At 40.3% G+C, this 72,089-nt stretch overlaps 4 protein-coding genes and 1 long non-coding RNA gene across 6 annotated transcripts in view; 2 read left to right on the top strand and 3 right to left on the bottom strand.

Annotated features, from left to right (window-relative positions):
* Nucleotides 1-43,470: 43,470 nt before the first annotated feature.
* LOC148213136 (uncharacterized) lies at nt 43,471-44,512 on the bottom strand. The gene is made up of 3 exons (XM_088123282.1): nt 44,216-44,512; nt 43,971-44,138; nt 43,471-43,898 (listed from the first exon to the last, which is right to left on the bottom strand). Exons 1-3 carry the CDS (start codon nt 44,510-44,512, stop codon nt 43,605-43,607), a joined length of 759 nt encoding a protein of 252 aa, XP_087979408.1. The 3' UTR covers nt 43,471-43,604.
* On the bottom strand, nt 44,497-45,443 carry LOC148213135 (uncharacterized). The gene is made up of 3 exons (XM_088127060.1): nt 45,312-45,443; nt 45,085-45,231; nt 44,497-45,013 (listed from the first exon to the last, which is right to left on the bottom strand). Exons 1-3 carry the CDS (start codon nt 45,366-45,368, stop codon nt 44,516-44,518), a joined length of 702 nt encoding a protein of 233 aa, XP_087983186.1. The 5' UTR covers nt 45,369-45,443; the 3' UTR covers nt 44,497-44,515.
* On the bottom strand, nt 45,423-45,860 carry LOC148213134 (uncharacterized). Its single transcript, XM_088123281.1, has one exon. The coding sequence runs from the start codon at nt 45,858-45,860 to the stop codon at nt 45,423-45,425; it is 438 nt and encodes a 145-aa protein (XP_087979407.1).
* A 1,251-nt stretch (nt 45,861-47,111) lies between these two features.
* On the top strand, nt 47,112-50,618 carry LOC148213133 (uncharacterized). The gene is made up of 3 exons (XR_015791561.1): nt 47,112-48,322; nt 49,580-49,649; nt 50,402-50,618. It is a non-coding gene; the product is annotated as an uncharacterized LOC148213133 (long non-coding RNA).
* An 18,348-nt stretch (nt 50,619-68,966) lies between these two features.
* LOC111022145 (Rhodanese/Cell cycle control phosphatase superfamily protein) overlaps nt 68,967-72,089 on the top strand; it is a 9,700-nt gene continuing 6,577 nt past the window's right edge. For both annotated transcript variants that reach the window (XM_022299311.2, XM_022299310.2), the window contains exons 1-3: nt 68,967-69,126; nt 70,569-70,819; nt 71,711-71,861. In XM_022299311.2, the coding sequence (XP_022155003.1) occupies nt 69,083-69,126; nt 70,569-70,819; nt 71,711-71,861 (446 nt within the window). In that variant the 5' untranslated portion in view covers nt 68,967-69,082. The remainder of the gene's footprint in view (nt 69,127-70,568; nt 70,820-71,710; nt 71,862-72,089) is intronic.

The raw sequence follows: 72,089 nt of genomic DNA, 5'->3' as shown, positions 1-72,089 counted from the left end.
ACAAGGTCATGAGAACGAAACTCACGCAGCACATCGTTGTCCATGCTGCTCAGCAAAGTTATGCTAATAAGCGAGTTTTTCTTCTTCCAGGCTTTATAAGCCTCTTTGTCCCTTCCTATGTTGAGCACTATTGCCCTCCTCAGGCTCAGTAAACACATTACTTAACACTTCTAGAGCCTCTTGCTCTTCCAGTACATATTGGATTTTCATGACCCAGATCTCATAATTATCCCCATTTAGCTTCTCCCCTTTGTTCAATTCAACAATTATATCTTTTGAAGAAGATGCCATATTTTCAGAGTCTACAGGCCAGATTAGCGCATATATCAATTCACATGCATAACACACTATCCCTTAATATTTTATAATGTTAAAATAAATTTTATCATAATTATTTTGTTCAACATCGAGTCGAAATTTCACTAAGTTTCCAAATCATCGTCAATGTTTAAACCAAATAATTATAGACAAACGTATCACATTGTAAAATAAACAAATATTTTACCCAAAAAAAGTAGACGAGAATAATGAGACACAATCATCATTCAAATGCCCATAGTAAAACCCCGAAAACGGGCACAATTTTTTTTTTCATTTAGTATATATATTAGCAACAATAGATATATAAACATGTACATGAAAACATTTACAATTGCATACGACGAACAGGAAATGAATTTTTAAAAATTTCATAAAAAATTGTTGGAATTTTGTGGTTGCGAACAACCACTCCACGTTTGTTTCGGTTGAGACAGATCCTTTATCCATAGACTGATGTCATCTGCCTTTCCAAAGTAGCTCGTATACCGAGCTCATAGACAAAAGCTTTGGTCACTATTTCATAAAGGTAATCTCCATTGTGTCGACTCCCGACATTATCTAAGAAGGTCTTAAGACACTCGAGAGGTAAGAGTGATCTTAAGACAGTTAGTCTTTGATCATCTAGCGGTAAACCTGCTCCCCAAATAATCATTTGAAGTTGATTATTAATTTGGATTATATACCAGACTAAGTATATTAAATCCAATTCGTGACCCGGTTAAAAAATTATAAGGGATAAGTCTTCTATCATCTTATCCACTACAGCCCTCCTAACTTTTGTCCTAGAGACCTTTGGTGTCTTTATCATCATTGTCATATTTTCTGTAACAAATACATAAAAATAAAAAAAAGGTGATTATGATACACAAAAAAATAGGACAAACCACCAAGAATATAAAAATAAAAACAAATTGTGTTTTGAAGTATTAAAACAAAAAAATATGTAACTAAGTTGATTTGCAAAGGTGGTTAAGGGGTATACTTTCCAAATTAGAGGTTAAAGGGATCAATTCCCACAAAAAGCAAATCTCTTTATAATTTTATCTATGTGGAACAAATCCATATTAGACAAAAACCGAGACAGACCTAATTGAACCAAATCGGACCGTCGAACTATAGTGGATCGGGTCAAATGGTGAACCAACCGAACTAGTGAACCAATCGGGTTGGACCAGCCCAAAAAACACCAGTTTCACTCAATTTTGGATATCGGAGCAAAAAGGTATGAATTTTTGAAGTCGATTTTGTGCTCCCTGCAGGTTTCTCTAAATTTCTAGGACTCGGATTAAAGTGAAACTTGGGTTGTTGGAAAGCTTTTAAGGTGCTGAACACAAACAAATAAGTTTTATACACTTTAAAGAAATTTTCGAAATAAAAAATTCTTATTCAAGAATGATAGTTCAAAAGGCATGCAGAAGACAAGAAAAATGGATGATATTTTTATGAGTTTTTCGAAGAAGGAAAAGTAAAGACAGGACAAGGAATTTAAAGACAGAAAAATAACAGATATCACGGTCTAGAGCCCAAGCTCTGATACCAAATGATACGCGACAACCCAAGCGTATTAGACTACTCGAGTCACAAGCCACTTGAACCCAATCGTATAGATGGTTTCAACCCGAAAGGCTAAGAGTTAAAGGGATTATCTTTGCAGTCGTTACCTTAAGCAGACAGAATACTCACTATGCTCAAAGTTGGAAATACTCAACGAGTTTGGTGACCAATCAAACAAGCATGCTTCGAGGTAAAAATATGGATTCCTAAGTTCAACCACACAAAGTAAAACGATATTTTTTTTTTGGGTGGGGGGGGGGAGGGGGTTTGCACACGACAAGGGCTGAGAACAACTCTCAATATTCTATTCAATATGAATCAATGGTGTCTAAAACATGAGGGGGTACACATTTATTTATAGGCTAAGACCCGTGGCCTTTACGAGGAATGTAAAAAATAAAAAGAAAACAAATAAAAGAAAAGATATTTCCATTAAATTGCCAACTTGCTAATCAAGTAAGGCAATCCTTTTCTAAAACTAATTTTGATAAAAATAAAATAAATCAAAGGAAAATCAAATAGAAAATCTTTCCTAAAATCCACCAACTTGCTACCCAAGCAAGAGAAATTATTCCTTAAATGTATTTTTGGTAAAGTAAAACCAAGGAAAAAGAAAGGAAATAATTTCCTTATTTGTAAAAAGTGGGTGACAAGCCCACACCAAGGGGGCGAGGGCTGACGGGGCATGATGAGGTGCTGAGGGGGTGTGGGCGTGGCATTGAGCAGGCAGAACGCGCACGGGTGTGGGCAGCATGTCTGCAAGCGGGTGTGCAGACAAAGGCGTTGGGCGGCATGTCGGCTAGCGGGAACGCAGACAAAGGCGCTGGGCGGCGGGACATGCGAGCGTGGCACCATACGCGGCTAGGGGGGTGCAGCTAGATGGTGTGTGCGGCAAAGGCGCCTGATGGGCTGTGGGCACGCGTGGGCAAGGCCGTACGTAAGGGTGTGCTCGCGGTGTGGGTGTGGCGGCTGGAGGCTCGTGCAGTAGGGCTATGTGTGCAAGGCAGTTGCACGGACCTCATGGGCGCGCGATAGAGGGGAGGCGCGCGCACGGAGGGCGCTGTTGTATGCGCATGAGGTGTGTCCATGTGAGATTACCGTGTACTTGATGGCGTTGAGTTGTGCAGTGGTGCCTTCTTCTTCTTGTAATATGGGTTCCAAGGATTTGAGGCCAATTATGATCATATCAATTTATTTATATGTTAATCCTAGGTTTCACATAATCCCCTAAGATTAATGGACTGATTTCTACTCAGCAGGCCATAGTATTAAATAAAGAAGTCATGAGCTCATAATCAAGATCACTTATATTCCCATTAAATAACTCAAATATAATTGCTCTTTAATTTGTTACCCACATATTAAATTAATTCCAACAATCTCCCATTGGGTAACAATTTTCTTTTTTAGAAATTATATTAATTTATTCTTTAATGCACAACTTAATGCTATTAAGAGAAACTTCCCTTTAATCACAATCTGATCAATCTCGTCTATCAACAAGGAATCAAAGTGGCTTTTGTCACATGTAAAATTGCGACTAAGCTTTCAATGATCACCACACCAAATATACTCAATGACAGGAATCAAGTGTGGAAGAGCAGCATGGAAGTAATGTGATCTAAACATGTCTATGCCCAAGTACTTGTCCAACTTTATTATTTAGAGAGATCAAAATTTATCCTTTCTGGCTTTATGTTAAACTACGATTAAAATAAAATCATTCAGAGTAACAAAGTAATCCATCTTCTTAATCCTATAGAAAAGAAAATCACGTGTCTAATTTAAGAAAACACAAACTCTCACTCAACTGATATACCATGATTTTCACATCTATATGAGCATTATGCTCATAAAACATTTTAGGAAAGTCCTTAATGAATGGATCCACAATGATGGAGTTAGATTTCTTTAGACACGAAAATACTCTAAATTTCCTTTATCAACTAAAACTTAAAATATTCATACAAAAACTTTCGTTGCTGAAATGAAAATAAATCCTTATAAGACAGCCTGATAACAAGGTTTTATAACCATATTCCGTAAATTTGTTGCCACACACAAAAGCTAAGGTGGATCTATATGGCAACTCAAATTATCAAAATCAAATAGTCTTATGATCTCTAATTAATATGATTTTGATGAGTGAGCATGTAACCTTTTTGTTAAGTGTCTTACAACTCTTTAGATCCAATTGAGAGTTATCAAAATAATTGTCTTTCATTCTTGATATGAATACTGAAGCGGAAGCATATAGATTTTAGACATGAATTTTTATTTCACTTTATTTATTCAAGGGACCTCTACGGAAACTAAGCTTGATCTCCACTAGTAATTTTAATATCTCCTAGTGCATAAATCTTATGCTAGACAACAAGCAAACTATCAACGTAACTCTTTCATGCAAGTTTTCATGCTCTAACAAAGCCTTTATTATGTCGAAGACATATTACACTAGGGAAATAAATTTACTCCCACTAAACCTGTAATTCATAATTATTACTCCTGTTACCTTCCGATATTACATGTGATAATATCATATGTCTTTATGCAAGGATATGCACAACAGTGTATTTCAGATTGCAGCTCGAACTCGACCTCTGGACCGTTCTGGATACTTGGGCGGACCTGCACAAAAAGGTGAGCACTCTGACGATCAAGTCAGTACAGGTCAGATTCCTAGTTTAGTTCGAGGTCAGAAATCATCGTACCTGATCGCGGCGTGAGGTCCTCTACTTATGGGTGGTAGTCTCGCTAATCTCGCGACGGTTACACCCGGTAATCTCGGGACCGACGGTTACACCCGATAATCACGCCGCTGACAGTAGCTCACATCGGCCCCTACCGAGCTTCCCGGTAGGTCGGACCTCGGCCAGGTTCACCTCGGCCCTCATACTTAGCATCTGTCAACGCTAGTGGTGGTGATCTCGGCGGTCTGAGCTGGGCATGACTCATGAGTCATCTTGGAGCACCAATAGGGGCCTTCCACGTGTCCAGGGTATTCTCTTCCCCAAACATTGGCCCCCTCTCTGTCTGGTCCGATCTCGACCTGGCAGAGAAGTTCATTCGACTTGCTTTGGACGCGTGGCGACTTCCTATTCGTGAGAAAATATAGTCGTTGCGGTAGATTTATCGTTGGAATATTCAAATATTCCGACGTTTCGGATCTTAGGGAGGATCCTAGCCGCTCGTTGATGACACGTGTACGGTGGGGAAATTTTTCCGACAAGCTATAAATACCCCCAATCCCTCAGGTCATACCTTACGTTCCCTAAATTCTTGGAGTTCGATCTGAAGGTAGCTCGAACCCTTGGTAGGTCGGTCTCTTCCCTCACTTTCTCTTTCGAACGTAGTTGCCATGTCGTCCTCTTTTAGCAGCAACTTAGGATCCGATGAGGATTTGGCTCGTAGGTTAGAGTCCGAGCTCGAGGAGATAGAAAACTTTAGGTTCTCCGATGACGGGGAGGATAGTGATGCCTCCACCTCGGGTCAGGGTTTGGAATACCCTTCTAGGCTACCTGAGCACTACCTCGGATCCCTTCGTAGGGGGTTCGCTATCCCTGAGAACATCCTTCTTAGGATTCCGGAGGAGGGGGAGAGAGCTGACAATCCTCCAGAGGGATGGGTCACTCTCTACATCAAAATGTTTGAGTACGGCCTCAAACTTCCCCTTCACCCTTTCGTCCAAGAGTTTCTTTTCCGAACAGGGCTGGCTCCGGCTCAAGTGGCCCCCAATGGGTGGGGTGTCATTTTCGCTTTGGCCATCCTTTTTTGGCTACGAGCTCAGGATAGTGAAGAGGCCGAGCTGTTGGACGTAGACCAGCTCTTCGCGTGCTTCGAAGCGAAAAGGATAGCTAAGAAGCCTGGTTGGTTCTATATGTGCGCAAGGAAAGGCGCAGGCGGTATAGTTAAGGGGCCGACCTCCATCAAGGGATGGGTGAGGAAGTGGTTCTACGCTTCTGGGAATGGCTTGCAAAGGACGAGTCAGGTCGTTCCTTCTTTGACGTTCCCACTAGGTTTGGGAACCTAGGTACGGAGTAGTTCTTACTTTTTGTGATAACTTTCTTTCTTGTTATTCAGGTCTGACTCAAATTCTGTCTTTGTGCAGTTTCAATCCGACCAGTCCCCGAGCTTACGCAAGCCTCCTTCGACACGCTGAAATACTACAAGGAGCGTTTTCCGAGGGGTAGGAAGGTCGGAACCTTGGTGACCGACAAGCTGCTGCTTGAGTCCGTGCTGCTAGACTACAACCCCGCAGTTCGTCCCATTGAATCGTCAAGGCCGAACTCCGAACTTGGTATGCCGAGCTTGCTTCCCTCCTTTTTCCTCTAACCTTGTGCTGACCCCTGTTTTTATTTTGCAGCCATGGTTTGCGGATTTGCAAGCAACGTGAAGCGCAAGTCCAAGGGCCGAGCCCATGCTCTTGAGGCCGCCCAGAGTTCGAAACCTGCCACTCCCGTTGTGGTAGGGCCAGCCTCGGAAGATCCAACCCCAGTGATCGAGCTGGAGTCTTCTGTGGGTCCCTCGAGGGAGAAGCGCCCCAGGGATCAGACCGAGGCGGTGGATGCCTTGCCTTCGGGCGAGGAGGTGAGGGAGGAAGTCCCTCTGAAGCGAAGGAGGAAGAAGAAGAAGACAACTTCCCCCTTGGAGGTCGGAGCTCGTGGGGTCTTGCCTGCGAACTACGCAGATAGGGTGGACGATCCTGAGGCCAGGATGGGCGGGACGTTCGATGTGACGACACGGTTCAGAGTTGAGCCGTCAAGTTCTGGGGTGAGGGACCAGGTGTCCCGCATCTCGGCCGCAAGTTTGGACCGCTGCCTAAGGAGGGCGTCCAAATTTGTGAGCGACCCAGGGTCCGTTCTGCAGAGGACCATCGACTACGCTGCTGAGGTAAGACTAGTGTCTCCATTTTTGCTTAATTTACCTAACAGGTTGCTCGGTCTAATTCTCTTCTTTGTACCTTTTCTCAGGCGTTTGTTGCTTCCATTCAATCGGCTCTGGCTGCAAAGGCCGAGCTGGATGGGAGGGAAGCTCTGGCAGCGAGGGAGAAAGAGGAGTTCTCTGCTGCCTTGGAGGCTGCTTCCTCCACCATGAAGGATGAGCTACTGAAGGCTCACTCTGAGGTGGAAACTTTGAAGGCCGAGGTGGAGACCAAGGCCGAGCTGCTGAAGAAGGAAGAGGACAGACGCAAGGCCCAGCTCCGAGCTGCCCATGCTATCACCAGGGGCTTGGAGAAGGAGAAGTTCCAACTCCTCAAGGAGAAGGACGACATACTCCAGGCACTTGAAGCGAAGGAGGAGGAACTGAAGCGTGCGACTGCCGAGCTGGAGACGGTGAAGGAGCGTCTCAGCAATGGAGCCCTATTGGAGGAATCGTTTAGGCAACATCCTGACTTCGATGGATTTGCCAAAGACTTCTCTGACGCGGGCTTCAAGTTTCTCATGAAGGGCATTGCTTCCGACATGCCTGACCTTCAGATCGATCTCGGTGGTCTGAAGAAGAAGTATGCTGAGCATTGGGCGTCTGGGCCTAATGGCACCCCTGGCCCCCAAGCGTTGGTGGATAAGTACGTCAGAGATCTGGACTCTGACTACTCCGACCTCGAAGAGGATCAAGTCGGCACCACTCAAGAGGGCGCTCCTCAAGCAGGCGCTTAGACGACCACCCTTCAAGAGGCTTTTCGCTGTCTTTCTTCTCTTCTCTTTTGTTTTTTGTTTGTAAGTGTCAGGGCAAAGCTGCAAGGTCTATAAGCCTTGGCTCTGCTCCCCATTCAATAAAGAAGCTCCGCTTTGTTTTTACTTTGTTGTTGGCAACATCTTTCCTTTCTTTGCTTTTTCTTTGAACTGCAGCCAATGTCACCTCGCACCTCTTACTTTTGAGGTCGCGCCTTCAATTAAAATAATTTGAAAGTTTGAATTTGAATCTTTGTCTAGCTTTCAATGCATTGCAGCAACTCTGGATTTTTTAACATCGCACCCTTAACTTAAAAACGTTAAAAGGCTAAAATCCTAAGTCCGTAGTGTTCTTCATATCGTACATCGTACCCTCAGGTTCAGAGGCTTGATCATTTTGAACTTTTCACATCGTCCCTTTACCTTGAAGGTTTGAATTTTAGTTCATCAGTGGTTTTGGCATCGCACCTCGTACCCTTAGGTTTTGGAGGGTTGAATATTAACCGACTGCTGGAATGTGATCGCGTGGGAGTCCGTGGCCCCCATTTAATTTCTGGTCGAGCTCGGAATCATGAAATTAAATCATCACATTTATTCCGATCATAATTCTTGTGAAACAGTCTTTACGGATCCATTGAATACCCTTTTGGCATTTCAAGGATAATAACGCTTCAGGTGCTCCGCGTTCCACGGGTGCACGAGGACGTCTTCTTTCAGATCGGCCAATACGTACGTCCCAGGTCGGATTATGCCCTTGACTTCAAACGGGCCCTCCCAGGTCGGATCAAGGGCACCCACATGGGTTTGGACCCTCCTTAAGACCAGATGTCCGACCTGAAAGGTCCGAGGTCGAACGCGGGCGTTGTAATGTCTGGCCATTCTACCCTGATATTCCGCCAGGCGTAGTTGGGCCATTGCTCTTCTTTCTTCCAACAAGTCGAGGTTGAGGAGCAGCTCTTCGGCATTTGTCGTAGGCTCGTAATGCTCTACTCTGTCAGATGGCATGCCGATCTCAACCGGGACTACAGCTTCGGAGCCGAAGGCCAGGGAGAACGGGGTCTCACCCGTCGATTCCCTTTGGGTGGTCCGGTACGACCATAGAACCTCTGGTAGCTCCTCGGCCCACCTGCCTTTCTTGGAGTCCAGTCTAAGCTTGATGCCTCGCTTGATGATCTTGTTGACTGCCTCCACCTGCCCATTTGCTTGCGGATGTGCGGGGGACGAGCTAAGGTGACTTATGCCAAGCTTGCTGCAAAAGTCTTTGAACTTGGCGTTGTCAAACTGCTTCCCATTGTCCGTCACAATGGCCTGCGGTATACCAAAGCGACATATGATATTTGTCCATACGAAGGACGTGACTCTGGATTCCGTTATGTGGGAGAGCGCCTCGGCCTCGGCCCACTTTGTGAAGTAATCCACAGCAACCACAGCGAACTTGGTCTGGCCCTTGCCCAAAGGGAAAGGACCAATGATATCTACCCCCCACTGCGCGAATGGCGCCGGGGCCGAGATGGGGGTGAGCAGCTCGGGAGGTTGGTGGATTATGGTTCCGTAGCGTTGGCAAGTCGAAGTTCTAAACAAACTTTTGGCGTCCTGGCTGAGGGTCGGCCAATAGTATCCTTGTCGGATCACTTTGGCTGACAGCGACTGGGCGCCTGAGTGATTGCCGCACACTCCTTCATGGATTTCTCTGAGGACGTACAGGCCCTCTTAAGGGGTTAGGCATCTCAATAAAGGCAGGGAAAAGCCGCGTCGGTACAACGCTCCACCTCGGACCACGAACCGAGCTGCTCGCCTTGCCAACTTTCTGCGCTCCTTGGGGTCTTGTGGTGAGTTGCCCTTAATGAAGTCCGCAATCGGGTCCATCCATGAGGACTCTGGAGCGCCGATCTTCATCAGATCTGGCTCTGAGATCGAGGGATTATCCAAGATCTCGACGGGGACCGACCTGGCCAGGTCGGTCTCGTACGCCGATGCTAACTTGGCTAAGGCGTCAGCATTAGAATTTCTGCTCGGGGAACCCGGCGTACTTCGTAAGTTCCGAAACTGGGCGAGGTACGATCTGACCTTGCCCAAATACTTCTCCATTCGGGAGTCTTTGCCTTGGTACTCTTCCTTGATCTGGCTCACAACCAGCTGGGAGTCGCTGAAGACCTTAACACAAGAGGCCCCCAATGCTCTAGCGATTCGCAGGCCGGCGATAAATGCTTCATACTCAGCCTCGTTGTTAGAAGTCCGGAAGCCGAACCGCAAGGCATACTCAAATCGCTCGCCTCCTAGTCCGAGCAAGAGGACCCCGCCCCGCACCCCTTCTCATTGGAGGATCCGTCGACATAGATTGTCCACGGTAGGTCGGACTCGCTCAGCTCGGAAGGTGGTGTGAGCTCGGCTATGAAATCTACCGCTGCTTGTCCTTTCAACGCAGTTCTGGGTTCGACCTGGATGTCGTACTCACTTAGCTCCATTGCCCACTTCATCAGGCGTCCAGAAGCTTCTGGCTTATGGAAGATGTTTTTTAGGGGCAAGTTAGTGAGCACCACCACAGTATGGGCTTGGAAGTATGGTCTAAGCCGTCGGGCCGAGGTGACTAAAGCAAGAGCCAACTTTTCCATTTGAGGGTATTTGGTCTCGGCTTCGGTCATAGCCTTGCTTGTGTAGTAGACCGGGTTTTGCCGCGCTTTCTTTTGCCTGATTAGGGCCGAGCTGACGGCGCTGTCAGACACTGCTAAGTACAATTGGAGCTTGTCCCCCGGCATGGGCTTGGCGAGCAAAGGTGCCGAACAGAGGTAGCTTTTCAACTGCTGAAATGCTTGCTCGCACTCCGCTGTCCATTCAAACAGCCCTTTCCTCCGTAGGACTTTGAAGAAAAGGAGGCACTTATCTGTCGATCTTGAAACAAACCGGTTCAGGGCCGCAATCCTGCCATTGAGGCACTGAAGCTGTTTCAGCGTCTTAGGTGCCTCCATCTCGAGCACGGCTTTAATCTTTTCGGGGTTGGCCTCGATTCCCCGGTTGTTCACCATGAAGCCAAGGAATTTTCCTGAAGAGACTCCAAAGGCACATTTAGCTGGGTTGAGCTTCATTTGATATGTCCTCAGAACCTCGAAGGCTTCGGTCAGATCGGAGAGATGCGACTTAGGCTGCTTGCTCTTGACAAGCATGTCGTCCACATACACTTCCATATTCCGGCCGATCTGCTTGGCGAACATTTTGTTCACCATTCTCTGGTAGGTCGCTCCTGCGTTTTTTAACCCGAAGGGCATGACCTTGTAACAGTACAGACCTTGGTCTGTTATGAATGCGGTATGACCTTGATCTGGGACATGCATCTTGATTTGGTTGTACCCAGAGTAGGCGTCCATGAAGGTGAGTAGTTCGTGCCCGGCTGTGGCATCCACGAGCTGATCAATCCTCGGCAGTGGGAAGTAATCTTTCGGGCATGCCTTATTTAAGTTCGTAAAATCTACACACATTCTCCACTTTCCTTTAGATTTTTTAACTAATACAACATTGGAGAGCCACTCGGGATACGAAATTTCTCTTATGTATTCAGCTTTCAAAAGTTTGCTAACTTCCTCAACAATTACATCACTCCGCTCCTTGTTTATAGGTCTTCTTTTTTGCTTTACAGGTCGGAATGACGGATCTATGTTGAGGCGATGCGTCATAATTTTCGGGTCAATGCCAGGCATGTCCTCATGGGACCACGCAAAGATATCCGAGTTGGATCTGAGGAAGTGGATTAGCTCTTCTCTGTCGGTGGCCCCCAGCTTGGTTCCTATGCTTACTTGCTTCTCGGGACTAAGCAGAGGAACAAGCTCGAGCTCCTCAGTGGGTGCGGCAAACTCCCTCCTCGGCAGGTCGGCCTCGAACTCGAGCTCCCATCCCTACTGGTGAGAGTTTCAAGGGCGCAGACCGGTGAGCCTTTGAGTGCGGAGGCATAGCACTCCCTTGAAGCGGTCTGTTCTCCTCGGACTGTGCCCACGCCATTGGGGGTGGAATACTTCAAAACTTGATGAAGTGTCGAGGGAATGACCCGAAATGAGTGGATGACGGGTCTCCCAAAGATGGCGTTATAGGCCGATCTACCGTCAATCACCACGAACTCGGCCATTTGGGTGACCCGAGTTTGGTCCTGCCTAAGCGTGACCGGCAAGCCGATGCAACCCTCTGGGACGACTGATTCTCCGGAGAACCCAACTAGCGGTGTCGGGCTTTTCTTCAATTGCGTCCTCGTCCATCCCAGGGCGAGGTAGGTCGGTAAGGACAGGATGTTAGCAGTTGCGCCTCCGTCTACCAGCACCCTCCTGACCACCACATGATCAATCAAGGGAGCGATCACAAGGCATCATTGTGGGGCAGGTGAACCTCCTCCAAGTCTGCACCGTCGAAGGTGATTGAGCAGGTCGGCCTCTGCTCCCTGATGATAAACACCTCGCGCCTGGTGCTGCACGAGCTAACTCCTTTCTTTTATGTCCGGACTGACCCCCGCTTGGCCCTCCGAAAATGTATTGATGACCGCAGGTCGGTCAGTGCGCCGGGGGGCGGCGTCCTCGAATGCTTCCGCTCTTCCTTTTTCTCTGCCGAGCTGGTCCTGGGCTTTCCCCACAATTTCTTGAAGTAGCCATCTTGAATTAGATCCTCAATTTGGCGCTTCAACTCCCAGCAGTCCGACGTGTTATGGCCGTGCTCTCGATGGAAGCGGCAATACTGTCCTTGCTGCGCCTCTTCGGGGCTCCCCGAAGCTTCTCAGGACGTTTGAGTAGTTTTCCATTCCAGACTCCTCGATGTTTTGTTAGGATCTCGGAAATTGGAATCGTGGTCGGGGTGAAGCGTTCGTAGGTCGGCTTCTGGTAGGTCCGTTCTCCGCCTCCGATACTCAGCTCGGCCGCTGTAAAAGGATCCCTTGTTCTTGGACTTGGGATCTGTCTTTCTATATCTTTCCACTTTTGCCCCGGCCAATCTTTTGTTCTGATGGGCCGGTTTTGGTTCGAAGGAGCTCCTGTCCATCGATGACTTTCTTCGCTTTCTGAAGCACCTCGGCGAAGGTGGCCGGGGGCCTCCTCTCCAAGTTTCACCGTGAGGGCCTCGTCGGCTAGACCGGTGAGAAAATAGCACATGGCCGAGTCGTCGGAGCAGTGTGCGACCTTCAACTGCTCCTCCTGGAATCGGTGACATATTCTCGCAGCGTCTCACCCTCCTTCTGTCTGATGGTGGCGAGATGGGTCGCTGTCTTTTTGTCATAAGCCGAGAAGAGAACTGAGCGAGGAACTCCCTTCTCAGCTGAGAGTAGGTCGAGATCGACCTGGCTGGCAGTCTCCGATACCACAATCGCGGGCTGCCAGTAAGCGCGATCTGAAAGGCGCGGCATTTGATTGCGTCTGATGCCGCTTGGAAATCCATGAGGCCTTCAAAGACCTCAACATAATCCTTGGGGTCTTTCGACCCATCATAAGGTTTCACAGTAGGAGCTTTGAACTTCGGAGGGATCGGTGCTTCCAAAACGTCCGAGGTGAAGGGCGATTCTCCCAAGTCGCCATCGTTCAGTGGACCTTCTTTCTGCTCACATTTGGCCTTTAAGGCCTCCACCTGAGCGTCGAGCTGGCCCCTCAGCTGGTCGAACTCCTCCCTTGTAATCATTCCTGCAGGAGTTACTGGGTTGCGAGAGGATTCAGCCTGCTGGTTGGAGCTCCGGTGTGAGCGGGATGGTGACTGTCCTTTTCGGAGAGATGAGCCTCTCTTTCTGTTGAGGTGTTCACGAAGGTCTCCTCTCTGGCGAGTGTGCCCCTCGCTCTCGTTGTCTTCGGGATGTTCCTCCTCGACTGGGCCGAGGTGGGAACCCCTTTGCTCCCGCATGTTAATGCGCGTCATTCGATTTTCAGATCGGGACCCTGCGCCTGCAGTTAGTATCATCTCCTTATACATTTCCTCCATGGACCGCATTTGTGTGCGCATTGCCTCCATTTCTCTCTGGAGTGCGTCAAAGTTCTCACTTAGTGGAGCCGGGGCTGGACCCCGGGCGCCCTTCTTAGAGGTCCCACCTCGGCCACGAGTGGCCTTGGATGTCCTTGGGTGCGCAAGTGGTAGGACGGGCGCGGTGATTCGTGCCGACCTGCGGAGGAGTTCTGTTGCTAGGTCGTCGTGACCTTGCCCCTCTACCACTGCTGCTTCGTCCTCCCTCTGGTGGGCATCGCTGGCGGCTAGAGTCCTTCGATCTGCCGTATTGGTCGAGTTTGCTGGTTGAACCATTTTCGCTCGCGTATTGGTTTAAAAGGATTGGGATGACTTAGATTGTCGATCCCCACAGACGGCGCCAAATGTTTATGCAAGGATATGCACAACAGTGTATTTCAGATTGCAGCTCGAACTCGACCTCCGGACCGTTCTGGATACTTGGGCGGGACCTGCACAAAAAGGTGAGCACTCCGACGATCAGTCAGTAACAGGTCGGTTCCTAGTTTAGTTCGAGGTCAGAAATCATCGTACCTGATCGGGAGTGAGGTCCTCTACTTATGGGGGTGGTAGTCTCGCTAATCTCGCGACGGTTACAACCGGTAATATCGGGACCGACGGTTACACCCGATAATCACGCCGCTGACAGTAGCTCACATCGACCCCTACCGAGCTTTCCGGTAGGTCGGACCTCGGCCAGGTTCACCTCGGCCCTCATACTTAGCATCTGTCAACGCTAGTGGTGGTGATCTCGGCGGTCCGAGCTGGGCATGACTCACGAGTCATCTTGGAGCACCAATAGGGGCCTTCCACGTGTCCAGGGTATTCTCTTCCCCAAACAATATGTAATGAAAATTATGAAATTATAGATAAAAATTCCTTATTGAGATCACATATGAATATAAACCTTTTGAAACTTTGTGTTACTAGATCAAAAGTCTCCAAAATATACAAGCTTATTGATTTCATAAATTATACAATTAAGAAACCAATTTTTATATTCATCTGACACAACTCAAAAAAGTTATAAGTTTTGTCATTAAATTTACTTGAAAGAACTTTTTGAGAAGCCGTATAAAAAATCTCTAAAACTTAATGTCAGCCTTAAGAATTGAAACCAAAACAACTAGATGAGCATTATATTTGTTAACATTGCCTTTGAAAAGCAATATAACGAAATGCAAAATATCTTGGTTGTTTGTTGTTTCGACACATTCTTTATGGCATTAATTTTCACTTTTAAGAGATAAAGACTAAGTTTGACTTTAGAGAAGATAATCTTTATAATCTAACTTAAATCTTTATAATCATATTTCTCCTATCTCTTCTACTTACTTTAATGATATTTTTAATGATGTTGAGTTTGTTTTACTAAAATGAGAAAAATCTTTATTCTTTTCTAATGTTGTTATAAAGAGAAAATAACTAAATTTTTCTTAAATACAACATTCTTTAATTTATCATCCCCTCAAACTCAACATCCTTAAAAAACCTTAAGATCTCATCCATATTAACTTAGAAATTATATGAAAATAACTAGTGTATCTAGAATGACAACTGAAACTTCTTCAGTCTTAAGTTTTTCATAACTTTGAATTACAAGTAATTTTAGTTTTTGATTTATTTGGTACACCACTTCAACCATTTGTAATAATCTTGAGTGCTTTCTCCAAATGGACTAAGAGTAAGGAAGAATGATTTGTCACATTTCTTACCACACATTTTCGAGCATTGAATTATTTTATAAGCAACTTACATCTCAAGTTTGCCTGGAAATGTGTATTACTTATCAGCTCCGTAAATCCTTAAAGGAGTTAGCAAATGTCCTAGACCTTATCTTTCTAATACATCATATTTAATAATGTTTTCATTCACTACAAATTGATATAATGACTTATAAGATGTCTAGGAATAAAGACCTCTCCTATATCAGATATTGGTGCCCTTAACGAGAGTAAATTTCTTGGAACTTTATACAGTGTTGTTAAATGTTTAAAGAAGCAATATGGATTAGGCTATGAATGAAAATTATAAATACCAAAGCTCTCAATAGCACCTTATTTGATAATTTCAGTTATGTTCCCTTGATAATTCCTAATATAGATTTGAACATCAGTTTTGTTGGGTTTTATGACCTAAACTTGTGGTTTTAAACATAAAACAAATATTCATTCAATAAAGTTATTAATGATGTTTCTCTCTTAGAATTGCATTAACCTAAATCCAATAAAGTAACATCCGAGGTTATGTCATGTAACTGGAACAGTATTTAACAGACATACAGTATATATTTAAAATACAACGTATATATTTGATATACAGTGTATATATATACAATATATATTCGATATACAGGTGGATAATGTTCCAATAGTAACCTAAAGGGTCTAATGTTAATTGTTTCCATATGTAAATAAAATACTTGAGTTATTTTCAACAATTAACAATAATATTATCAAACATTCATAGAAATTAAAAAATTGTGCCAAATATTGATAAATTGCTAATTTACGGTCTTTAATAAGCACAACTAAAAGAAAAATAAAACAATTATACATATTATGTAATGCCAAATATATATATTTTCGACTTTTTTTTTTAAAATACCTTACTCAACCCCAAATGGGGTTAGGGCTCTGCCCTAGCACCATTTCTCTGTAGGTGACACTTCTAATAGTAGTGTCATAGCTCCAAACGACATTGATTAGTGCCAGTGCCATAAATATTTTTTTTTAATGAAACGAAAATTTATAATCAATGATTTTTAAACTAAAATATTATCAAATTTCATCAAATCAATCATGAATATTTAAACAATTTGCCGTAATTAAGAATATTAAATCATGCAAAACTGTTCAATAATTTATCGGTCCAACTAATTTAATAACATACTTAAACAAATATGTTATTTAAAAGAACAATATGCCCAAAAAGTAATTCACGATGATCCAGTAACCATCCATGCAAAACAAGCTCTGATACCTCTTGTGTGAAAATTAAGGAAATCATAATTCATAATTATTCTAAAATAAAAGTCATATTTTCCAGTACAATCAATAACAATGATCTAAGCATGAAAGATAAACAAAATCTATAAAGAAATTAGAATTACCTGGAATCATTAGGTAGATAGACCATGACCTGCAAGAAGTTAAGGTTTGCATTCTTCCTCAACTATGCAAGTCGGATCAAATATGGACAATACTTTCGATTTGATGGGGAACATGAGGCTCAAGAAATATAGCATATTGGGACCACAATCATTTATTTATAAGTTAATTTAGGGTTTCCCATAATCCCCTAAGATTAATGGGCTGGTTTCTACTCATAGGCTACAACACTTAATGAGAAATTATGGGTTCATAATCAAGATCACTCATACGCCCATTAAATAGCCAAAATATAATTGCTCTTTAATTTATTACCCACATATTAAATCAATTCCAACAATTCAATCAAATTATCTTTTTCACATCCATCATACTCAAGAAATATAATTTTATCAAGTAAGTCATTTTTCTCATCACAATCAAGAACATGCTTATCACAAGAGACATTCACAACATCATTATCATTTTCTTTAAGCTAGCAATATCATAAAATAAATACTTATTTTCATTAGTTAAGGCATTATATTTCTTTTTAATCACAACATTTTAGAGCCAACCTTTTCTAAGTCATTTTGCATATTCTCAAAAGCTTCAAACAACTCTTCATAAGAGAGGGGGTCTAGAGTTACCTCATCATCTTGTTCATCCTCCTTGTCACTCTGAGCCATGAAGCATAAGTTGGCCACTTCTTCATTCTCACTTTCACTTTCACTTTCACTTTATCATCACTACCATACTAAGTAGAATTCATTGCTTTCTTCTTGGATTCCTTGGATGATTTGATAAGAAGACAATCAGTTGTAATATGACCCGGTTTCTTACATGCATAATAATTTACCTCATCATTTTTGCTCTTTTCACATTTGTTAACTCTTTTTGGTTGGAGAAATGTTTCTTGAATTGTTTGTTTCTCTTGATTAAATTTTTATACTTATTTGAGAGATAGGCCACATCATCATCATTGAAGGTATTCTCATCTTTGGAGTCAACTTTCTAGGTAATGGTCTTCAATACTATACTCTTCTCTTTCTTTTTCTTCCCATCTTTCATGTTTCTCTTGATCTTTATCTCACGAGTCATCAATGAACCAACGAGTTCATCCATGGAGAGAGTATTGAGATCATTTGCCTCTTGAATGGAGGTGACTTTAAGCTACCATTGTTTAGGCAATGACCACGAAAGCTTCTTAACTTTTCAAGATTTGAGTATTCTTTTCCAAGTCCTTCTAACCATTGACAATGTTAGTGAATCTACTGAACATATCGGAAAGAGCTCAATTGTTATCAATTTTAAAAATTTCATATTGATGAACTAACATGTCAATTTTTATTTCTTTTTACCTGACTAGTTCCTTCATAAGTGATTTCTAATTTATCTCATATATCCTTAGCGGTTTTGCAAATAGATACTCTATTATACTCAACTTCATTCAAAGCACAAAATAGACAATTAAATGGCGTTGGTATTTATGAAACATGATTTGTTTTTGTTTATGGACCATTCTTATTCATGCTTTACAATTTTAACACCATCAACATCTTTTGTTGAAATTTTAAAAACTTTCTCAACAACATCCCATAAATCATAGTCAATAAAAAGTAAGAAAAATTTTATTCTATTTTTCAGTAACTATAATTAGTACCATTAAAGAAAGGAGGCTTTGTAATAGATTGACAATCACTAAAAGAAGTGGAACCTAAAGTTCTCATAGCTAAAACACAATTAAGTTTATAAAAAAAAAATCAACCAGAATCTCTGTAACGCCCCGCGTTACTCAGGTCCGGCCCTACGTTACTCAGGTCAGGTTACCCTCGAGTCCCGGGGGTTTCTTCTCAGAGATAATTTTAAATTTATCTAATTGCTCTGTGTCAGTTCTTTTGAACTACTGTAGTAATTGTTGTGAGTTATTGGTTTTATGTATGTATTTAATGGTTGTTGACTGTGAGTGTGTTGTCGTGGCACTTGCCTGGGTCGTGTTGGGCCGATTGCTAATTCTATTAGGAGAACTAATTAAGTATAGGGAGGTGAGGTCTGCATTCGTAATCTTTTGGAGTCCATGGGTCTTGTTTTCCTTCATTCAATTTTTAGTTAAATGGGCTTTATTAGAAGCCTAAAACTTATCCAAGAAAGGGCCTTGTGTGGATTTGTCAAATGCCCAAAACCCTAGCCATTTAGAAATTAAAAAAAGAGTTATAAAGAGAAAAGAAAAAAAACCCTAGCCTTTTTTTCCCCATCTTCACGTTTAGCCTCTCCCTCCTCTAGGGCTGCCTCACGACTTCGCCGGCGAGCCTTCCTCCGACGACCACAACCGGCGACGACACGACGACCCAGTCCACGGCGGCAGGTGCGGCGACGGTTCCATTTCACGGCAACAGGCGCGGCGGTGTGTTCGAGAACAGCGGGCGACGTGCGGCGTTGGCGCGGCGGTGTGTTCGGACAGCGGGGTGTGCAGCGGCGGCGTCCATTCGTGGCAGCGGCGAGCGGCGACTCCGTTCGTGCTAGCGGCGTGCGACAGTGTGTTCGAGAACAGCAGGCGACGTGCGGTGTTGGCGCGGTGGTGTGTTCGGACAGCGGGGTGTGCAGCGGCGGCGTCCGTTCGTGGCAGCAGCGGGCGGCGACTCCGTTCGTGCTAGCAGCGTGCGGCGGTGACAGCGGGGAATTTCAAACAGCGGAGTTTTATAGTGTTTTGGCGATTACCTACACCTGATAACAGCCCAATCTGCGCGACCCACGCCCCGTCGACTAGGATTGGAGCTACCCGCACCTGAACGAAATCGTTTCTGGCGATAATGAAGCATTTATAGCACCTTAGATCTAGTTCGATGACTGAAACTTTTATTTAATTGATTTTTCTTTTCCTTGGTGTTTAGGTGTTGAATTGACGCGTGCTTTGGAAGCCTAGCAGTGTGTAAGTAGTACCGGGGGGGGGGGGGGCGTGTGTGTGAATGTGTGCTAAAATTCCTTGGATGAGTCTTTGTGTTAATGTTCGCATTAATTTAGATTTGAATGTCTGTTACTATTGATTCTGGCTGTCTTTTTGTTCGTTGAGATAATTCTGGAAGAATGGATTCTATTATAATTGTCGACGTTAGTTTTGGTTATGACTGAATATTGTCGTTGTTGCTGAACTTGTGGTTGTGCTGGCTAGAATGTTGTGAAGCATCTGTGGAAGTCTATGTTTTCTGAGTATGACTGTTGTGTCGGTATTTCTATGTATGTTGGACAGTTTCATGAGGTCGTCCCTAGTTGAGTGATTTGTACAGGTTGCTTGGTTTCGTTTAGAATAAACCATGTAATTAAGGCGTGCATTATACTTGTTTGTTGTTGTTGATGGACTTGTTGCATCTGTCGTATGGTAAAACGTTGGTGTGATATGCTAGACGTGTGAGTAGGATCCCTGACATTTTGAGAAGTCTGGTTGTGGTTACTAAGGCCTAGTCGTAGGAATATTGGGCCCACCTTAATGAGTAGGTTGCTGTGACAGGCAGGATGGGTCATTGTGAATTGGAACACTTGTTGGAAGCGAGAGGTGGTTTCGTCGATGTTGTATGGCTCGGGTAGGATGTGGAATGAGGGTTCATTCCCGTGAGTAAAGAGTCAGGGACTGATACGTCTCTATAGGTGTTGAGGCTCCAGGTACAAAAGGTCGGGGGTCGATACACCATTTTTGGTTGAGATGAGTGTCGAGGCTCCGGGTACAAAGGGTCGGGGGTCGGCACGATGAATCTATTTGAGACTAGCCTTGATTTTATACGGGGTGGGGGCCAAGATCCAATATGTTGATTAGATGTCAGTACCTTGGGAATAAATGTCAAGGGCCGGTGTGTAACCCCAGACCTTGGGAATAAATAGCAAGGTCGAACGCCAAGCTTCTATGGAGGGTTATCGGTACCTTGGGGATAAATGTCAAGGACCGATGTGCCTCGAAGGGCTAGCTTGGAGTACTAACTCAGGGTTTGGTACGAGTTGTATGTTGAAAGGGTTAGGAGCTAACAAGTTCTGCAAATCAAAGCCATGATAGTTCCAAAGTTGGTTGGAGTGTCGAGAGGTCACTTTATTGTTATTAGTTCTTGATGCTTATTACTTAGATTGTTGTGTATGATGCCGATGTGATTGTGAGCATGTTGTTTGGTGTCTGTTTGGTAAGGGCTACTTACGGAGTATATTATATACTCACCCCCCCCCTCTATGTTGTTGGTTTTCAGGTGAGAACAGGACCCTCGGCCGTGGTGATGACGTGGACAAGGCTTGACCAAGGAGGGACCACTAGTTATGTTTTGTTTAGGATAGTTGGATTGGATTCCTTTGCCTTAGCATTTAGAAACTCAGTGCCAGCGTTGTCAGAGTTTGTTGGCTCACGGAGCGTTTCTTTCTTTTGTTTTATGTTCTTGTTCTTTTCTTTTTATTTCATACTTGTTCTTTACCGAGCTGTTAGCCGCCCGGATTCATTATTATTGTTTAAAACCAGGTTAAGTTGTTGATTTGTGAAAGCAAATAATTGTAACTGTAACGCCCCAGGATTTTATATAACATCCTAGGCAACGCTAAATAATTCACCTGGCTAACCTTAACTCTAAACACGAGATAAGCAACTCCCTGGAAAAATAATTTAAATGAAATAAAGCTTCGACTCACATACGTTCTATCAGAAATATAAATGTCATAAACTGTCAGACTTCACCCCTCCGGGGCAATTTAAAAACAACATCTCATATTCGCCTCAGTGGCAAAATTTTCTTAATAAATAAAACAAACCGTACACCTAAACTCCAACGACAACAACGACGCGTTTACCACCAGCAATATCCATAACAAATAAAGTAGTTCTAAAGAATACAAAATTCCCTCCACAGTTCACACCTAGCAATAACATAAATCTCAATGCTACTCGTACCCAACGACCCTTCCCCTCTATCCTCACTAACTAAGCTATGATCCTTCCTCGGTCAAGCCCTCTCCACGTCATCACGCGGTCGACCCCCGTTGACACCTGAAAACATATAAGGTTACAAAGGGGGTGAGTACATAAGGTACTCCGTAAGTAGCACTTCCTAACTAGAACAAAAATCATGCTCACAGTCATGACATAAAGAACAAAGCATAGCAAGGCAATCAAATAAGCAGTGAGAGATAGCGAACAAATAACTTGACATTTAGAACAAAACAATAGCAAGGCAATCAAATAAGCAGTGAGAGATAGCGAACCAATAACTTTACATTTACATACAACAACCAAGCGTCGAAACTACCAAGAACCACACCATGATTCACTAGCCCTTGTCTCATAGTACTAAACCTTCCTCTGCACCCCCCCCCCCCCTTGGTACTCCCTCCCCCGCTTAACTTCTCGAGGCACTGACGGCTCTTGACATTTATTCCCAAGTTACCGTGCCCTCTCTTTTTACAGTACTTGATGTTCGACTTTGCCATTATTCCCAAGGCCTAACACCATTCTACTTTTATCCCTCAAGCCTAACTCCTCGAGTCGCATTGGCCCTTGATATTTATCCCAGGCCTCAATCTACTACTCCTCTACAGAAGCTTGACGTTCGGCCTTGCCATTTATTTTCCAAGGCCTGAACTGTGCACCGGTCCTTGCCATTTATCCCCAAGGTACCGATGACCTCCCAGCGTATTAGTCCTTGACATTTATCCCCAAGACCCCAATACTCGTTTACAGAAGTTGACGTTCGGCCTTGTCATTTATTCCCAAGGCCACTACTCAAGGCTTTGAACCTCCAAGCGATTTATATGCATTTTCAGGTCAGACCCATAGTTAACGGACTATCGACCCGCCCCCTTTACCCCTCACCACTTCACTAACCCTCCCATGACCACCTACAGGTAAGTTTCCGACATTCTAATCACTGCACCGTTCACAGCATGCTTTTCCTCGTAATGAACAAAATACATCCACAACTCGCAACCAGAACAATATAAACTAAATTATCAGTTTAACAACGCGAGCATTTCATTACATCACATTTGCAAAACGTCATGAGCCAGTTACTTCTAACTACAACCATTCAGAACCTACTAGTCACCTACATCATAAAAAAAAAACAGAAGCATGTTTCCTCATAAGTGTTCGATAATAGAAAGACGGCAACAATCAAAACTATACAATCCCTACGTGCTCAATTAAATTATTTTTTAAACAACAAAAACAGCATCAAAACCATTCGTTAACGCTAATTAACGCACGCACTCGCCCCCTGGTGCTACTTTACCCACCACGTCTTTAAGTTTGCGTCGATCTCACACCTAAGCAGCACCAAAAACAGAAAAAATACAGCAATTTAAAGTACTGTTCAGCCTTCGAAAAACGACTCTACGAGGGTTCAAAGGGCTCATTACCACAAAACGACTTCGTGTAGGTGTGGGTAAATTAGATCTAGCTTGCAAAGGTGGGAGTAGCGTAAATCGGGCATCGAACGGATGGAGATAAATCGCCTGAACAACCACCACCAAAACACTGCTGTCCACGTTTTTTGCAGCAGCGAAAAGTGCCCAAAACGACCTCCAACGACTTCGTTTTGATGTCCGTTACTACAAAACAACTTCGCTTAGATGTGGGTATTCCAATCGTTTTCGTTTGGATGTGGGTAATCCAAATCTAACTTCGAATAAATTTGGGTCAAAGAAAAGTTACCGGGTTTCACGGATCTAAGCTATTCGAGGTTGTTAGGCTCGTTGGATCGGAGAAGGGACGCCGCGAAAACAGTCTCACGTGTATCAATGCCGCCTGCAGCTGCCCGAACGTCACGCGCCGCCGCTGCTCGTCGCACGCCGCTACTGCCCGTCGCACGCCGCCGCCGTCTGCCGCTGCCCACCCCTCGCCGCCGCTGCCCTCTCGCGTGACTGCATTCTGCCGTTCTCAAACGCCTTCGTGCTGCCTCTGTCCCCGACTCCATGTCCCCTCCTCTGCTGTCCCTCGTCGTCGGTACTCTGCTTCGTCGGAGAAAGAAATCCGGATGGGGGGGGGGGGGCTGGCGGCTTCAAACGAAAGGGGAGGGTGGAAGAAGATGAGGAAGAGAACAAGATGGGCTAGGGTTTGTTTTGTTTTAAATTCCCCTTTTCCTTTTGGTTTTGCAACATGAACCCACTTGGGCTAGTTTCTTTTGTTTAAGGCCCATTTACCCAATCACACCTTGTTAACAAAACCAATAATATAATTTCGTCGTTGATCCAATGGCCCAGAGCAAGTGTCACATAGCGGAATCCGTAATAAACATAACTTAATAAATACTACACGCTACTAACTCACCACTAAATCTGTAACAATACAGACTAGCCGAGATGCCACACTAAAATTAAATAAAGATCACTGATGAATCAAATAAAATAAAAAAAAATGAAATCAATAAATAAATCAATAAATAAAATCCATTTTGTTAAAAAATTTCCCGGAACTCGGGCAAGCTAACCTGAGTAACGCGGGGCGTTACAGTAACTTTCCTTAATTGGTTTTAGCCACTGAGGCAAATTGCGTGTTTTTTTTTAGGATCCGGTCCTTTTCTTAGTTGGGTTGCTAGCCATTGAGGCCAATCTGAGTTTCCAGGTGTCCTTTTGTTATGACTGAAGCCCCACAGGCTTTTCCTCCGTCTCATGTTCCATTAATGAAAAGAAAAAAAAGTGTTTAGTTATGGCAGCAAATACCCCATACCTTGTAGTGATTTTGGGGACGTTACAATGTCGCTCTAATACCACTTGTTGGATCAGTATGACAACCCTAGAGGGGGTGGATTAGAGTTTAATGAAACCTTATAAACCTTTTAATAAGATAAGTCTAATTTAAACAAATAAGTAAATTTTTTTACAAACAAATAGTTTTACGACTAACTAATAAATAAATTAGAAATACATTTCAAGCACCATAACTAATTCTAATTTAAAAATTGACAATAAACATGAATAACAAATTTTAGCAATTAATTTCATGCAATTTATGATTAAGAAAAATTAATCGCACCAATTAAAGAATAAAGGGTTAGAGAAAATGACATCGGGAATTTTATAGTTGTTCACCAAAACCGACTACTCTACTCCCCAAGCTCCTTTTGGGTATTCAATTGAAGAACCAAACTCTTTCCACGACTTAGAGTCCAACCTGTACAATGTTTTTTTTTTTTTCTGGTGCAAGAACGAACCCAATCATTTCCACAATTCATGATCAAACCGTTACAATGCTCTTTTTCACACTCAAGAGCAACCCTTACAAAGAATTGAAATTTGAGTACAATCTCACAAACTCTCTCAAATGGTGGATATACGAATGTAAGGTCACAAAATTGTAAGAAGAATTATTACGATTCAAATGACTAAGAAAAAATAAAATTTGAAGAACAAATATCTCACACAAGAAATTATAATAAAAATTGAAGCTTTGCAGAGAAATAAAAAATGGAGATTGGGAGAGAACTATGGAGAGAATCGAGTTTGAAAATTGAGAGGGAGAATTGCTTAAATAGAGAAATATTATATTTAAAAAGGTTTAAATTATCATTAATTTGGGCCATTAGATTATGGTAAATAAGGATAAAGAGATGAGATTTAATTGGAGAAAAAAAATCAAAACAAGAGAGAAAGAGCAATTTGAGCTTCCAACAGAAGAAAAAAAAATCTTATTTGTGTGAGTATAGAAAGAAGGAACTCGCAGCTGAGAAGCAGCCACGTCGTGCTTTTCAGCTTTGCACGAGTGAGTGATTTCAATCCTTATTTAAAAAATAAAAAATAAAAAATTATCACTGTCGGTGCCTTTTGATTTTTTTTTCTTTCTCTTCTTTTCTTCATTTCATTTATTTTTCCTTTTTTTTCTCAACTACACATTTTGCCACATGTCAAATTTTTACTAGTAGAAGTAGAGGATTTAGCCGCCATGTGTATTTTTCTTTAAACCTATCTTGGCAATAATTCTTCCTTTAAGCTCCAATTTGACTAATTAAAAAATCATTGTAATCTTTGTTTTTGTTTCAAGCTCTTCACCGTGGACATTTCAAAACATTAAAATTAACATTAAATAAATTAGGTTTTTTTATCATCAAAATATTAATTAATTAATTAATTATTAATTAATCTGAGATCAAGGGCTAAAAAGTCAAAATTTTTTAGTTTGAATGTGTGGATGATTGTGTTTCATTATTCTTTTATACTTTATTTTTTTATAAAATATTTGTTTATTTTTACAATGTGATTAATTTGTCAATAATTATTTTTGTTAACATTGACGATGATTTAGAAATTTAGTGAAGTTTCGACTTGATGTTGGATAAATTAATTATGATTGAATTTATTTGAAAATGGTATGGGTAGTGTGTTAGCATGTGAATTGATATGTGTGCAAGTATGCCTTGTAGACCCTGAAAACATGGCATCTACTTCTAAGAATATATAAATTGGGTGACTTGAACAATTATTCCATGCATGGGTTTCATTTTTATGACCTTGCTAAGGACACGTAGGATGCATTAAAGTTAAAATTTGGTGGAACTTCTGTCACAAAAAGTTAGGCAACTTACTATTAAGTTTGACACTTATAAAAAACACCTTAATCATAATACGAGACAGCGCGTGAGGCAGATGTCTAATATGATTAGTGATCTGAAAGAAGTTAGCCATATTCGAAAAGAAAGAAGTGGGAAACAACCCATTCTCGTGAAAGTAACAAAAAACAATTGATGAACATTCACCTTCTTCCAAAAACCAGTGGGTTTTCTCCTTCCTTTCTCAGCTTCCTACCAAAAATGGTATACCTCATTTCTCTATCTTTTTCGGGGTTTGGACATTATTCCCCCTTGGGATATCGTGCGGCGGCTGGTTCACATGTGGCTTTTAGATCACTCCTTAATTTTAAAGCTACAGACATCATTTGTACAGACGCGGGGTAAATTCCATGTAAAAAGAAGTTACTACATTTCCCAGAAATTCCTACGAAAATGATGCTTCGGAATCAGGCGTCCTAGCATTGTTGCTTGGTTCAGCTGCTTCACATCTGGTGCTCCAAATTTCCTACACATAAAGCTAAAAGCCAAATCTTCTATAATCATTGAAAAACAAGGATTCAAATGTTATTTATATATTTATTGCTGGGAGTGTTGCGCTAAACTCATAGTTTGTATTTTTGTAAAAACAAATATATATTCAATAAAGTTTTATTCAATCAATTTGTTGTTGAATTCATAACATTGCATTGTCCAAAATCCAATAAACTAAACATCTAAGGTTATTACCATGTAACCGGGACAGTATATATATTAGGTGTATATTTGATATACTGGGTATATATTTGATATACCCCTGATATACAAGTGGATAATGTCTCGGGAATAACCTAAACGGTTTATAGTATATGGATAAGGCTGGATACCTTATCTTGGCAACACTATGGATACGACCCACTTTGTAAATGTTAGAGCCGACTCGATCCAGATCGTTCGTGTGGAGACATGCGAGTGGAGGTATCCTATACAATGAGTTTGTATAAGACTGAACCGCGAAATAGTCAATCTTTAGATGTAACATAACTAATAGATTGCTATTTCTTAGGATAACCAAACAACTCATTCTCAATCTTGAGTGAGTTATGGACTCCGCCCGTAAGGGCTCGTCCTTTGATCTGTATGGGTGAGAATGGTCCGAGTCGCCGACTCAATATTCCTACCATTTTGGGGACGAGACCGAGTGGGAGTTGGGAACATAACTTGACAAGATGAAATTCACTCATCCCCGACCTTATGGGAGTAGATGAGTGTTCTCTTAAATGCTGACTCCGGGACTTGAACAAGGGGCCACACTCTCTCATTGGCCCAAGAGGGACTTCCAGTTATTGGTCGGACCATAACCGGGTTGTTTATTAGAGGAGCAGTGGTATTTAAAGAGCAAGATGTAACTCAGGGGTAAAACGGTAATTTGACCCAACTTGAGTTACGAGCACTCGTGAAGGATTGACTTGCCATTAATGGCCGTACATCCGTGGATACGAAAACATTGTGCAGTGAGAAGAGTGCAACTGCGGGTCTTTAGTGGAGTCACCCGTAGTTAACAAATGTTGATCAACTAGGTCAATGAGTTTGACTGATTAATCCCGTATCATTGGAGCTTCTGATCTGCAGGTCCATTAGGTCCCCTTGCTAGCTCATATCGGGTAAACGAGGATCAAGAATTTTGAAATGATTTGAAATGTTCAATTATGTGAGGGAATATATATAATGTATATTGATACATTATAAGTATATATTAATTTTGGATAGAGATTCACAATTAATACTATATATTATGAGAGAAATATTTGAATAAGATTCAAATAATTGATATGAATTGGATTCATATTAAAACTATAGGTTATTATACAAGAGAGTTATACAAGAGAGAGTTGTTTGAATATGATTCAAACATATAGTTTTATTTAATTAATATTTGAATTTGATTAATTATTAATTAGATTAATAATTAATTAAATAATTAAATGTTAATTAATTTATTTTAATTATAATTAGTTAATTAAATTAATTTGTTAATTAAATTAATTGATTTTAATTAATAAAATAAAATAAACCAAATACCACCTCACCCCCAAAAACCGTAGGGGAGTGGTGATGTGGTGATGTGGTGATGTGGGCAGTTATCCCAGATCACCTCTTTTGGTGAAAAGAAGAACGGTTCTGCAGCCTCTCTCAAGAAAAACACGTGCAAAGAAGAAACAGAGGATCTTTCTTCTCAAGTTTTTGCTCTCTCAAAAATTCCCTACTGTCACTCCCACAAGCAAAGATGTCGGTACCCAAAGGATAGCACGGAAGACCATTTGGTGATGTTCGTTGGTTAATCCATTGAAGAAAAGTTCTTCAAAGGTAAACAATTTTTCCCTTGTATTTTATCTTTGAACATTTGATTTTGTTTCTCAAAATTGATGAACAAAGATCCGCTTTCGCTCCGAGATTCACATCCAATCATTTCTTATATAAATCCTCATTTTGATATGCTATTATGACTACGACCTTCATATTTATTCTCTATTTAGCCATAACTATATCAAAATAACTCTCTTTTGAGGAGTTATTACACCCTCAAAGTTAAGATGTTACCTGTCTTCAAGCAAGACTACATCTTACAACCCAAATGAATGCACTGAAACTACAATTCACCAGATCTTGCACTTAAACTTTACTTACTTTGTTGACCTACAGTGCAAACAAAATGTACAACTCATTTATTCTTCCTCTAGACAACAAAAGAGAGTAGCTAGATCTTGCTCTAACTCTAAAATAGGCTATTTTCCTATGCTCTAGCATCCTTTTACTTTCCCTTGCAAAAGCTTGATCCACCTAGAGGCTCTTTTGTCAAACTCTTTTTCACTTGCCTTGAGCCTCTAGCTCTTTTTATTACTAGTTTGGTCTCTCAACTATGGGTTACTAGCATTTCTTAATCTTGCAACCTCTTTGAATTTTTTATTTTATTTTTATTTTTATGGACGGAATTACACGATTAAAAAGTTTCATAGTTGTACAATATAAGCTAAAGGAAGCTGAAAGCAAAGCGAAGCTCACATACCCCAAACTTAAAAGTTTGCATTGTCTTTAATGCAGGACAAAAACATGAAGTGCTCCAGCACACCCCTAAACTAGCAGCGAAGAAAATATGAAGTGAATATAGTATTTTCGCTAAGTTAATATGTAGTGCATGTATAAAGAAATAAGTGCTGGTATATAAAGGGAAAAAGGGTCCAAAAAAGAGTAATACTAAAGTAACGCCTGGACCAAGATAAGCAAGCTATTGAAATTTGTCAACTAACTACTCGTAGTTTATGAGGAGTACTAACAAGTTGATGTTAGGGCTTCGGTACTAAAACCTCAACTAGGGAGAAAGTAAGAATTTTTGTTTCCCGCAACTGATGCTTAGATTAAGCATAATGAAATTGAGACACAGAAAGAAAAAATAGAAAATTAAATGCAGTAAAGTAAAGGGGGTCATCTTAAAAGAGCAAAACAAATGACCTTCCTTTTGCAATCAAACATAGTTATTTTCTTCATCCAAAGAGTCGCCTGCAAGTTGATATTCCTCTTTGGTGTCGTCATCTTCCTCTAGAAACCTATATTGGGCATTATGGAAAATAGGTAATTTGGAGCTTGAGCTGGACAGAATGCGCTGCAAGACCATTTGGATTTCCTCCACTCTTTTCTTTAAATATTCAAAGAATGATTTCAGGGCCGCTTGGATGTGCTCGAGTTGCTTAAGCATCTTCTTCTGCAGCGTCATCACTTCGTTGATGGCACCAATCGATGGTTCTCCCCTACGAGCCTACTTTTGGAGTATCAGTCGCTCAAGCAAAGGTGCATCTATCCCTATTTTCTCAACTAGCACCTCCTCATTATCAATCATCGGGGTGTCTTTCGGAGGCAAAGCTTCGTGATGAGGTTGGGGCGAAATAATTTTCCTGACATTGATTGATTACTCCTCTAGAATATACGATAAAAGCAGGACCTACTCCTTTTTTATGGTTGTGTTGTGGATCGTGGGCAAGAGCCTGCATATTAAAAATAAAGTCAAACATTTGCTATGGGGGCTAAACAAATAGGGAGAGTTGAATGCACCCCTTGCACTGACATTTTACAAGTTGCCCCATCTATTCCCATGACTTTAAGCTCATGGCAGAGAAATGCTTTTTTTGTTGTACCACTTGTTTATTGAATGTTACACGCAGAAGGTTTGGAAATTTGAAAATTTTATATATTCGCTCAGGGAACCAGTCCGCTTCAATGTCACGCACCACCATTTTCCCCACACAATCTGGGTTAAAATTGGCGAAACTCTCTGACCAGGCCCGAGATGACGGGGATTGGAGGCTCACAAAAGCTTTCTTAACCATGCTATGTCACCACCAATTTCACAAAATCTGGCATATCAGTTGCTTTAAAGCCCCTCTCCAAGAAGAAACTGCGCGTCTTAATCGCCTGGAAGCGTTGGTATGCTCTAGCATTGGTGAATCGGTTGAAATCGGCCTCATGGGGAGGGATAATCTTCACATTTTCCCCTTGCTTTATTGTTGGTGTGGGCTTCTGCAAAAGAGGTTTAAAACGCCGCTTCCCCTTAGATGGGGAAGCGGTCTTCCCCATATTTTTTTTATCTTCTCTTCCATTTTGCGGCGGAAGATTCGGTGTTTGGGTTGGTGGCATTGGAGGCAAATTATCAACTAGGATGGCTCGCACTGTGGAAGTTGCATCGGAGACTTTGGTTTTCTTCCCTTTTATGCTAATTGCTAATCCATCGCTCGTTTTTCCTTCCGTGTTCGGGAAGTTGGGCAGCTGGTGTGTTCTCTATGATAGAGGTTTGTCCATCCTCCATGATGGTGGCTGGGGGAATGACTTCTTTATTACTGCACTTGATGATATTATTATCATTGGTGTTTCGTTGTTTGAAATTCAGTCTTTGAAGGATCTTCTTAATCATCATTTCAAGCTAAAAGATCTTGGTTCTCTTGAATATTTCTTGGCCTTAAACTTGCTCGATCTTGAGCTGGGATTTTTCTTTCTCAACGTGGTCATACTTTGCAACTATTAGAAGACATTGGTTTTTTTGGTGCTTGGCCTTCTTCTGTTCCTACGAATCCTCGTTTACAATTATCTTCTTCTACTGATGATTTACTTACTAATCTTTCTACGTATCGATGGCTTATCGGTCGTCTTTTATACTTGACTATTTCTCGTCTGGATATTACAATTGCTGTTCATAAACTTAGTCCGTTTATGTCCAATCCTAGTAAAGTACATCTTGCTGCTGCTCATGATTTGCTATATTATTTGAAGTCTCCCCTTAATCAAGGTATTTTCTTCCAGTGGTAAAGAATTTTCAAGTACGTGCCTTCACTGATGCTATGTGTCTTCCTTGGTATATCTTTGGTGCTTTGGAAGTTTAGGAACCAAATTACTGTTTCTCGTTCTTGAGTTAAGGCTGAGTATCGAGCTCTTGTAATGGCAGCTTGTGAGATTTGTGTAGTTATCTAATCTCTTGCATCACTTTAAGGTTAATTTTGATATCCCGGCTTTATTTCTTTATGACAATCAATCAACTATTTATATAACCTTTCATCCAATTTTTCATGAGCGTACATGCACATATTGAGTTAGACTGTTACTTTATTTCTAAGAAGATTATTGATGGCACCATCAAATTCTTGCATGTTCTTTCGAGTTTACAATTGGATGATCTTTTCACGAAGCCTTTCCTTGCTGTTGTTTTGTTGGCCCTATTGTCTAGATGGATGTTATGGATATTCACCACCCATCTTTAGGGGAGTATTCAGAGTAATTGGTTTTATTTTATCGTCAATTAGCTACAAGTCTATTGAATAGTTATTTTATGAGTTTCATTATTTTTGGCTCCTGTTATACATAGTTTAGTTTCTTCGCGCGTGTATATAAACATGTAAGTTTTGTTTTATTGATTTTAATGTAGAACATATCTTATTATAGTTGCTCGCTCTGCATTTAATACAGAAGGATTGAGATTAATGCTTTGAACAATACTCAAGAATACCAAAAGTTTCGAACTATAATAAATAGAGTAATTAGCTAGATTAAAGGGAAAGCGATAAACAAATGTTAGCTTTATGGCTTCAATCAAACCAAATATTTTGATGATCACAAACCAAGTGTAAACTAAAAATTTGAGTGTTTCAAAGTGTCCATAGTATAGAGCTCAAAAGACAAAACTAATGTCTGTCAAATCACTCAAATCGGAGTTTAAACGAAGAAGTTATGATCAAAGCAAGTTAGGAGAAAAATCCTACATGGCGGGTGACGTGGACAAGTGCACCAATCCTACATGGTGGGTGACATGGACAAGTGGACCACTCGAAAGTTGACATGCAGCATCAAGAGGACATACTTATGCTAACATGGCATCCAACAATCAAACAAATGAGAAAATGACATGTGGCGCTTTCAATCTCTACAAATTCATTTCCACCAATTTCTCTCAATCTCCTCAATCACTCTCAATCTCCTCAATCACTCTCAATCTCAATCATTTCTCAATCTCCAGTAATTTTTTTAATCACCATAATTATATTTTTATTTCATTTCCTTACCTCACCTCTTAATCTACACCATTCATCCTCTGTTGCCCTAAATCCAATGGCCAAAATTCATCATCGAAACTTTATTTAAAACCACCAAATTCTACCATTCTACACACCAACTATCAAAGCAAAAATCTTTTGTTTTCAAATTCTCCTCTCAACTTTTGCAAAATCTTCATTCTCTCATACACAACTTGCTCATTTGTTTGCGAGAGATTCATTAGAGTGTGGCTTTTTAGCCATTACTTTGGGCAAAATTCGTGTAATCCACTTGTGTTTTTTAATTCTTTATTTTCAAATTGGATTTTGTATTAAGGTGTGGGTACACCTTGGGTTGTGAGAAAAGTAAATTGGTTGGATCCTGAACTAGTAAAAAGAATCTTGGGTTTATCTTTAACCTAGGACAAAAAGATGGTCGATCGATTTGGTTCTCACCCGTAAGAGGACCACGACAGTAAAATACCCAAGAAGGAGTCTTAGGGAGTGGAGTAGGAATTTTCGAACCCCTATAAAAGTTCTCGGTGTCACATTTCTCTTATTTTCTCTCTTTTAAATTTAGTATTTATCTATTTTGAATCTTGCTAGATTGCATATAGGTTTAATCAAGTATTTTGTTCAATATTTCTTCTTCTTCTTCTTAATCTTCTTTTATAGATTGCATAATTGTTTTTTACCTTGAATTTATTTTTATTTTGAAAAAGTGGTAAGCAACCTTATTCACATCCTCTAATGTTGTCATTCGATCTTACAATTGGTATCAGAGCAGGTAGCTCATCTCTTTTTAAAAAGTTTGATTTTTTAGAATTCCATCTTTTTCTAAAACTATCTATTATGTTTCCTAAATCTGGAATTTTCTTTATTATTGAAGAAAAGTTTCAAAAATTGTGTTTTTGAGTCGATTTTACTAGAAATTAATTTTCCTCAAAAATTGACTTTTGAAAACTATTCTTTTTCTTCACTTTTGGAAATTTATTTTGTTTAGAATAAATCTTTGAAATATTTTTTAAATTTAATATCTTTGAAAATTAAATTTTCTTGATTCTAAATTTATTTTCTTTGCAACTTTTCTAAAAACATAATTGTTTGAGCTTATGGCAAACATTAGTGATAAGAAAACAATAGCCAATTGGATCTAAGAACCCTTATGGTTATGCAAACCCCTAGATCACAAATGCTAAAACCCCCAAATCAAGATGATTTCAACCCAAAGAAGAAGTTAGAACGAATTTACCTTGATGATCAAGATCAAGAGTAGAAAAAACTTGTTTCTAAACTCAAGATTCGAACCACTCCATAAGATAGCTTGATCAAGGCTACTTGAATGAATCTAGCATGCAAATCTAACACTCAAGAATTGCAAAGAAAAACAAGCTCTAGACTTTTGAAGCAAAATAGCAAGTTTCATTCAATCATAAAATCTCTACTATAGTGACCAACCCCTTGACATTTCCAACACTTAATATCTCTATTTCATTCCTTAGTCTCATCAACCTTTTCTTTCCCCTTATAAGAAGTCTCTCCCTTATCCTTAGGTTTCTCACTTAACTTTTGGGTCTTAGACTTATTCAGCATGCTTAGTATCCCTTTTCCATGTAGAAGTACTTGAAGAAGGTTTACTAGAATACCTTTGGGAGTAACCCAAATATTAAAATATTAAAATCTTCTTGTTGGGCATGCATAACAGTCTCAACATTCGTATCTTCAATGCCATCTTGATTCTCTCCCTCATTTGGAATTTGTTGATGATTATCCTCTTGCGAGGCATAGGACAATCTTCCTCTTTTTGAACCGATTTTGCAGCATGCCTCTTCATGTCTTCGTATCGCATTTTGAACTCTTGGCACAATTCATTGAGGTCATTTATGTTTTGCGAATCCCGGCCAATTCCTTCGTATATGGATCTTCGCCATGGTGGTTATCATGATATCTCCGACTATTGTGGAACTTCGATTTCTGTGAACGTCCAATGTGAAACATGGCTGCAAAACAAAGTTACAGTAACAAAGAAAAATGGATCTTACAAGCACTCCCTTACTATTCCACTCGTTAATGAAGTTCACTCGTGTTTAACACTCAACACTCAAAATAATGTATCACTTACTTTCAATCTCTCCCTCACGACTTAGTACACTCTTACACACATCAAACAAATTGGTAAGTGAGTAGCAAATTCAAAGAGCAATGTGCATTTCAAGTGGTTTAGACAGCACATAAGAACTCATACAAGAGCGTGATTTTAAGAGTAACCCAAATAACAACAAAGAAACAAGTAAAGAAAAAGAATGGACAGAATTAGAAATGAAGCTAGAAAGAAATGAAAGCAGCATGAGAATTCAATGCAAGGCTAGTAAATGAATAGAAAGTGTAACCACAAAGAAGTAATGACAAATGGATTTTCTATGCTTTTCTTCTTTCCTTTTTTTTTATCAGATACGGATCAGCAAAAGCACAATAATGTTAACAATAAATGCTTTCACGTTCAGTTTTTTTTTTTTATCAAACAACAAATTGCAAGAATTTCACTATCAAGCAAGTCGAATTAGAAGTCTTCAAAGAAGACAAATTTGTAGATAAGACCCAGATCTAGTCCGTTCCATCTTTAGCGCACTCACACTGTAGCATTCTTCGCTCGACTCAAATTTGACTGTCTTCACCTGCGATTGAAATTACATTTCTCTAAATCTCGTTATCTTTCTCCTTCGTATTTCGATTGCGACTCGCTAAGGTAACTCTGACCCTGTCGTCTTCAAGCGGTGAGACGAAGTGATTTTGGTTGTAGATTACAACGAAGGAGATTTCATATTACAACGAAGGATATTTCATCATTAACTTTGGGTTAGTGCATTTATCAATCGAATAGCTTAAGATTTTCGTTTTAATTACCACTATTTTAGCTATTGTTCGTAAGTTCTGTACAACCCCGACGTTGTTCTTCTGTCTCTTTTGCGATTTTTGTGGATTTTTTACACTGCACATTTAGGGCTTTCGAAGAAGAGGAAAATAATACGTAATCGGCGCCAGGGAAATGAATCGATTGAGACTAAAATCGTGTTTTTGAAAACTAATACTGAGGGGGGGGGGGCTGATGTTGAAATAGCCAAAGAGCCAAAAATGAGATCGAGAAATACAGTGAACATGAAAGGTCGAGAGCTAGAAAAATCGAGAGCTAGAAAGATCGAGAGCGAGACATATCGAGAAAGAGAGAATCTCCATTGATTTACAATTATCATGAGTGTGCTAGGAAGAGCGAAATCGAGAATCATCGTGATCTCGACAGTGAACTTGAAAAATCGAGAGCTAGAAATATCGAGAGCTAGAAAGATCGAGAGTGGGAAATATCGAGAACGAGAGAAGCTCCATTGATTTGCAATTATAGGGTATGAAATAGGTAGAGAAACATCGAGATCGAGAAAAATTACAGTGTTTTACATTTTGTATTTGAACTAGTTGCGTGTTTCCCTTTCCCTGTCTTTTTAATCCGTGATTATGTATCATGTTCAATTATTAAATTTTTTAACTACTTGTGTGTTTCCATTTCTCTATCTGCTTAATTTGTCATCATATATCTTATTCAATTTGTTGCAGGTGCACAATGGACCATCAGTTGAGGATTAAGGAGAATGACCGCTTTCCGGCTCAAGCTACCAGCATGTCTCACTTGAGCAATGTCAACAGGCTTATCAAGGATAAACTCACAGCGGACCAACTTGATATGTTCCGTAGAAGAACAATATTTGGTCGATTTGTCGACTTGGAGATGATGTTCTGCAGTGGTGTAGTTCATCACTTTCTGTTAAGGGAGGTTGCTGGGAGCAGTGACGACAGCATGAGTTTCTTAATTGGTGGCAACGTGTTGACATTCTCGAAGGATCAATTCATGCTTATAACGGGATTGTGGCGGCTGCCCGGTAAGGTGGTTCAAAAAAAGATTGGAAAGAATAGGTTGCAGAGGAAGTACTTCAACGATGAAGCCTCCATGCTGCTCGAAGAGTTTGTGGAGGTTTACAAGCAGACTGATTTCGAGGACGACGAGGACGCCGTTAAAGTGACATTAATTTTGTACACAGCTTGTGATGATGGGAAAGAGCAAGAGCAAGTCGAAGGTTGACATCGACTTGTACAACCAAGTCGATGACTTGGACTACTTCAACCATTTGGACTGGGGTTCTGATGTCTGGAGTAGGACAGTTAACGGTCTGAAGCGTGCGATGAATGGAAAAGTTGCGCTATACAAGAACAAAGTAAGAACGAACAAAAAGTATCTAGTAAAGTATAGCCTACCGGGATTTCCGCTTGCGTTTCAGGTAATCAATAAGTATGCATACTCGTTGTCCTTGTTTGTGAAAACGTTTTTTAGGTGTGAGACTAAACTGAAATTTTATATTCAAGTGTGGATATACGAGGTTGTCCCATCTCTCATCACTCCCGGTGTCAATCGTTTGAGTGAGACCGCCATTCCCCGGATAATTCGGTATTCGTGCAGTAGAGTCGTCAGTACAAAAGATCTGGGGGAGGAGGTCATTGGTTCAGCGGTGGTAAGTGACCTATAATATGTTTATTGTGGTCTAGTTGTAATGGTATTTACACTTCCTTATGTTCTTGTGATTTACGTTCAGTTGGTCATATCTTATCCACTCGTGGAGACGGAGCTGGATAAAGACTACCAGAGGTGTCCATTGGACGAAAGAGAGGTGGTTGATTTAACTGCGCCTGGGTGTTCCACCTCCGACAGTGATGATGGACACAATCCTTCCCCCATCACCGACAATCTTGGCGCCGAAGACGATCTCCCACTCGACGATGCGCATTCGTTGGAAACGAATGTACAGGCAATGCCGGATGAGTCTTCGGATATGTCACGTACAGAGGCCGCATCTGAAGGTGGGCAACGGACACCGGTCGAAGTACTTCGACGAAGTACTTCTATTCGGTCGAATGTGGGGCAAAGCACGCGGCAATCACCGCGAGCGACGTCACGTGATGCTTGCCCTACACAACGGCACGACACATGTCGATCGAATGATAGATTCGGGGCTATGGAGAGAAGGCTGGATCTTTTAGCTTCGGACATGGCGGAGGTCAAGTCCGACTTGAGTGAAATGAAACTCATGCTTCAACGGTTGTGCCAGGTAGCCTTTTCCTATGACTTGGTATAGTTCGTATATTGTATGTATTCATTCAATCGAAGTGTTAATACGTTAGTTCGTTTGCAGATCGATAGGCGAGAGGTGAATATTGGTGTCTCTCCGTCGGATACAGTCCACGGGTCACATCCATTGGTATCCAATGTTATCCCCGAGCATGATGGGGATGCTGATGACCACCAACCTGGAGGTTTCGATAGTGGAAAGGAGGACGATGTGGTTCCTGTAGAAGCGTCGTTGCATGAAAAGGCAACGGATGGAGTAAAGATGACCATACCCCCATCCGATCTTGGAGATGCAGAACTAGCCAACCCCGCGTGTATTGTCGATTCGGTGGAGTTGGACGTTGCAGTGGTGACACCCATTGTTTCGACAGAGATGGTGGAACTCGAAATGGCACCGCCAATAGTACAGGATCCACAAGCAGAGACGACGTCCGATCCAACCTTCGAGCCTCCTGCCTCAACCAACATTGATGGTCCGTGTGGCATGATCCATAGGCCTCGTCAAGCCGAGCATATTGAGTTGGCCATTACACCAGCGGATACGAGCCCCACTACTCAACCTATTCCCACCCTTACACCAGCTGAAAACCCCACCACCCGTCATCCGAGTGATCCCGTGGGTTCTACTAACCTCGCGTTAGACAAAATTCCTGAACCGTTGGCCATCGTGCACCAGCCAACTAAGGAGAAGAACCCCCCTCATGGCGAGAAAGCCGAACAACAAACCGCTCCTAAGCAGTCGGCCAGGAAAATCGAGGTATGGTCCTGCACACCCTTTTCTAAACTTAACAAACTACGTACAGCATAAAAAATTACCTCTTTCTTGTGTTTTGTTGGTTTCGTATCCGGACGAAACAAGAAGGACCGAGCGTAAGCGGACGGAAACGAAGCCATTCAGTCCGGAGGACACGCGTCGGCAGAAGAAGAAGCAGAAGATGGTGGATGTGGATCTCGTACCTGCCAGCCAGGTTAGGCCATTCCGTCCCAAATACAACCTGTTGCATAACTTTCCGGATGCCAAGTTTAGGGAGATGATGCGTTGGGTATGGGACCCTGGGAATGACAAAACAACGCGGCCGTCTACAACTTGGAATGTGCAGAGCGGATATTCCAGAAGATTCTTCATTAGCATCCTCAATACTGAGGAGAAGGTGGAAGACCCGGTAAGTGATACAACATATCCTATTACCCTATGCCCATTACTGAACTGTGTTTCACCAAACATATCTGCTGTCCTCGTGTGTGCAGGAAGCTGCTGCCATTCTATATTTCATTATGAGGAAGCTCGGTAGTCGGCCGCACCTGTGCGTTCATAAGTTTTCTATCCTGGACCCACTACAAATGGTAAGATAGCTAGTTCATTCATACACGCATAATATTTGTGTTTCGACGAACCTAATGGTGATTGTGTTGTGTGTGTGTGTGTGATGTTGTTGTTATGCAGCAAGTTCTTGCCGCTGCAGGTGGTCCCTACGCACGAATCAAGGGGAAGGTCGTCCAGGACACGATCACTGCTTGGGACGAGTATAAGGAGTGCATGGATGCCGTGCTGGGTCAGGTGGAAGATTTCTTTCCATCCTGGGTGGACGTCGACGTAGTGTACAGCCCGCTCTGTATCAAGGATCGCTGAGTCCTGGTTGCGATAGATACGACCCAGTCCGATCGCTTTTGTACGCATGTGGGCTGATGGATACGGCTGATTGCAAGCTGAAGAGGACTCCGTGGCGTGTATACCGTCCTACGACCGACACGAGGCAGAAAGGTAGTATAGACTGTGGTATTTTTGCATGTAAATTTTTGGAATATCTTGTGTCGGGTAATAGTTTAGAAACTCTTGTTCAGGCTCAAATGTCGCACATTAGAAGGCAGTATGCGACACAACTTTGGCATAATAAACCTTACTTTGAATGAACCATTTTTTTTCCATTGCATCTTTGAAGCTCGCTCTCGATGTTATCCAGTCTCGATCTCGATTTAACTCGATCTAACCGTCTCGCTAACTCGATCAAAATCGCTTTCGATGTTATCCAGTATCGATCTCGATCTTACTCGATGTAACTCGATCAAAATCGCTCTCGATGTTATTCACTCTCGATCTCGATTTAACTCGATCTAACCCCCTCGCTAACTCGATCAAGATCGCTCTCGATGTTATCCAGTCTCGATCTCGATTTAACTCGATCTAACCCTCTCGCTAACTCGATCGAACTCGCTCTCGATGTTATCCACTCTCGATCTCGAATCTCTGTAGTAGTATATACTCGATCAAACTCGCTCTCGATGTTATCCACTCTTTGTAGCAGTTCCTCCTCTATGAGAACACCCAACAACGTCTGTAGTAGTATATACATTTGTACTTCAGTATCTGGAATCTGTCTCGCTTTATGGCTTATTTTGTCTCGCTCTCGTTGTCTCGATCTCCTTGACTCGTTCTCACTGAATCGATCTCGCTGTCTCGCTCTCGATGTTTCGCTCTCGATGTCTCGCTCTCGATATCTCGCTCTCTATGTCTCGCTCTCGATGTTATGCTCTCGATCTCATTCGCTATCCTTCTTTTTTTCGTTCTTCTCCATGTATGTATATTTATAATATCGCAAAGATAACAACCTATCTTTCTCGCTATCTCGCTTTCTAAATTTCTCGATTTCTCTCTTTCTCGCTATCTCGCGTTCTAGACGTATGTATCCATACCCACTTATCTTATAATTAAGAGGTTAGTAAGAGGGAGGGTGGTTAATTAATTAATGCGCCCTTTCAAATCCTCAGTCCCAGTTGTCTTTCCACCTTTCCAATGCAGTAATTAATTACTCTTCCTCTTCCTTCCTACCCGTTATCCCAGTTTTCGATTTAATTATTTTTTCAATTTTCCATGAAACCAACCAAGAATTTCTCTATATATAGATACCACAAAGTACACAACAACGACATCCAGATTAGAAGTAACTATCTATCTAACATTTATTAGAAGCAAACATGTCAACATCTTACGAGTCGGACGGTTCCTCTTCCGACGGAGCAACCAGTCCTATCTCAAACCATCCCTTCTCCTTCGCGGAGAACGGAGTGCCAATTAACGGTCCTCTTCAACAAGCACGGGAAGAAAACGACCAGCTCAGAAGAGAGCTACGTCGAACGCAACACGAGCTCAACAACACGAGGTATAAGTTAGCCCGGGTTGAAGAAATGCGGGACTTGCTGGAGAGACTGCTGAAGGAGGAGAAGGAGGAACGACTTCGTCTGGAGGACAGGGTGGATCAGTTACTGGCCCGTCTACGCCGATACCGTAATAATAATAATAATTTGTAAAATCCCATTTTAGTAGTATCTTATGGTTGTTGTTTTGTTTAAGCTACTAAAAAAACACTTTTTGTAATGGGATGGATGGATGGAGCCCTGTTTCCTACTTTAATGAATCAATTATTATTATTTTTGTTGTTACTGCTTGCTTACTTTCTCAAAATCCTATAGTCTTCTTTCTCTTAAACGCTCATTCTCGTTCGTGATAATGTTCGTTGATTTTCGTTGTACTTCTAAAAAAATTTATCCTTATTGTCATCACGGTTGCTTACTTACTTATTACGCTATTTTTCTTCTTCCACATTATTATATATCCACTTATATGTTGTTAATCGTTCACGATGACGTCTCATTTTCGTTCAAGCTCATTCTCGTTCAAGCTTATTCACGATCTCTTTCGTTATCTGTTTTGCACTCTCGCTGCTATTTTCCACTGCACCCGTTTATTCTCAATAGACTGAAATCGAATAAGTATAAAAAAATATATATATATGCAGCCTTTCTTTAATTTAAAGAACATCAACCAACAATTGAAAGAATTAAATTTCACGTCTTTTCATCTCTCTCGCTCTCGTTCATGCACGCTCTCGATCAAGCCCATGCACGTTCTAGATGTACGCTCTCGTCAAGCTCATGCACGCTCTCGCTATACGCTCTCGATCAAGCCCATGCACGTTCTAGATGTACGCTCTCGTCAAGCTCATGCACGCTCTCGCTGTATGCTCTCGATCAAGCTCATGCACGCTCTCGATCGCGATCACGACCAACCTCATTCACGCTCTCGCTGTACGCTCTCGATGAAGCTCATGCACGTTCTCGATCTTGATCAGATCTCGCTCTCGCTCATGAACGCTTTTGATCTCCCTCTCGCTAATGAACGATCTCGATCTATAACATACTCCAAGTAGCTATCCATATCCATTTAACGCGCTAATGATCTCTTTCTTCTTGCCTTCACGCCCTGTCCGTCAGCTTCTCTCCCTCCACGTCTAAAAATAAACAACCCAGTAAACAAACAAATAAATAAATAACTTATATGCGAACAAGCCCAACGAAACATTTCGAAACAAAGACCGATGGATAATGAAGTTTGAGCATCGACAGTCAGTGGTCTGTAGATGACAGAAGCAAAACAACCCTAATAGTGAGAGAGAAATGGAAGACCGATAGATGCTGGAGTTCAAGCATCGAGAGTTGCCTGTAGATGAAAGAAGCAAAACAAGGGAAAAAAATGAGAGAGAAATGGAGTGTTTTCAAAAAAGGTGGGAGGGAAAATAAAAATTTGGTATATTAGGCCCCAAGTAAGGGAGGAGGGAAAACTAAAACTTGGGCCATGTTAAGGAGGGGCATTGGAGGTCATTTGGCAAAGTAGGTGATGTCAACAAATGATTAGAAAACTTGTATTTTGAGAAGGGCGATTAAAAAACTTAAAAGGCCCCTACAGGAGGCTTATTTTGTCAATTTTCCCTTGTATTTTGGTAGATATGAATAGGTAGCTTGTACCGCAAGTAAGAATCCATGCACATGCATGAACAATAGGTTGCTATTCTTTCATATATGATTACAAACGTGTTTTATGTTATGTTACTGTTCATCAGTGACTACAGCTAAAAATAAGTATGCTAAAACAAATTATGATAGGTCATATTTAGGTCGGTGGAAAAAAAATCGGTACAAAGAATAATTACAACTAAAAAAAGGGTCTGCGAACCCACATTTGTACAGCATATTGACGACGAAATAAAGAAATGTTACTTTGAGTCAAAGTGTCCATCTTTGACCCAGTTACATCGTACTCGAAAAATCTAACACAAAATATGCCGCAATCTGTGAACCCGGCTTGCTGAGGTACAGTACGTCTTCGGACCCTCTATGGCACCGTGGGCAGGTTAGGCCGAACTGCGAGCATCCCGCTCCAATGAAGAATCGTCGGGATTATTGTGCACATTGGCTTGAGCGCCTTCTCGAGATCATCCAACAGGGTGATCGACTGCAGTGAGTCTCATACGGTTAAATCACCCTCCACAAGATCAATCCCGATCATGACCCAGTGGTTGCCGCCAATATTCATCGGCGTGTACACGATATCGGCCTCGGTCCATGGGGTGTCGTAGTCCGATTGTCGACCAAGCACATACCGAAAGATGGTACGCTCTTGCCTCCAATCATACGTACATTTCGACGGCAGGACACCCGGCTTCATAGCTGCATATGGTTCGTCTGTTCATCGTAGCAAGTTCTGCAAAAAAAAAACCCCCCACAAACGTCATTCACGTATCGAAGTAATATCGTTCGTTACATGGGTGAAAGGTAAGCCGAACTTACGAATAGAAGTACGTCGCCTATTGCGAATCGCACGCGCAATAGATGTTTACACTTCTCAACCTTCCTCGCCGTTAACATCATGAGCGAGTCGATATACTGCATGTGACATTATAAAAAGTATAAGTCTATAATTAAAAACAACTTTGCTGCTTCTAAACTTCACTAACCTCGTCGTCGAGTTGAAACTCAGGATCCAGGAGCAGGCCAAACCAACTCTTGTATTTGATCCCGACGGACGTTGAACGGGAATTGCCGTCGGTTGATGGGTCGTCCATCCATTTCTGGAACCCCTCGTCCAGGAGCGGTGGGATGGGGCATGTAGGGTCGTACGCTCGAACTTTGATACCACGTTGGCCGGTGGGCGTGTATATGGCCCGCAACTTCCACGGATATTTCCTCTTCCGAAGACCCTGGCCAAGTGGGCCTTCAATAAACTCAGGTTCAACCTGTAACAAGTATAAAAGAAGTTCAATACAAGACTTAATGACGTTGGAGTTGGAGTTGGACGTTGGAGTTACCTTAACAGCGGTCAGGTGTGGAGTTCCTCCATGTGATAAGGGTAGGGGTCGACTTTCTGTCCTATCAGTTTGCTTTCTCGGTGGCCCTGCGGGTTGCGGTGTCGGTACGTTAACCATCTGCCCCTTACTTGCCTCCCCGTCACTGGCGCACTTACCTAGAGTAAGATCCTAAAAATGGACGAACATTTGCTTTAAGTAAATAAAGTTAGGTTAAAGTAAAAAAGTTAGTATCGGTACAGAAATACCTCAATTACGTCGACCGGACTAGGGTGGCCACTTGGGACCTCCTGGGTAGCTCCAACAATGGTAGGAGCGTGATCCATCTCCACGTCACTCTCGGTGACGTCGGCGGGTTCTTCACAATTCTTCAGATCCTCGTCCATCCTCGGCTCGTCCCTTGTCTTCGGCTCTTTCCCTGTCTTCGGATCCTTATCCATGTTCATATCCTCCTCGTTACGCCCACTCGGATCACATCCGCCCGAAGAACCATCCTGATCCGGCCCACCACCCCTTCTATCATATTTATTCTGGCCCTTCGACATAACCTACGTAATAAAAATTATAAATATACGGATGTGAACAAGAAATTCAGATAATACAATAACCCTTACCTTTGTTAGCCTCTTCATAAACTTCTTTATGTCCTTTATGTCAGTCGTCATGCCCATCAGAGTTGTCTCAATGGCCGTCACTCTATCGCCGAGCCTCCGCAGCTCTCGACTCCACTTATGCTTCGACTTCTTCTTCTTCTTCTCCGTCCCTTTCTGTGGCAACAATTGATCTTGTCCTCCATCGGTCACAATAATATCTTCTGTTACATGATCAACCACTGGGGAAGCATCCTTTGCTACATCATCGAGCTCAACTGGATCCCCAACCTCACCAGTAACGGGAGACTTCTGAGCGGTGGAAGTAGTAGCCAGTGGTTCTGTAGCAAGTTCTGTGGGTGCAGGAGGTCCGACAGGGGCCACTGGTGGATGCATAACGCGAGCCATGTGCTGTCGTTCGACATCAGTCGCCTCCAAACGAACTACAACCTTCGACTGTATAACACAAATAGTTAGGTCAATTTTAATATTAAATACTAAAAACAATAAGAACATGTTGTACTCACCTTGACGTTCTCGAAGACCTCTCGCTCCAAAACATTAAAAGCACGCGAATAGGTGCAGGACCATCTAAGTAGACGAGGAATAGCATCGTCATTCAGCCTCAATGCTACTCGAGTCGACAAGGTTGATATCGTCTCGTATGCCCAAACCTGCAGTCACGTCAAGTTAGACTCTACGGTATTTCACAGGTACATAAATATATAATAAATTACATTTAAATTTCACTAACCTGAAAAGCGTATGGAAACCCATACAAGCTATACGTCTCAACATGGCTCGAGTCCATAGCAACCTTCTGTTTGTACGCCTCGACCTTGTCCTTCAGAGCGTTCTTCAAGCTCTAAAGAGTCATTTCAGAAATCATTGAACTCCAGTCATAATTACAGAAAACTTCCCACCGATCCACAATCCCAAGGAGGCTCGTGTCCATTTTCTGCTTCCTTTCCTTGCCCATCATGGCAAGCTCTATGAAGTACACTATAGCAATCTTCACAGCGTCCTCGTCATTTTTGAATGTGTGTTCTAAAAAAATTTTCTCCAACTCCGAACACTTCACACTCGCCTTGTCTTGAAAATACAGAATTCTAAGTCTCCGGTTATGCACATCATCGTATACCCTATTCATGGTGTGTCTAAGACCGGTTATTAGGTCGAACTCCCGCTTCCCAAAAGAGACCCTATTCCCGAATAGGTTAAAGCTAATGAGGTCGTCTCTAGGTTCCTCCACCTCTCTAAGCAACAGGTGATGGAGCAACGGATCGTTAAATACAACGTTCATCCCTAAAATTGGACCAAAACATGTTTGACTAAACATGTCTAACTGAGAGGGAGTTAACCTAGCCTTAAGACGAGAAGAGGTTTTCCCTACGTGAGCGAGATTTGACAGCGCGGCCGGGAACTAGTCGTCTTGGTTGATCTTAAGTGTCATATCCATGTCTCCTGTAACAAAACAAAACAATATTGCTAAGAAACGGACCGGGTTGAAGCCTGGGATGGAATCCAGAAAGTCGAAGTACAAGATATGGACTTTCTGGATTCCATCTCGGGCCTCGTCCCGGTCCATTTCGAACCAGGATGAGCCCAAGATGGATTCCATAAAGTCCATCCTTCTTTCTGGATTCCATCTCGGGCCTCATCCCGGTTCGAAATGGACCGGGACGAGGCCCGAGATAGAATCCAGAAAGAAGGATGGACTTTCTAGAATCCATCTTGGGACTCATCCCGGTTCGAAATGGACCGGGACGAGGCCCGAGATGGAATACAGAAAGACTTTCTGGATTCTATCTCAGGCCTCGTCCCGGTCCATTTCGAACCGGGATGAGTCCCAAGATGGATTCCAGAAGGATGGTCTTTCTGGATACCATCTCGGGCCTCATCCCGGTCTATTTCGAACCGGGATGAGGCCCGAGATGGAATCCAGAAAGACCATCCTTCTGGAATGGACTTTTAGGGTTTCATCCCGGTCCTAAATCCACCGGGCTTAAAGCCGAGATGGAACCCTGAAAGTCAAAAATTAAAACAAAACATCAAATGAAAGCAACAATAAATCAAACTTCATAATAACCTTGGCTACTTCAGATAGAGCCGAAGGTTGAAATCATTCACACCCACGCAAAGAACGAAGAGAAAAAGGTAGAAAATCATTCACAATAAGATCGTGAGTTCGAAAGAAAAATTACCTCAATTAGGGAAGGGGGAAGGCTCTGATAGAGACGAAGTGAGGGAGACGAAGAAGAAACGACGGAGATGATTTTTCTGGTTGTGAGGGAGAGACCGGGATGAAGACTAGGATGGACAACGAGATAGTGAATGAGGGAGGGGAAGGACCGAGACAGGGAGGGAAAGGAGGGGAGGGCTGGGTTTGATTTCTTTTTTTAAATTGAGGGTAATTTGATAATTTTACCAAGCAAAATAAGGGGAGGGGTCAGAAATCTGAGGTGGGGGGGTCATAAATAGGTAAAAATCAAAAGGGGGTCAAAAGTCCAAAGTAGTTATTGGAATGGGTCAAAAATCCCAATTTCCCGTCTTGAACTCTATAAAAACAAGCCCATCATAATAATGCACTAAATCCACTAAATGTTGCAATGAGAACGAGGTAAATTTATTTGAGCTTTCTTATTTCAGTAAATTGATAATCAAGGTGATCGCAAATTGTGACCTGATAGTCTCAACTATCAAAACAACTTATATATTGAATTTAGGTTGAGAAAACTGAGGACATATATTTGAATTTCAAGCTAGTCACTTCAATTTCTTAGGGGTGAAAGGATTCTTGTGCTGCTGTTGTTGCTTTTTTGATATTGTAATTGGGAAGAGATGAAAGGATTTTTGAAGACTGAGTTTGAATAAGCACTATCATTAAAGTATGCTATCTTTTTCATTTCCCTTTCATGTTTATCTAATGTTGTGTTTTTTTTGGACTTCTAAAATGCTATGACCGAAAAAATGGTAGAAGTTTCTCCAGGACTAACTTATCTTAAATTTTATAGCTCTATTATGTCAGGTAAAGATTGATGTTTACATATCGGGGACTTGTTAGTTAAATAGATGTGTGTCACACACTAGTTGGACAAAGTGGACACTTGTTATAGGCACATATGAACACTTGTTAATTATAAAAAATAGACATAAATAGTAACACAAACTTTGAAGATTATGTCTGCAAGTGTTTTGAGATTTTGCTCTCCATTTCAAAGTTTGAAGTTGATGCTCTGCTCTATAGCCACAAATAGATGGTTAAGTCGTGCCTTTTTGTGACTCTATAAATATTGGTACACTATCTATTCTCTGTCACTTTTTATTTCAATTATACATTTACTCCATATATACTCTCTCTGTTTTCTCAATTTTTTCATTGTTGATGGACATCACAACATTTCAAAAACTTTACCATTTTGTAGGTGTTATATTAGAAAAATCCAAGTTCATAAAACTTTACTATTTTGATATTTTATTTAATATGACCGCACGAAGAGCGGATAGCTGGACAATAGCTTACTATGTTGATATTTTTATTTTTTTATCACTCTTATTGGCTGATCAATTACTGTTAATTTTGCTAATGCTTCCATAAAAGTTAAAGAAATTATCTCAGGTGTCGTTGCTATTTATTGCCTTCATTGATTTTGACTGTATCGGGCGATCATCAACACTGCGTCTTGGATTTTTGCAGTTGCTGCCAATACAATGGATAGGGCTTTTCTTTCCTCCATTACTCTTGGAGATAATACCGCTTATTGGGTAAACTCTTGCCAGATTTAAGGTTGATTTATTTGCATTAGAAGTTTACTGTTTACTCAATCTTTTTTGCCCAAATTCAAGTATACTGAAATGTCTAAGACTAGAAGGTTTGTTTTTATACACTCTTATTCACTAAGAGCAACTTTCGTTGGGCTGAAAGTTTTTAATTTGGAATGAGGCTTTGTTGTTAGTGTTTTTACTCAATTATTTTTTTAATGAGGAAAATAAGATTGAGTTAGAACACTTACAATAAAGTATCATCCTACACTGATCGCACATACCTCCAAAGTTTTGTCCTCTCAATCATTTGAATATCGAAACTTTAGATTCACATACCCATCGTAGTTTTCGTTGAGAAATTTTATGTTTTGGTTAATGGTGCTTAATTTTGTTTATGTACATTATATTATAGTTTTCTAGCTTTCTTCTCAAGCTATTAAATATCAATTCGATATTGAAATTTTGAGAGAAGCTCTAGTTTAGATTTTCTTACATGACAGTTGCTTCTATGTATGTTTCGTTGGTTTTAATATGATTCCATAATTTCTCTTCCTTACCATTGAGCACCATTGTCTAATGTGTAAAAATTGTTCCACTAACACTAGCATCTAAAGTTTCATGAAAACCACCATCAATTAAGTTTGGCTGGCTCATAACGGGATATATGAAGGTTTTAGTTTCATGGCTTTCAGCAATTTGTGAGGCTTTAAGAATTTGTATGCATTTGTGGTTCATGGGTCCAAAAATCTACATGTAAATCGTTTGAATGTCATCTTATGAAATTTCAGGAACATTGGGTTCAATTTTGGAAAGGATTTCTTTGCTACTATCATGGGATTTGTCTGCTATCATGAGATATTTGTTTGTTGTCACGAGTCTTAGCTATTGTCATATGTGAATCATTTACATTTGTTTGTTATCATGTGTCTTACCTACTGTTTGGGTTTTTTCGAATCTAATTGTCTTGTCCTTCTAGATTTGTTTTTTTTTCACGTCAAAATTGCATAGAAAATTGTTTTTTAAAGCCCATGATACAAGTTTATGGTACAAATAATCTCTTTGGTCCAAAAAATCAATAACAGGAACAATCATGTTTGCCTACATTTATCCTTATCCTAAAGTTCTTATTTATTTTATTCACAACATTTTCATGCAATGATTTCAAGTTAGGTTTCTTTTTTCATTTTCAACTTTTGAGTTTTTACTTATGGTTTTGTCAAATTTTGTTATCACTGCATCTTTGGTGTGTTTTCAAAGACGGTTGGAAGAATTGAAGCAACAGAAGGATGATGGTCTTCTTAGAAGTCAAGTAGTGAAGAACCAAAGGGTATGTCAATATTTTTGTGCTTCAATTTCACGTTCTACTTTTGATATTCATTTTTAAGTGCAATGAAATAAATTTGCTGAAGTTCTATTTGGTTTCTAAAGCTTCCTGGTTGGTCTAAGCTTCTAAGAATATTTCCTTTCTGGTTTTAGGCTTTGTGGGACATAAATCTTGAGTTGAGATTATTGCTTCAAAAGGCATTTTCCAATTCAAATAGATTGCCAAAGGTCTCTGGGTAGAAAACTACAATTCCTGAAATCTATATATTATTTTATATTGTTGAGTAAAAATTTTGTTCAAAATAGTCTTTGGTTAGGTAACTTCAAACAGGTAGGGATCATTATGTACCTAATTCCAAGGGCTAGGTAATTTGAAATGTATTTGAAGGTAGGTAGATTCTTCTATCTTCGAGGGGTTTTCATATTGAAATGTGTTAAGTCTTGTGGCTCTTTTCGTGGACTTATTTAGTTACTTGTGTATTATTAGCAAGTTTAAGCTTATTATTTGGATGTTTTTGTACTTCTAAGAGCTTAGCTAGCCTTTCAAATTGACTCACATCATTGCTTATTGTTTTTCTTTGGGGATTAGAAATAACGTGTATTGAATAAGTTTTGAATAGTACAATTGCATAACTATTGATACGAACATTTCTTAGCTTTACTTATGTTCATGTAATGTAATAATGAATATTGTTATTTATTTCACCATTGGTATTTATAATTTTTTTTTTCTATTTTCTTGAAATGTTTTTGTAGGTGAATGATATGATACCAGTGCATATGCAACTCATTTTCTACTCTATATTACTTTATTCTTAGGACTTTGGTGAAAATTTTGTAATTTTGAGATCTAATAGTTGGAAATTACTTTTGGTAAATTTATATAACAATATTTCTCTGGTGAAATATTGAATAATGAATGCTTTATTTTGTGATGTAATTGATAATAAAACTTCATTTATATAAAGGATGTAATGGTATATTTAATGTGTCAATTTAGTATTTTTCTATTTCTATGTTTATTCAACTACTAACAAGTTTTGAAGTAAATTCGATTGAACTATACATATCAAAAGCTAAATGATATAAGAAATCGACTGATAATTATAGCAACGAGAAAAAAAGTATAGAAATATATAATAATGCAATATAAAAGTTATATACACAACCTAGTAGTGTAAATAAAAAGGCATTATAAGTTTAAGATAACATAAAATCTGAGTTACAGTAACTATTAATACTCACATGATAGCATTAAAAAAAATTGAAGATAGCACAAAAAGTGAGCAAGAGCTATCTAAACATATAATAGCGTTAAATTAGAACGCTATTAAATGTTTTTATCTACGTAAATATGCAATAATTTCTTTATTTATTATAGCATTAGTTATAGCATTTGAAAAACGCTATCAAAAGTCATGGACTTTTAATAGCATCGGCTGTCACGACTCTCAAAAAACTCTATAAAAAGTCTTTTATAGCGTTTTTAATGAGCTATTGTATCCACTTTTTCTTGTAGTAATTTTTTTAAAAGATTTTTTTAAGGCATTTACGAGAGGAATTTTAAAACTAACTTATCTCATGTTTGAAATAAAGAAAATAGTTGTAAAGATCAAAAAGTACTTGCTAGTAATTGGAGATAACATTTAACAAAGGAAATTAGATAAAATAAAGAACTCGATGTTCTCCTAGCTTGACCTTCGTCTCTTTCGAGATTGAAGAGAGATAAATCTCGCTAGAACAACATACAAAACTGACATAAACAGAAGTGGAATAAAAAATAATAAAATAACTGTAAAGCAAGAATTTAAGTTCAACAAGTTGAAAATTATAATCTATGAATTCTAAAACTTATATGATGATGATTCTGATGCAGGAGTGCTGGGAATTTATAGTAGCTTGAGTAGTTGTAACTAGGCTGCACAAAGGGAGCGAGGGGAGCTAAAATGAAGGGATTGTGGACTAATAGACCTCCAAACAGACTCAATTGATGCGACTTGAAGAAGTCCCTTGATATGTGAATGCTCTTGATGCCTCTTGTTGTAGATTAGATTGGACGAGAAGAAGATAGAAGTTGGGCCAGAGGAGGAGCGGGCTCACTTGGTAAGAAGGCTGAAACCCAACAACTTGGGTCGGTCATAGTCGACTCGGGGTCGATGCCGAGCAGTGTTCTGTGCTGATCAGACCTCGGTGTTGAGACCTTCTCGGTGCCGAGGAGTTCTCGACTGCCGATCGAGAACTCTAATAGTTCTCTTCCGACCCCGGCGCAGTCCGATCCGAGTTTACCTTCTCTCGACCTTGGATTCGACATTGGGCCAATTATGAAACACATACGCCAAGAAGTCCAGATCTCCTAGGCACATTAGGATTCAACTTTGGTAATCCCTAAAGGGATTAGGGTTCGACTTCTATAAATAGAAGGGTAAGCCAAACCCTATAGGTATGCTCACAATACCCTACACTTTATAGTCAACTACTTCAATCCTAACTTAAGCATCGTAGCCCGTGTGACAAGAGCCACACCGACCTTAGTGCTATTCTATTTTGTAGGTCTCGTAAATCTCTTTATTCCTAGAAGATTGGTGCGACTATTGGCGGAATCCTAAAAAGCCAAATTTCTGCATCAACATGAAAACCAAGATTTGCTTTATCTGGTATCAAACACGAGCTACGAGAAAATAGAACACCTTTCAGGAGTATCAATACCGTCACACGAATCGTAAATGCATGAATATGAATAAGATTTGCAGCCCACTGCCACTAAATCACCACCCCCCAAGTCAAACTGGTGCTTATTGTTTCACCGGGGGTCGTTATACTAGGTGCTAAAGCATGGGTGTTTTGTATCCATTGAGCAAAGACGGGTTGTAATTGTATAGCGGTATCTGAAAAAATATCTTGGGGACGCCCTAAAGCACTCATGGTATCATTATGAATATATAAACCAAAACTGTGAAAGCCTAAAAATATACACACCCAGTTCAGATGTGATATGATTGCATCGTGATGTCTAAATACACGATCTAATAGATCGTTGTAGCAAGTAGTTGGATCATAGTCTCTTACCATAAAAATTGCTGCATGCGCAGCAGCACCAACTATGAGAAATCCACCAATCCACATGTGATGTGGCAACTCGACTTCGATTCTTGAATAATCCACATCACTTCTGCTTCTATTGTAACAAAAGATTCTCTTTTTATGTGGATTATGTGGAAAAGGCCTGTATCAATAATTATGATTTTACGTATGGACAATTCCAATAGAAGCGGTATTATTATGTCACTGGTGTCAGATTGAAATGTCATTGAATGTATCCATTTTGATTCTAATAGAATCAAATTCGATTAGATATTAAAAATAAGATAAGTAAATGGAGATAGAAAAAAAATGAAGGGAACAAAAACTTGTAGAAGGGATTATTCGTCTTCCTAGTCTTCAACACAAGAAAAATTCCTTTTCTTGTTCTTATGTCGAAATAATAAAACAATAAATTATTATTGATCCCGTTCGTCAAAGATCCCTATCCTTGGTTTCAATTTTTCCCGATTTATCAGAACTTTTTTTTTAGATTTATTACATAAGTAGTGAACAAATTCAATGAACTTATAAATTTTATTTTATATTAAAATAACTAAAGAAAATTCTATTAGTATATTAAAGGGTTTGTGGGGACGACTAAGATCCATAAGTGAAGACGATTGACAACGAATTAACCGAGAATTGCTGAGATCCGAGGAGATCTCAAGAGAAACAAATCGACATGGGTTCTGGAGGCAGACCATAATTTTCTAGGGTAAAGCAAGTCGATCAGTTCTAAGGCAAGACACAAGATAAATGAAGCGACAAGTTCCAGGATAAATCTTAGACGAGACAAGTCGACCATCCGAAGTCAGCCGAGAACTACTCGGACCCGAGGAGATCTAAAGTAAAGCGAATCGATAATTTTGAGGCATGACTCAAAACAAACGAAGCAACAAGTTCGAGGACAGATCCTGGAGGAAATAAGTCGACCCATCAGAAGAAAAGGATGAACCGAGAACGGGTCTTACCCGAGGAAATTCCAAATGAGACGACACCGCAAGTCTTAGGGCCAAAAGAATAACATGCCCAGAGCCCTAATCAGATCATCGAGAGTGAGCGACAAGGCTTTGGTGGTGAAGTGAGAAGTCACATCAATATTCTGACATCTCCGGTGGACGACCACTTAACCGCCAAAGGGATGATAACGTCTCATGTCGTGAGATTAGATCATGCAACTAGTGTTGTGCTCCCAGTAGCGACTCAATCGATAACGATGAAAAGGTCGATCCAAGCCCTGGTCATTGTTCGCTTCCTCATAACTTGGAAAAAATTGGTGCAAGTATACACCAAAACAATCCATTGTAGTATAAAAACAAAGTCGTCTCCACAGGGATTACAGTTTTACTTGAAATAGCAACTAAGAATACCAAAAAGTCAACCAAAAATAATTTGTTTAGAGTGGTCTGGATGCTGTAACAGTAAATGATAAAAAGAGTAAAATGAGTAAGAACAGAAATATTCTGCAATTCTACTCTAGAGCATCCGAAAATGGAAAACAGACAGAAAATGCAAAAAAGATGCGATATGATGTAAATCGAGGGGGAATCACTCTAATGCTCTCACTCACGTCTATATATGCTCTAGTAAACTCAAAATGTTGAATGCCCAAACAGACATGACTCTCTCTCGAGATACCTAAACATGTTTAACTCAAACTCCCGTTGTAGACTAAAAAAGCAATACATACAGTTTATAGGCATGAAAGAGTGAGTCTCAACCTTGAGTATTCACCATTCTACTTCAAAGAGAGAAATCTAACGCAAATAGAGGCAAACACACAGCACAAGGACTTTCCCAAGCCTCAAGTGAGCATACAAACTAATAATGTTGGTTAAACAAAATCAGTAAGATGAAAGAATAAAAACACCTCTATTAAATCAGCATAAATATATATGAGTTACTAAAACATAAATAGATGAGAGCTACAGCAAGTTCATCCCCCCCCCCCCTCTCACCCTCAAAGGTGGGGTTTAGTTCATAACAAAAGAAAAGAGAATAGTGGATAGAAGAGAAATTGACTCCATCAGTGAATAAGACAACAGAGAAATGGAAGCTTTTTGGGCAGTAAGATGAAAGACGCCAAGGAGAAGCAGCCCACGCCATTTTTCGATAAGAAAGGGTAGGGAATGTTCTTTAATTTCGATGCCCAAATGAATTTTCTGTTTTGGGGCTCTCTGTGGCGGCTGTGCACTGTTCTGATATTTATATCGGGTCCTTAAAAATTAGGGCAACACCAGGAGGCTGTACGAACACGATAAAACTGGTGCAAATTAGTTACTGTGCAGTCACACGCTCTAGAGCATCCTATGCAGCGTCCAGCTCCAGCAACAATTTCACAGCCTTGGAAGCACTTGACTTGTCCTCAACAAATTCTCCAATTCCTATACAAAACATCCATAATTAAGCATAATTCATTCGAAATGAGAGAATTGAGAATTTTAACAGCTCAAGGACCTAACTAAATGATTTCTTTTATTTTCCATCGTCTTTTGATAAGGACTCTTACATTTACACACCAAAATTACCTAAATTATACCACAAAACACTCTCTCATGGAGAGTTATCAGTCATCGCATGGAGTCTGTTAAGGTTGACTTTTTACTGTAGAAATATGTGTCGGTAGACCTGTTTGACCATGATTTTGACCCTTTTCCCATCATTATTTTGTTGGGTTTGTAAGGTAATTGCAAACAAAGTCCCACATTGGCTAGGGAAGAGAATGATCATAGGTATGTAAGATAGGACAATTATCTCCATTGGTATGAGGCATTTTGGGTGAAACCAAAAGCAAAGCCGTGCGGGCTATGCCCAAAGCGGACAATATCATACCATTGTGGAGATACATGGGGTACTGGAAGGATCAGATAGTAGATTATCTACATTCCAAGGAATTGGAATTACCATTAGACAAGAAGCCGGATGACATGGAAGAAGCCAAATGGAAAAAGTTGGACAGGAAGGTGTTGGGTACGATTCACCTAACATTAACAAAAAAATGTGCAGAGCAGCGTAGCTAAGGAGACTACAACAATGAGGCTGATGAATGCACTGTCCAACATATATGAGAAGCCCTCAGTAAATAATAAGGTGTATCTCGCAACTAATTTTTTTAATTTGAAGATGGATGAAGGTACATCTGTGGCTTCCCATATAAATGAATTCGATACGTTGATTAACAAACTGGTTGCTGTGGATTTAACATTTACAGATGAATTAAATGCTATATTGTTGTTGAGATCCTTACCTGACAGTTGGGAGCCTATGAATGCAGCTATTTCAAATTCTTGTGAAAAAGAGAAGTTGAAATTCGCAGATGTCAGAGATGCAGCTCTTGGAGAGGAGATTCGCAGAAAGGATTTTGGTATTGCGTATACTTCTAGTACAGCATTGAATGTGGACAGAGGAAGAAATAATAACAAAGACCACGGAAAACGTGGAAAGTCGAAAGAAACAAGAAACAACAAAAGCAAGTCTAGAAACAGCATACTAGAAGTTGGAATTATGGTAATACAGGACATCTGAAGAGGAACTGCAAAGTCCCAAAGAAGCTAAGGGGAAAGAAGCTGGTGCAAATGTTGTTTCTAAAGAAATACATGATGTTCTAGTTCTTGCAGTTGAGGGTGCTCATAACACATGGATGGGTGAATTCAGGTGCGTCTTTTCATACAACAGGACAACGTGAAATTCTTGAGAATTATGTTGCAGGAAATCATGGAAAGGTGTATCTTGCTGATGGATAGCCTTTGGACATCATTGAGATTGGTGACGTTAATTTAAAAATGGCGAACGGTTCAGTTTGGAAGATTCGCAAGGTACGTCACGTTCAGAATATGATGAAGAACCTGATTTCCATGGGGCAGCTGAATAATGAAGGATGTGAAAATCCTTTAGTCAAGGAAACTGGAAAGTAACATAGAGTTCAATGGTGATTGCTCAAGGAAGATAGTTAGGAGCTTTGTATGTCAACGACAACGACAAAGATATGATAGCTGTTGTAGATCATTCGAGTCAGACCCAATGATGGCACAGTAGGCTGGGACATATGAGTGAAAAAGGTATGAAATTTCATCACTCTATAGGGAAGCTAGAAGGACTTAAGGCAGTGGAACACAAGTTATGCGAAGGATGCATATTTGGGAAACAGAGTCGTGTCAGTTTCTCAAAGACAGGTTCAACGCCAAAGTCTACAAAATTGGAGTTGGTTCACACCGATATGTGGGGGCCTTCTGAAGTTTCTTCCATTGGAGGTTCTAGATAGTATGTAACTTTCATAGACGACTCAAGCATGAAGGTATGGACTTATTTTATTAAACATGAGTCTGATGTGTTTTCTGTGTTCAAAACATGGAAGGCTATGGTAGAGAATGAGACAGACCTGAAAATCAAAAGCTTGAGGTCAGATAATGGTGGTGAGTATGTTAGTAGGGAATTCAAGAAATATTGTGAAGACGGTGGAATTGTGATGGTAAAGACTCTTCCAGAGACACCACATCAGAACGGTGTGGCGGAGAGAATGAACAAGACGTTGAATGAGCGTGCTAGGAGCATGAGAATGCATTCAGCATTGCCTAAGATGTTTTGGGCAGAGGCAATCAATTGTGTGACCTATCTGATCAATAGGAGTCCGACCACATCACTAGACTTCAAATTGCCTGAAGAATTCTGGACTGGTAAATAGGTAAACCTTTCCCATCTAAAGGTTTTCGGTTGTGTATCTTACCTTCACATTGATGCTACAGACAGGAGTAAATTGGATGCCAAATCCAAGAAATGTTTCTTTATTGGGTATGGTGGAGCTGAGATAGGTTACAGATTTCGGGATGACCAAAACAATAAGATTATCAGAAGCAAGAACGTGATCTTCAATGAGAAAGTCTTATACAAAGACAGAAATAAAGTCGATTCAGGAAAGATAGAGTTAGATGAAAGCACAGAGAAGACTCAGTATATAAGTCCTCCTGAGGTTGAGACTAAAACAACAGAGATTGAAGATCAGAATACAATTACTCCTGAAGAAACAGTTGTGGGATCTGTGAACAGGTTGAGGAATCTGATCAACCAGTTGTGGAAACTGATCAGGTTCAAAGAACACCACCACCAACAGTTAGAAGATCTAGCAGAACAATCAGACCACCACAGAGGTATTCCCATATATTAAATTACATTTTACTGACTAACAGAGGTGAACCTGAATGTTATGAAGAGGCGGTTCAGTTGGAAGACTCTGTTAAGTGGGAGTTAGCCATGAAAGATGAAATGAATTCTCTAATGATCAATCAGACATGACAACTTGCTGAGTTACCAAGAGGTAAGAAAGCTTTCCAGAATAAATGGGTATATAGAATCAAACAGGAGCCCCGATGGCAGCAAAAGATACAAGGCTAGACTTGTAGTCAAAGGCTTTCAACAAAAGGAAGGTATTGACTTTAATGAGATTTTCTCTACCGTAGTTAAACTAACTATCGTTAGGACTGTTCTATCAATAGTGGCAAAAGAAGATTTGTTCGTAGAACAAATGGATGTAAAAACAGCTTTTCTTCATGGTGATTTGGAGGAAGAAATTTACATAGTGCAGCCATAGGGATTTATAGTACAGCGGCAAGAGAAAATGATATGCAAACTTCAGATAAGCCTGTATGGTCTCAAACAAGCACCCAGACAATGGTATAAGAAGTTTGACAGTTTTATGTGTAGCAGTGGATTTCAGAGGTGTCAGATAGATTATTGCTGTTATATAAGAACTCAGGGTAACTCATTCATCATTTTATTACTATATATTGATGATATGTTGATAGCAGGACCAAACAAAGAAGAAATTCTGAAGATAAAGGCTGAATTATCTAAAGAATTTGACATGAAAGATTTTGGAGCTGCCAAACAAATCCTAGGGATGAAGATAGAGAGAAAAGATGGTATTTTGACACTGTCGCAGAAAGAGTATGCATGGGAAATGCAAAACTTGTGAGTACTCATTTAGCTAGCCATTTTAAATTATCAAAAAAGCACTCACCAACTACTGAGCAGGAAAGAGATTATATGGCTAAAGTGTCATATGCTTCAGCTATAGGAAGCTTGATGTATGCCATCGTTTGTACAAGACCTGATATTGCACATGCAGTGGGAGTTGTCAGAAGGTATATGAGTAATCCAGGAAAGCAACATTGGGAGGCTATGAAGTGGATATTCAGATACTTGAGGAAGACGACTAATTATGCTCTGCACTTTAAAAGATCAGATTTTAAACTGCAGGGATATGTAGATGCAGATATGGTAGGGGATACAGATGGCATAAAGAGTACTACCCGGGTATGTTTTTTCGTTGGGTAATACATTGATTAGCTGGTTCTCCAAACTGCAGAAGATAGTAGCACTTTCTACTACAGAAGCTAAGTACGTTGCAGTTACTAAAGCAAGCAAAGAAATGATATGACTTCAGTCTTTCTTGGAAGAACTTGGTTTGAGATTGGGAAAAGGGACTTTGCATTGTGACAATCAGAGCGCTATTCATTTAGCAAAGAATTCAGTATTTCATTCGAGAACGAAATACATACAGATAAGATACCATTTTATCAGATCAGCTTTGGAAGATGGAATGTTGTTGCTTGAAAAGATTCCAAGTTGTCAGAATGCAGCCGATATGTTTACCAAGGTCGTCCCTATTGATAAACTAAAGTTGTGGGCAACTTCAGTTGGACTTCTCCACTGTAACGCCCCGAGTCCCTCAGGTTAGTTGGTCTCAATTCAGGAGATTTTTCATTTAAATTTCTAAATTAATTGTTAAATTAAATTTATACATATTCATCGGGCTCTAAACTCCAATTAAATTTATATTCGCCGGACTTCGTGTAGTGGGCCTTGTTTTAAGATGGAATGGACTTCTTTCTCCTCTTGGGCTTGGATATATTGGGCTTTCGGGTTGGGTTAGTTTTAAAACAAAAAGAAAGAAAAAACAAAAAGGGAAAAAAAAACCTAGACTCCATCTTCTCCTTCCTTCTCCTTCACGTGGATAGTAGCCCCCCCCCCCCCCGAGTTCACTTTCCCTCACCGGCGACCTTACCTCACGGCGGCGAGTTCGTCAGCAGCGGGCACGGCTGCGTCGCGGCAGAGCAGCAGCCATCTTCCCGCTGCTTTGCGGCGTTTTCCGACGTGGGTATCACGTTCTCGAACCGGCGGCGTGACCTCCCCGACATCCCGGCGGTCTGTAGCAGCGGCGGCGCGTCCCGGCGGTCTGCAACGAACCAGCGCCGCACCTCCTCGCGGCGACACACAGCGACGGCCAGATCTGCTGCGACGCACGGCGAGCGGGTGGTACAGCGGCGGGATTTGTACGTTACAGCGGTGTTTAGGACGTTTGACGGTGACCCACATCCGTTCGAAGCTCGATTTAGGCTACCCACACCTTGGCGAGCTAGGTCTAGGTGACCCACATCTATACGAAGTCGGTTTTAGTGGTAATGCGTCATTCGAACCCTTTTAGAGTTGATTTCGAAGGCTAAATAGCGTACGTAACGTGCTGTATTTTCTATTTTGGTGTGCTTAGGTGTGAGGTCGACGCAAAACTTAAGGGCGCGATTGTGTCTAAGTAGACAAGGGGCGTGTGCGTGCGTTGATGTATGCTAAATGGTCTCTAACGTGATGGTTTTGCAGCGTTTTATGCAAATTTTGTTACGTCATCGTGCTAAATAATTCTCGTTGCGTTAGTCGATGTGCTTGGAGTTGTGTTGAATGTTTGTCGATGAAAATGGTGGGATTTTCTGCTTTGCTAAACGATTGAGTATTGCAGCGGTAATGTTGGTTGCCTGGATATGCATGTTTTGTTCGGCGTGTTTTTGTGAGCTATTATCCTTAGAAATACTTGTTAAATAATGATGTAGGATATTGAGCGTGATTGGGTTATTATCTCGTTCTTTTTAAAAAGTTGTCTATGTTGTGGAAGCATGCTGAATTGTACTTGTGAGTTGAAAGATGCAAGGTTAGTGGTATAAGAAAGTTTATGGTAAGACTCTGGTGAAAGTTGGATTCTTGAAGGGAATGAAAGAGTGGGTGTCAGGGCCTCGGGTATAAATGGTCGAGGGCTGATACACCACTAATGGAGTAAATGAGTGAGTATCAGGGCCTCGGGTATAAATGGTCGGGGACTGATACGTCACTAATGGAGTATCGAGGCCTCGGGTATAAATGATCGAGGGTCGATACGAGGAGTCCTTTGGGAAGAAGACTATTGGGGCCTTGGGTATAAATGGTCAAGGGCCAATAGATAGTGAAGTCACCGGGGCCTCGGGTATAGATGGTCGAGGGCCGATGCAGCAGTGTCGGGGCTCTGGGTATAAATGGTCAGGGGCCGACTCTACTCGAGGGAGATGACTATGGGAGGTTAGGATAACTGTGATAAGCGTAGGGGTACTTGTGATGTTAGGGAGACTAGAGGTTTGTTGTTAACGTGCTTCCTGGCTGTAGTTGTCACTAAATTTTATGGAATGTGTTTATGTTTGAATACATGATGTATTGAAAAGCATGACTACGAATGCTTCTTGTTATAGTTGAGTATGATGTGTGTGTGTGGTGAGGGCTACTTACGGAGTATATTTAATATACTCACCCCCCTCTACAATGATTGTTTCAGGTGAAGGACTCGTGGGCGACCATGGTGATGGGACGAAGGAGACATGACGAGCGAGGACCATAGGCTGCTTAGTCACTCTTGCTTAGTTTAAGTTATTAGTTAAGACCTTATGTTATGGTCAATAAACCATTTGTTTGTATTTGATTTATTGGGAGGTTCCCACTGGTTGTTAATTTCATTTCGGGATAGGTGCCTATTTTAGTTTTCTTCTATTCGTTGAGTTTTGCCTAGTTGAATAATAAAATTGCCTCGTGAGGTGGCCCACGATTGTTGTTGATCGATATTCTATCTAATTGATGTATTGTTGAATTGATGAAAAGTGGAACTTGATTTTATATCTTTGTTGCATAGGGAGTTGGCATGACGTATTTGGGGTTAAGTTTAATTAGTTGAGTAGTTGACGTGACTAGAAGTGTGTGGGAAATTCTGGGGCGTTACATCCACTACTAGAGAGGAGTCGCTATCGTTGCAGAGGAGACATATTGCTTGTTTTGTCTCCAAGTGGAAGATTGTTAGGATTATGGAGCCAAACCAAGGAGAAAATCTTTTCGTATAAGGAAAACGTCCATTTAAATTTTTCCTTGTCCTATTTAGTTTGAGGTTTTTTTTTTATTTTCTCATTCCCTTTTAGTTTTTGTCATACCATCTATTATAAATAGAGATAGATGGGCCATTTGATTGGTGTGCACAAATAGAGAGTCGTGAGAAATTCTCCAAGAAGAGAGAGTTTGAGAGCGAAATACTTGTGTATCCGTTCGAGAATTTGAAAGGCTTGTAGAGTGATTCGTGAGCGTTTTCTGTGTGAGGGAAAACTCAGAGAAATCATTGTAAGGGGCTTGTAAACTCTTGGGAGATTCTTCCTGACATTTTAATAGAACCTGCAAAGGTAGCAGAGAACTGGACGTAGCCCACATTGAGTGAACCAGTATAAATCCAGCGTTTAATTTTCTTCTCCCTAATCTATTTATCGTTCTTGTTACTTAGAAATTTTAGATTATTTTATCTAATCCTTTTAAGTGTAGGCTGCATTTTTTTCACAACAAGTGGTATCAGAGCCATGGTCTAAACCTAGCTGTGTCGGTGAATCCTCGAGTGCCGAACAAAGAAGTGGTGAACCTTAGAAGGTGTGGTCATGGTGTAATCTGTGGGTGTACTCTATCAAAGCTGTGTTGCATCCTTGAGCTTTGGACAAGAGCAAGCTCTCGTTTCTGATCGCCGAGAGTAGACCGATGAGTGACTACTTAAGGGGAGGTTTGGTGGTACTTTGTTCGAAGGGAGGATTGTTGGGTTTGTAAGGTGATTGCAAACAAAGTCCCACATTGGCTAGGGAAGAAAATGATCATAGGTATATAAGATAGAATAATTATCTCCATCGGTATGAGGCTTTTTGGGTGAAACCAAAAGCAAAGTCATGCGGGCTATGCCCAAAGCGGACAATATCATACTATTGTGGAGATACGTTGGGTACTTGGGGTATCGTTGTCCTTAACATATTTATCAAAAAGGATTACATATTCTTAAAGTAGAACATGCATAGAACATTTCTGGATAAAAGTCAATATATGGTACTTTAGGAAAAATATGAGAAAAATGCTGTCAAAGTTGGAAGAAAATAATAGTTTTTTGTTTTTGCAGAAATTGCTCCTGGCGCAATTTGAGAGTCCATTTTGCCAAAACGTACGTTTGATTAATGAAAGGTAAGGAGGACATTTCCTATGTGTTTGAATCAAGCTACAATTGTGAGTCTAAGTCAAATGGAAGTGGTTAGTTGAATCTCAACTTATTTCTACCTAAAATGGTGGGAAGTTCAACAACTTCAAGGGCCTATATAAGAAAGTCATTCCTCCAGCAGCAAATCATTCCTTCCAAGCTCGTTTTCAGCTTCATTTATTTTCTCCTTCGTTGTAGAACTCGTTCTTAGGCTTTAGATTTATATTTTAGTTGTTATTTCATTGTATTTTCATACTTTTGTTTACCGTATTGCTTTTAATTCAAGTTCTACTGTTTGTTCTACATTTATTTTGTTCTTCTTAAGTTCTTTAGTGATTTTACACTCCCCTCACGCTCGAGAAGAAGAGGGTCGAGCTAGAACTCTTTGTACGGCTCATTTATTCGTTTTAATTCAATGAAAAATACTTCTTTTATGTTTTCGTATGTTTTCCTTCCTTTAATAATGTTCTAAATTAGTTATCAACCTCTTTGTGAAATGCCTTAGTTAAAATGATTTGATTTTCAACACGCTCGGAATTTGCTTAGAATTGTGCATGACACTTTTTTTGGTTGGTTTCTTAAAACCTCTCTTTATGTCTTTTTTCCATGTGGCCAGTGGGAACTTGATTTATACACTAAAGCCTAACCCAGAGAAGGGTGAGTTAGGTAAAATAATAGGAAACTAATATGAGATGTGACTTAGACATAAGTGCATAAAACATAGTCCTAGACATAGGCCCTCTGACCCATAATGCAAATGAGTTGATAAATATTCTCTAGATTGTAATCACACATAGACATATGATTGTAGGTTACCCTAGCCTATGCAAACCACCAAAAGCGGTATTGAAAGAGAGAACTCAATTTCCCAAGAAAAGCTAGAATTGCACCTAGTGCATTTTTCCAACAGTGTGTATTTTCTATATGTTACATCAAAACTAAGGTAGGAAGCAAAAATGTTGAGTTTTATTAAATTGCTTGATATTTAAAACCCCAAACAACAACATTTCATCACTATTTTCTTCATAAAGCACAATTGCATATTTGAACTGTTCACTTCTTAAAAACTGTTTTGAAAGCAACAAGTCCCTGAGGAATATTCGACCTTGGATTACTCCCAAGTATTACTTGTGACCGTGTGCGCTTGCACGAATCTCTAATCTTTTTAAAGGTAGAGAAAGTCCCAACAGAGTCACCCACCTTAGATAGAGGAAAGCCTGCCGAAGAATTAGAATCAATCCCTCTAACATCTAAAGAGCGACGAATCAATATTGGAATCAAGTTGGGGGTTGAGGAAAGAACTAGTCTCACTAATTTTCTCAGAAGCAACGCTGATGTATTCGCATGATCACATGAAGATATATATGCCAGGAATAGACCGAAAAATCAATGTGCACCGACTCAACATGGCTAGGAATGAAATCGTGGCTAAGCAAGTAGAATAGTTATTAAAAGCTAATTACAACAAAAAATATCAACTTTGGAGGCTATTTCATCGGTTGGCCCATAAGCAACAAAATCTTCAAAAATCAAACAACAAGTACTCTCAATATAGAAGTCTAACATTTTACCTGTGCTTATTGTCTTCTATTTTGAGAGTAGGAGAGTATTAAGAAAATACAAAATTAGACCCGACCGACGAACTACATAACTAGTCATGACCTAACCAAGGGCATGACCAGGTTTAGGCCAAGCAAATCTATGCTGACAAGGTGCTTCCGCCGACTAGATCTGATAACTGCACGACATCAGAAGTCAGCAGCGCACAACAATAGAAGCTACCTGGAAAGCTGACAAGGTCTCGAGAAATTGTGCTCAGTAATGAGAAGCCACTTAGCCGACACAAGTAGTAGAGAAAGCACAAGAGCTCAGCGAAAAATGAAAATATGTGATCCTGATAATGGATCAGGTAGATACACTGTTCGAGGAAAAGATAATCCCTCTGAAGTTCAAAATTCCCTGCAATCAGACAGTACGACGACTCAACAGATCCTACCGACCACCTGAATGCGTACAGAAAATGGATGGACATCTACGGAGTGACAAAGGTTATCAGGGCCAAGGTGTTTTCATTCAGGATAACTAGCACGACCCAAGTTTGGTTTCGACAATTGAGGATAAAATCAACTTTCTTCTTCAAATAATTGACTAGAGTATTTGGAGGAATAAATAAGAGTCGACATGTGGCCAACTTTCTTATCATAAAGCATAAATCAATTAAGAACCTAAAAAAATATGTGGCATGCTTCAACGAGAATCTTTAGAGAGGAATACCCCAACGATCCCACTCTAGTAGATCTTGATAAAAGACAAGGAGCTACCCAGATGGCCTGAAAAGATGTTGATGTCATTTCACAAGAAACTAAAGGAAGATATTGCCTCTTTCGTAGGCATCCGAGCGAACCACAAGTGGAGCAGGACCTACCATCATTGATTCACAAATCATGTGAAAGGTAAACGTTTCGACTAACGAACATGTAGCTAAATTGACTAAATAAACCCCAAATTGGGGATAGAAGAAGGCGACATAAAAAAGAACAACAATGCTTGAAGGTGATGAATCGTTAAATAAAAATCTAAGCATGTTGTTTATTTGATTTGTGATCGACTTTCTAGTAATGTTCTATTCTACTGTGTGATGTTTTAGTTTAAATATTTAGTTATTTCATATGTTTTATACTTGAGAAAATTTTTGTTTTATACCTTAAAACCAAACGTCCTAAAGTGGGGGCCAAATGAGTAACAATGGTCAAGGAACTCGAACTGTGACAGACCTAAAAGTACGCCGATAACTAGAAGCCAGTCAGTGAAACCGGGAAAGAGAATCCCAAAGGTGTTGAAAAATGCATGCGTACAGGCCCAACAAGGTTGAAACAGAAAGTAGGCAAGCCAAACCAATCAATGAAAACCAAGGTATAAAACCATTTAGCAAAAGCCAAAATAGGTTAGAAACTTAAGGGTGTTGATTAAACTCAGGGTAAAAAATCGACTAAGCCAAATAGGTTAGAAACCCAAAGGTGTCGACTCAACTCAGGGTATAAAACTATTGGCGAAAGCAAAACAGATTAGAAACCCAAGAGTAAACCCTGGGATATAAAACCACGGGCAAAATCCAAACCAGTTAGAAACCCAAAGGTGGTACAACTAGCCCAACTAAAAGTTAGATCCCAAGGCAAAAACCTAAACAGTTAAAACTAACTGTACGGTAGAGCCTAAGAGACTTGGCTACAGCTAACTACGACAAGAGTATGAGGGCTAAAAAGGCCAGCCCGAGAAACGACAACCAACAGCGACAAAAAGGTATGAGGGCTATTCCACAAAAATAATATTCATGAAACGACCAAGCGCCAAATACTCTCAATATAGACGTCCTAGCATTTTGCTCATATTTATTGCCTTCTACATTAAGAGTTAGGGCTATTGTTATAGATCAGATTGGACGAGCAGAAGACAAAAGTTGGACCAGAGGAGGAGCGGGCTCACAAGGTAAGGAGGCTGAAACCCAGTGACCCGAGCCGGCCATAGCCGACCCGAGGTTGGCTGAGTAGTGTTCGGTGCCGACCAGGCCTCAACGTCGACACCTTCTCGGTGCCGAGGAGTTCTCGGCCCCCCGACACTTTATACTCGACTAGAGGTATGCTCACAATACCTGACACTTTATACTCAACTACTCCGATCCTAACTTAAGCATCGGAGCCCATGTGGCAAGAGCCACACCGGTCTAAGTGCTATTCTATTTTATAGGTCTCGTCAATCCCTTTATTCTAGAAGATTGGTGCAAATATTGGCGGAATCCTAAGAAGCCAAATTTTTGCATCAACACCTCCACTTAAAACGAAGCGTTTCGCTCACCCAATGAAAATAGCATCGGTTGCAACTTGTCTGCATTGTTGAAATTTGAAGTTTATGTTAGTTTTGCTCCAAAAAGTTTTTAATTTCATACTTTATACATCGTTAATGTGTTCTACTACCTTGTGCTCTATCTTCTTCATTTCAGCTTGATCTGTATGTATCTTGCCCTAGAGAAAAACTTTAATTGGATCCATCCAGGTTCGGACTTGGGTTTCAACATCCATTACTTCAAGCTCGAGAATGGAGGGCCAATTGAGGATCTCCATCGGGACCGACCTCGCCAAATTAGTTTCATATTCATATGCAAGCTTAGCTAGGGCATCCGTATTTGATTTCTTAGATCGGGCACCTGTCAGCTAGTGTATTCCTTGAACTGAGCGAAGAGCTATTTGGTCTTTGATATGATCATATTTGGCAACAAGTCCTTGGAACTACATCACTATAAGAGGATAGCACCACTGCACACTCAACGCCATAAAGGGCATGCTAACCTCGCATGGAGACACCTCATGCGCGCACGACAGTGCCCTTCTTCTCGTGCTCGCCTATGCTCTATGACACTCCTACCAGCCTTGCAACCACCTTGCTGCCCGTGCGCGCCCTAAAACTTTTACAGCCCATCGCCGCACGCCCCTTGTCGACATTACACTTTGCATGCGTGCTATTGCCCTAGTGCCAACCTCCATGCGTGCCAATGCCCAGCTGGTGCTCGCCTGCGCCACACGCTACATACCATGCGTCGTTTGCCCCGCGCGTACCCATCAACCAGCGCCCTCACGTCCTCATTCCCCGCGCGTCTGTCTTGCCTCACGCCCTGACGCATACCTGCCCCGACGTCACTTGCCGCCCGCCTTGCCTTGCCAACGCCCCTACCGCACACCCTCGCTAGCTCATTGCTAGTGCTCGCCTGCCACCCTCGCACGTGCCCACGCCTTACCCTTTACGCATGCGCTTGCTTCCTTTGGTGCGAGACATGCCTTGCCGCCCACTCCTTGTTAAATAAGAAAATCATTTCCTTTTATTTCCTTTTGTTTTATCAAAAATAGTTTAAGGATTAGTTGCTTGCTTTTTACAAAATTATTGTAGAAGGTCTTTGTCCTTGTACCTGTTGTATTTGGATAATGAATTTTGAGTTGGAGTGGTTGAACTTAAGATACTCTATTTTACTCTCGGAACATGCTTGTTTGATTATCAAACTCATGGAGTGCTTCTGGCCTCGAGTATAATGAGTATTCTATCTGTTCAAGGTAATCCATCTAACCTTTTTCTTTCGGGTTGAGTGGCCCATACCGCTTGGGTTGTCACTTATCATACAGGTTAGATGGAATCTTTCTGTTTCGAGAATCACATTAAAGATCACAGTGGCAATCTCGTCAACCATCTATTCCGTGATTGACATTGTTTAACTACTTCTCAAGCATTCGTGGGAGTTATCATATCCTCAGCTTGGGTGAACCCAAGGATCTTTCATCTTTGATTGAGGTTAGGTTTATTCTATGAAATCGGCACAGATAGCTCTCGATCCACGTGGCATGCTGTGATTTATCCTTCCAACAATTTATATTAAAATTAGCTAATGACAAACTTATACAACATAATAACTAGGTAAATTGGCAAAATATATAATAAATTGGTAAATTGGCAACATAATAATAATAATAATAAATAAATAAATAAATAAATAAATAGAGGAGGAAAAATGTCAAATAGAAGCAAGTTTTCTTTTCTTGATGACATTATTTCTCTTCAAACTAATTCACTAAATAACTAAATATTATGTCACACAAATTTATTATTATTACCCATTAATAAGCAATAGAGGACTAAATTAAAAAGTATTAAAATATAAAAATTAAATTGGAACTTTTAAAACAATACGGACTAAATTAAAAAAAAAAAAACTAGCATTTTTTGGATTACCAATACCATCCAAAAAAAAGCTTCCTGTTACAGTTGTTTTCTTATCCAAATTGTCCAATAATGGGAATAAAGATATCCATCCGTCCAGCTCATCCACACGTGTCAACAAGCGATTGCAGTTTCCAAATCACAACGGAGCCGAAGCTAATCTATCGATCGAAGAATCGCAAAGAAACGATTAATTCAGCGTCGAGAGAGAGAGAAGCTGAAGAAGCGATTGGTTAATTTCAGCGTCGGGATCTCACACGATGGGAGGAACCGGCCCTTGCTGTTCAACTCTTCCTTCTAGAAGGTGAAGTTTCTTTCCCCCTCTTTTCTAATCCTTGCGCCTAAAAACTTCAATTAAATTCTTCGAAATTTTATTCTAATTCTTCGTTTTAATCTAATCTTCATTTACTTACCTTCAACAACTTCACTCGATTGTCACTTGATTGCTGTTTTTTTACACAATATCGTTTGCTCTTACCATTCTGATTTCTGGATTTCTGGATTTCTGGTTTCTGTTTGTGTGACTAGGGTGGTTCAAGAGGAAGAAAACGGAAGTCTAATGTTTAAAAACACTGCGATTTTATGCTTCTCACTGCCAATTTGGGATTACTTCAACTATAAGCAGTTTGGTTACACTTGTACAAGTTTAGGGTCAGAGTTTTATGTCTATTTTACTCGTAGTCACTCTAATTTAAACGATTTTAGGTTGAATTACAATTTAAATTTTTAGGACTGTGTCTTACAAGCTCCTCAACTTTTAATTTCTCTGAATTTTAAAAAATATTTAATAGGTTTTTAAACTTTCAATTTTGTGTCCAAAGATATCTCACCCAATTTTGTATCAAATAAGTACTTGATCCATTCGATGGATTTTAAAATTGAAACCATTGGACACCATTAAAAGCTTAAGATTCTATTAGACATAAAATTTAACTTTATTCCTAATAGATCGTGAATTTTAAAAAATATGTCCACGAATTGAAAGTTCAATGATTTATTAGATACAAAATTAAACGTTGAGAGATCTATTAGACATTTTAAAAAACTTAGTGACCTATTAGACACTAACTTGGATGTTGATGGATTAAACTTAAACTTTATAACTAAGATTTTAATAGCTCATCCAACTTTCAATTTTGTGATTAATAGATCTCTACCGTTAATATTCCATTACCAGTCAGCACGTTCGTCTTAAATGCAAGACACGAAGATCTAGACACAATCTTATAAGTTTGAACTTTGAAGACCAAACTTGTAATTTAACCTTACAATAGGATAGTTTTAGTGCCTTTTTAATTTAAAATTAATTTTCTTGCATTGGACACTTTTCTTTTTAAAGCTTTAGGAATGCACCATAATGCTCCAAAAAGATCATATCATAATTCCTACCCTATATGATCATTAAATCCCACATCCTGTTGATGATATAATGGAGTACTAAGACAATTGAAGTGACTCTTCGACTATTTTTATTCCCTATCTTTCATTCTCAAATGTGTGGATTTTTTTGGTGATTGCTAATGTTCTATGTTCCAAAATAATGTTTGATTTTATGGTCTTGTGATTTTCCTGATGCACGTTGAACGCCCATTCAGGGGTTTAAAGAAATCTGTTTTGATGATATGTTTCCTAATCAAGTCTTTAACATTTTTGAACTGAAAGATGATTATTTTATGGGAAATGAAAACAATTTACACTCTCTTTTGTTGGTATGAAATAAAGGGATTAAGTATGTGTTTCCTCCAGCAACCTAAGGGCGTCATGGATTAATATAAAGACTGGTCCTCATAGAAGAACTTATCCGCGGAAACAAGTTCTGAGAAGTGTTGGAATCAAAGCTGAAATAAATTTTGTCAATGTTGAAGAAGCCAAAAAACTAATTGCAGTTGATGGATATGCAATCGTCGATGTTCGGGACAAATCGCAGTTCGATCGAGCTCACATTAAATCGTGTTACCATGTCCCTCTTTTCATTGAAAACCAAGACAATGACCTCGGTAAAACCTTCTGCTTCCCTGTCTATTTTGACATAAAGATTCGTTTGGGAATACTTCTGAAGTAAGTGTTTTTAGAACCATTTAGATAAAAGTTTTTAGGTTTAACATTTTGATCCGTGAACTTTAAAGAATATTTTATTTTAGCATTTGAACTTTTAAATTTCCACCTTGGTACTTAAACTTTCAAAATATCTCTTTTGATCATTAAATTTAAAAAATTAACTATTTTGATTCTTCTATTTTTATTTTAACCAATAAATAACATGATTTTGAGTATGTGTACTAATGTGTGTTAACGTAAGCACGTATTCAAACCACATAGGTTGAAACTAAGTACTGGATAATCAAACTTTTTGGTGGAAAAGTAATTAAACAATGACCAAAATAGTTGTTTTTTTTTAAAGTTCATAGGCTAAAATAGACCTTATGAAAGTTGAACAATTAGAAGAAATACTTTTAAAAGTTCAGAGACTAAAATAGACATTTCAATTTTGTACGAATTTACTACATACAATTTTTTGGTGGGCGACAAAACACAAGAAATTCTTTTGTAATTACAGTTTACAAATGATAGTAAATGATTGGAAAGTTGTGATTGTACTTTAGGATGTTCTCTTTTGGCCCCAATAACTTTTGAATATAGAGTTTCTGTTTCTTATCAAAGAAAAAAAATGTAGACATTTCAGAGACCAAAATAGAACAACAATTTTACTTATAAAGTATTTTATGGTCAAGAATTTGGGTCAAAAGCATTCTATTAATGATTTCTCACAAAGTACTTTAAAGTGCTTTGATTTTTTAAAAAGCTGTTTTATATTACAGGATTATTTTGAGTGGAGAGTACTTTTAGCGAGAAAATTGACCGTTAAATTTGAATATTTTGTTATGCAGGTACTATTGTGAAGAGGACAGTGCACAACAATTTCTCTGGTCTCTTCTTTGGGTTGCCATTTACCAAACCCAACCCTGAGTTTGTGCAGTCTGTTAAAGCACAGTTTTCACCTCAAAGCAAGCTATTGCTTGTTTGTCAGGAAGGATTAAGGTAATTTTTCTGTCAGTACAAGCTTTTTAATAGTTAATGAGTATGACTTTTCGACTCCATATACATATTTTAGACATCTAATTGTGCCTGATCGATTAGCTATGTTCATTGGATCTTGTTAAACATATTGAAAATTTATCACTGCAAGGCGGTGATAACTACATATAAGTGTTGGGAAATTAGATGCTTCGAAACAATATCCACTTCCACAATTATATCTAGTAAATA

The sequence above is a fragment of the Momordica charantia genome (assembly GCF_013281855.1).
Source record: "Momordica charantia cultivar OHB3-1 chromosome 1 unlocalized genomic scaffold, Mcharantia_2.0 BLBB01000001.1, whole genome shotgun sequence".
NCBI classification, from domain to species: Eukaryota; Viridiplantae; Streptophyta; class Magnoliopsida; order Cucurbitales; family Cucurbitaceae; genus Momordica; species Momordica charantia.
Note: the sequence above shows the minus strand (reverse complement) of the source record. Positions and strands in the feature narration are given on the sequence as shown.

Excerpts from the sequence above, each read along its gene's own strand:
- LOC148213135 (XM_088127060.1), bottom strand. The coding sequence starts at position 45,368 with ATGGACTCGAGCCATGTTGAGACGTATAGCTTGTATGGGTTTCCATAC. Across the intron at positions 45,232-45,311 it reads GGTTTCCATACGCTTTTCAG|GTTTGGGCATACGAGACGAT; the intron begins GTTAGTGAAATT and ends ACGTGACTGCAG. Across the intron at positions 45,014-45,084 it reads AGGTCTTCGAGAACGTCAAG|TCGAAGGTTGTAGTTCGTTT; the intron begins GTGAGTACAACA and ends TGTGTTATACAG.
- LOC148213134 (XM_088123281.1), bottom strand. The coding sequence starts at position 45,860 with ATGAACGTTGTATTTAACGATCCGTTGCTCCATCACCTGTTGCTTAGA.
- LOC148213136 (XM_088123282.1), bottom strand. The coding sequence starts at position 44,512 with ATGTCGAAGGGCCAGAATAAATATGATAGAAGGGGTGGTGGGCCGGAT. Across the intron at positions 44,139-44,215 it reads GTCCGGTCGACGTAATTGAG|GATCTTACTCTAGGTAAGTG; the intron begins GTATTTCTGTAC and ends GTCCATTTTTAG. Across the intron at positions 43,899-43,970 it reads CACACCTGACCGCTGTTAAG|GTTGAACCTGAGTTTATTGA; the intron begins GTAACTCCAACG and ends TACTTGTTACAG.